General features: G+C 45.1%; 4 protein-coding genes and 1 long non-coding RNA gene across 5 annotated transcripts; 1 reads left to right on the top strand and 4 right to left on the bottom strand.

Moving 5' to 3' along the window:
* The first annotated feature begins 15,937 nt into the window (after positions 1–15,937).
* Positions 15,938–17,107, top strand: LOC124675526 (protein WHAT'S THIS FACTOR 1 homolog, chloroplastic-like). The gene has a single exon (XM_047211608.1). It carries the CDS (start codon positions 15,938–15,940, stop codon positions 17,105–17,107), a length of 1,170 nt encoding a protein of 389 aa, XP_047067564.1.
* Positions 17,108–20,661: 3,554 nt separating this feature from the next.
* Positions 20,662–21,355, bottom strand: LOC124647051 (cell number regulator 11-like). The gene is made up of 4 exons (XM_047187049.1): positions 21,301–21,355; positions 21,117–21,188; positions 20,825–21,034; positions 20,662–20,738 (listed from the first exon to the last, which is right to left on the bottom strand). The coding sequence occupies exons 1-4, from the start codon at positions 21,353–21,355 to the stop codon at positions 20,662–20,664; spliced, it is 414 nt and encodes a 137-aa protein (XP_047043005.1).
* A 2,618-nt stretch (positions 21,356–23,973) lies between these two features.
* Positions 23,974–24,457, bottom strand: LOC124647040 (basic blue protein-like). The gene is made up of 2 exons (XM_047187039.1): positions 24,274–24,457; positions 23,974–24,182 (listed from the first exon to the last, which is right to left on the bottom strand). The coding sequence occupies exons 1-2, from the start codon at positions 24,455–24,457 to the stop codon at positions 23,974–23,976; spliced, it is 393 nt and encodes a 130-aa protein (XP_047042995.1).
* A 5,688-nt stretch (positions 24,458–30,145) lies between these two features.
* Positions 30,146–30,640, bottom strand: LOC124675515 (chemocyanin-like). Its single transcript, XM_047211598.1, has 2 exons — positions 30,457–30,640; positions 30,146–30,354 (listed from the first exon to the last, which is right to left on the bottom strand). Exons 1-2 carry the CDS (start codon positions 30,638–30,640, stop codon positions 30,146–30,148), a joined length of 393 nt encoding a protein of 130 aa, XP_047067554.1.
* A 27,001-nt stretch (positions 30,641–57,641) lies between these two features.
* LOC124675498 lies at positions 57,642–60,644 on the bottom strand. Its single transcript, XR_006993296.1, has 3 exons — positions 60,557–60,644; positions 57,859–57,910; positions 57,642–57,739 (listed from the first exon to the last, which is right to left on the bottom strand). It is a non-coding gene; the product is annotated as an uncharacterized LOC124675498 (long non-coding RNA).
* Positions 60,645–64,129: the final 3,485 nt, after the last annotated feature.

Genomic DNA, 64,129 nt, shown 5'->3' with positions numbered 1-64,129 from the left:
GCTGCTCATATTTGTTGAGGAGATGCACGGAGAGTGGGCGCTGATACCGTATGCTTCTCACCTCCTCCTCGGTTAGGTACCGTCTATTATCATCTTGTGGCCGGTCGCGTGGAACGGCCTCCTCTTTATCTTTGCCACGAGAGTGGCTGCTCTCTGCTTTGTCCGCGCTATGGCAGTTCACCAGCCCAGCCATATTGACACTAAAGGAGAACCCTGGCTCCCTTATAGAGTGGCTGAGATCTACTGTATTGACGCCATGCGACAGACACGTGTTTCCTCTGAGCTTGATGTTGCGAGAACGGGTTGTCTCAAAGGAGCCGATGAGTTCGGCTTCAACGATGGCCTTCAGCTCATCGTACTTCTTCTTATGATTAGGAGGAAGATCCTCGTATGTGATCCGTTCCTCCGCCATCTCGGATGCCGATGTTGACGTGGATGTTGCAGAAGGTTGTCCCACCGGGCGTGCCAGAATGTGTTACCCTCCAAAACCCACCGACGGGCAATGGCTGAGCAACACGAAGAGCCGGGAAGCTCCCGGGGCCGCTTAGTGGATCCCCGGCACCTCGCGTCGTCCCGCAAATCTTCCGGCCAACGTCCCGGCGGTTGCTAGGGCGTGCCACCCGACCTAGACCCGATCAGGAAGGTGTTAGTGCTTCGATTGTTCCTGCATGGTAGACACGTAAACATTAAATACGAGCCCTATCGGCTCTCAGGTTTCCCGTGGATCGGCTCAAGGAGCCGATCGCCCCATGTTTCACGTTGGATTTACAATGGCATGGGGATCCTGCTTGATCAGGACAAAGCTAAAACGATCCACGACGGTTTAGGGTTTTCACCGCATAACCGGAACGTCCTACGTGTGATCGGGCCTAGCAGCTACGGAAGATGATGCAAACCACCCCTACGAGAGGCCTAAAAACCAACATAACGTCGATTCCCGGAACATCCCTCGCAGGGACGGTGAACAACATCTAGCGCACTACCGGATCCTCCGACCCCGGCGTAAGGCCTAACTATGCGGATATTAAACTAATCCTTGCGGAGCAAGGAGCAACTATAACGGATCGGATCTACTAAGTAACGAACAAGCAAGATGCTGCCCTTACGTCCGGATAGACGTAAGGGCAGCTAGGTGTCGAGGGACGGCATCGCCACGCGAGATATGCACGTGAAAGCATCAATGCAAGCCCCTAAACACCTAAGGATAAATAGTACCTGCTCGCCATCAACAAGGCTTCAAGCACGAGCAGTACAAAGTTGACGAATAAACGTATATCGCCTAGATCGCTAGATGCGATCTAGGCGAGCATGGTGCTTACCCGGGAGAAACCCTCGAAGAAAGGGGTGGCGATGCGCCTGATTTGTGTTGGTTGAACGATGATTGTCCTCCTTTCTCGATAACCCTAGATACATATTTATAGTCCAAGGGACTTTCTAATTGGGGCGTGCACCTAACCGTGCACGGGCCAGACTCTATCTCTTAATTCTAAATTACAATGCGATCTAATATGTTACAGATACATGGGCAGTTAAGCCCGAACTCCTTGCGCAAAGCCGCTTCAAAGACGCTCCACGTGTAATCTTCAAAGCCCATCTTCGCTTACGGCCCATCTCCTGATTTGGCCAAAATCGGGTGGTAACACGACCCACACGACATCCAGAGGCTGCCGGACACCTTCGCCGACTTCGTCGCCGGCGACAAGCGCCCGGGCTCGCTGCATCTGCAGGAGGATGACTGCGGCTGCTGCCGGCGGATCGTCGACGTGATCTACGACGCGTGCGGCAAGATGTACCTCCACATCGGCTGGGAGAAGTTTGCGCGCTACCACCGCCTCGAAGTCGGCTTCGTTCTTGTCTTCTCCTACTTTGGCGACAACGACATGAGCGCCAAGGTGTTCGACGAGACGCGTTGCCGCCGGAACTACCACGGCGACAGCGCCGAGAAGGACGACGACTGATGAGTGTTATTTTTTCGCAAGGAATATATGCAGTGAGGTTTCTAGTTGTTCTTCCTCGGAAGAACCAACAGGAGCACCCTCACCAGCTGGATTTTCCAGTTTGGGTGACTGAGTGTATCCTCGAGTGTTCTTTCTTGGAAGCTAACTCACGAAACCTTCGATGCCTGGCCTAGTTAGATTTAGTTATTTTGCAATATTTGATATTTGTGTCAACCATGGTTCAAACTATGTATTAGTTTGTGGAAAACCACGTTCTAAATTATGTCCTCGTGTAAACCACGTTTCCAATTATGTATTAGTTTGTAGAATATTTCTTTTTCTTTATTGAAATAAAAATACAAAAAAACAAAAAAAAAGTATTTTAATGTTTGGGGGCGGCGTTTGGGGGACGCGGCTGAGGAGCGACGTCCCCCAAACGCGGCACGAACGAAACATGTCCCCCAAATGCTTAATCTGGTGCCGTTTGTGAGACGGTTTGGAGGACACAACTGAAGATGCTCTAATTGCACCATTCAACCAAGTTTTAGTTTAGGCCATATTCATCGTGTCAGGGGGTAAATTGCAAAAAAGCTAGCAGAATGATGCAGGCCTGCAGCAAAAACATGAGCACAAACAGATAAGGCATGTTTGGTAACCTGAAATCCCCTTGGTTCACATGTAGTAATCAACTGATTAGCCCATCAATGATTAATTAGTCCATTGCACTCATAAGCAGTCAGCCCAAATACCCATCAACCCATGTACACGTACATCTTTAGGCCATTTTGGAAAGGCCTGATCGATCTAATTCCTAGATGCAGTTTCTTTTCACGGTAAATCTGCTTGCGTGTGTGTCAGGGAAATTCTATACACCGATCAGGTCAGTGCCTTGCACATCCTGGTCGGGTATTGGACCGGGTATTGGATCTGGCCCATTTTCACCTTTTTTTATCTTTTTCATTTTCATTTTTTGTTTCTGTTTTATTTTCTTTGTTTGTTTCCTTTTCTTTTATGTTTATTTTTCTTTTTGTTTAAAATCAAAAAAAATTAAATATGTAAATAGTTCAAATTCAAAACGTTTAAATTTAAAAAGTGTTCAAAACGAAAAATGTTCAAAGCTAAAAATTGTTCATATCCGAAAATGTTTATACTCGAAAAATGTTCAAATTTAAAATATGTTCGTTCTAAAAAATGTTCAAATTTTGGGAAAATCGAATTTTTAAAAAAATGTTCATTCTAAAAGATATTCAAATTTTGAAAAATGATCAATCTAAAAAATATCAAATTTTGAAAAATGATATTCTAAAAAATTATTTTAAGAAAGATAAAAAAATTAAACTTCCAGATTAAAAAACTGATTGATTTTTTTTTCTTTTTAAAAAACAAAAATATATAAATAGAAAAGAAAACGAAATAGAATAAGAAAAATAAAATCGACCTTACCTGATGGGCCGCGGCCCACTACACAGCCGCTGGGTCGGGGGTGTGCGGCACCGCTGAAAGGATCGTATGCCGCACCTAGAGGGGGGTGAATAGGTGCTAACCAATTTTTAGTTCCTTTTCAATTTAGGCTTGACACAAAGATAAATTCTCTAGATATGCAACTATGTGAATTTACCTATATGACAAGGTCAACGACTAAGAAAGATATAGCTACGCAATATATAGGGGAGATAATAGGATAGAGGTAACCGAGAGTGGAGCACGCGGAGATACGTAGTGGATTCCCGTAGTTCCTTTCCTTTGCAAAAATGTACGTCTAGTGGTCGCTACGGAAGCCAGACCAACGCCACGAAGGCTTCACTCAGGTCTCCTATGAGCACCGCCATGAAGGCCTAGCCCACTTCCACTAAGGGATTTTCTCGAGGCGGAAACCGGGCCTTTACAAGGTTCTTGGGGCACACATCCACAACCAAATTGGAGGCTTCCAAATCTGTAACACAACAACAACAAGAACAATATCAAGTACAAATAACTAGGATTTCTCAAAAGAGGAACACTAGCAAAGGGCCCTCAAGCATATGAGGGGGAAATGGAAATCGCTTCGGTGAGGATGTAGATCGGGGTCTTCTCCTTCGAATCTCCAAAGAGTAAGAGCTTTGGTTGGGTGGAGGAGGAGATCTTGTGATTCTTGTGTTTCTTGAGTTGGCTTGAGTTGGCTCTAATGGTGATGAACTTGGGGAATGATTGAGCACTTTGGGGAGGAGAAAGAAGGGGGCATTTATACCCCCATCAAAAGTCCGGCCTTGGATCCAGGGGGTTACTGAGCGGCATCGCCAAAAGTCCTTAGCCGAATATCCGACCTGGTGAAGTTGATGCAGCTTCTTTTGTCTTGTTTTTCCACACAAAACAACCACATATATATACCTATATATTATCTGCACCATCTCATCAAACATTAGAGTATCACATATATTGACATCAAACATTCAAAACATAAACCAAGAGATGTTCTTTCAACCGCGTCCGCACCGACCTGGTCGGTGCCTACCGGCCACCGCACACCCCCTGGTCGGGTTTGGGCCAGGCCCAGTTCGCTGTCTTTTTTTCGGTTTTCTGTTTCTTTTTTTCGTTTTTTATTTTTTCCTTTTTCTTTTATGTTTTCTTTCTTATTTTGTTTTTCTTTCTTCTTTTGTTCAAATCTGAATTTTTTTCAAATTTCAAAAATGTTCAAAGTCAAAAAGTGTGCAAATTAGAAAATGTTCAAATTCGAAAATTGTGCAAATTCAAAAATCGTTCACTTTTGAAATTTGTTCAAATTTGAAAATCGTTCAATTTCAAAATTTATTCAAATTCAAAATATCGTTCGATTTTTGAAATTTGTTCAAATTCAAAAATCATTCAATTCGAATTTTGTTCAAATTTGAAATTGTTCAGATTTAAAACAGAGAAAAATTGAGAAAGGAAAAAAGAAAAACAAACATGGGCCGGCCCAACATACCTAGCCTGGGTATGCGGTGGTCCGTCTGCACCGAATCCACAGCGAATTGTGGACCGGCCCAACAAAGACCTGGGGGGTGGTCGGTGGCTGTTATACACCGACCAGATCGGTGTAAAGCAGCTCCCGTCCCTGCGTGCCAGCCGCCTATTTCTGTGCGTCTGGCTGCTAGTGCTAGGGCTGAAGGGCACTTGCCGCTGCTACAGCTCGCTGTGCGATCCCGCCGTTTCTTCCACTCGCCGGCTTTACCGGTGCGGGCATGTGGTACTATACGGGCTACCTCTCTTGTTCCAATCAAATTGTCTACTATTAATTTTCGTCCCCCGTCTTCATCGATCTAGGGCACGGGTAGGAGCAACACCTTAGAGTGCTTCATCAATCGTCAGCAACTAGCAAATAGCGATGGCTGCCGCCACGGACTATAATCAGTTGCTGAGGGGGTGACTATGAGTCGATGACTCCGGAATAATTTCTCTCTATGTACGTACTCCGGCAAATTGATCACTACTCCTATGCAATACTAAGTAATTAATCCCATTTGATTGTGTGTGCACGCATTCGTAGCGACCAAGCCTAATTTGAACGCTGGTCTAAGCAGTGATGACTAGATACCCAAAACTGAGTAAATGAGCTAGCTAAATAAAAAGTTATTTAACCAGGATTGCTTTTTTATTAGTATATATCCTAAACGTTTGTATCATATACTTTGTCACAAGGTATTTGGTAATATATCACGATAGTTTGATTACCAAACTCCTCTACATGGTGGGTATATGAATTTATTCACCATTGTTAGCTATGCTATGCACCCTCGTAATCATTTCGGATGTTGAATACCATTGATACCAGTTTGGAAAGACGTTTTTTTTGCTTCATTATTGCCTACCCCCTCCTATACCTAAATCCTGGCCCCGTGATACGTCTCCAACGTATCTATAATTTTTTATGTTCCATGCTAGTTTTATGACAATATCAACATGTTTTAGTCATACTTTATAATATTTTATGCATTTTTCGGAACTAACCTATTAACAAGATGTTGAAGTGCCAGTTCCTGTTTTGTGCTGTTTTTGGTTTCAGAAATCTTACACAGGAAATATTCTCGGAATTGGACGAAACAAAAGGCCACGTTCTTATTTTTCCAGGGGCTTCACGGAGTCCGAAGGAGAGACGAAAGGGGGCCACGAGGTGCCCACACCCTAGGGGGGCGCAGGCCCAGCCCTGGCCGCGCCGCCGAGTGGGGACCCCACCTCGGGACTCCACCGACATCGCCCCTTCGCCTATATATTCTCCCCGTCGCGAAAACCCTAAAACATCCAGTCATATTCCACGAAGAGTTTCGTAGCCGCCGCCATCGCGAAGACAAGTTTCGGGGGACAGAAGTCTCTGTTCCGGCACGCCGCCGGGAACGGGGAATTGCCCCCGCAATCCATCTCCATCGACACCACCGCCATCTTCATCTTCGTTGCTGTCTCCCATGATGAGGAGGGAGTAGTTCTCCCCCGAGGCTGAGGGCTCTACCGGTAGCTATGTGGTTCATCTCTCTCTCCCATGGTGTGATCTTTATGTGATCATGAGCTTTGTATCACTATTAATCTATGTGCTACTCTAGTGATGTTATTAAAGTAGTCTATTCCTCCTCCATGATGTAAAGGTGACAGTGTGTGCATCATGTAGTATTTGGCGTAGGTTATGATTATAATCTCTTGTAGATTATGAAGTTAACTATTACTATGATAGTATTGATGTGATCTATTCCCCCTTTCATAGCTATTGGTGACAATGTGTATGCTATGTTAGTACTAGGTCTAAATTGCAACGGTCTATTATGCACTCTAGAGGTTACTTTAATATGAACTCCGGATGTTGTGGAGCTTGTTTACTCCGGCTTGAGGTGTGCTCTTGTAGCCCTACACAATGAATGGTGTTTGTTATCCAACAAGAGAGTGTTTGAAAGTAGCACAAGTGAGGAGAAGTTATTTATTTATTATGTGATCATTGTTGAGAGTGTCCACTAGTGAAAGTATGATCCCTAGGCCTTGTTTCCAAATACTGCAAACATCGCTTATTTACTGTTTTACTGCATCTTTACTTCCTACAATATTTACTTCAGATCGCAATTACCGTTTACCACCATCTATACCACCTGCGTTTTAATATCTCTTCGCCGAACTAGTGCACCTATACATATGACAAGTGTATTAGGTGTGTTGGGGACACAAGAGACTTCTTGTATCTTAATTGCAGGGTTGCTTGAGAGGAATATCTTTGACCTCTACCTCCCTGAGTTCGATAAACCTTGGGTGATTCACTTAAGGAAAACTTGCTGGCTGTTCTACAAACCTCTGCTCTTGGAGGCCCAACACCGTCTACGAGGAATAGAAGCGTGCGTAGACATCAAGCTATTTTCCGGCGCCATTGCCGGGGAGGTAAGGTAAAAGGTATTCACATCCTCCGACTACTAAGCTATTTCCTAGCACTCGTTGCCGGTGTGTGAGTGCTCGAAGCTATCTCCTTTAGATTCTGCAATTATATCTTTTTGTTTCTTGTTTTTATTTCACTAGTTAGGCTTAATGGAAAACAACAAAAATATTAGAGATCTTTATAGTATTTATCTTGAGTTAGGACATGAGGTGTTTGAAGAGAAAATTAAAAAACCTATGGAACTTATGCATGCTAATGGCAATGTTATTAGTATGAATGCTTTGAACACCATTGTTGCTAATGCTATGGAAAATTCTAAGCTTGGGGAAGCTGGTTTTGAGGAGCATGATATTTTTAGTCCCCCAAGCATGGAGGAGAAAATTTACTTTGATGATACTTTGCCTCCTATATATGATGATTACAATGATGACTATCATATTTTCAGTCCACCTACTATTGAGGAGAAAATTAATTATGATCACAAGTTAAGTGCCTCAAAAAAATTCTTCTTTACGGACTGTTCTGTTTTGACAGATTCTGCCTTTTATTTCGCATTGCCTCTTTTACTGTGTTTGAGTGGATTTCTTTGCTCCATTAAATTTCAGTAGCCTTGGGTAATGTCCAGAAGTGTTGGGAATGATTGTGTCCTTGCTGAACATGTGAATTTTTGATTATGCACTAAGCCTCTAATGAGATTGCTTTGAGTTTGGTGTGAAGGAAGTTTTCAAAGGTCAAGAGAGAAGGGTGATATAATGTGATCAAGAAGAGTGAAGAGCCTAAGCTTGGGGATGCCCCCATAGTTCATCCCTGCATATTTCAAGAAGACTCAAGCATTTAAGCTTGGGGATGCCCAAGGCATCCCCTTCTTCATCAACAACTTATCAGGTCACCTCTAGTGAAACTATATTTTTATTCCGTCACATCTTATGTACTTTACTTGGAGCGTCTGTGTGTTTGTTTTGTTATTTTCATTCTCTGAATAAAATCGGATCCTAAACATCCTTGTGTGGGAGAGAGACACGCTCCGCTTTTTCATATGAACACTAGTGTTCTTCGTTTTTACTTTTAATGTTCAATGGCGAAAGTTGATCGCTTCACTTATTATTATTTGGTTGGAAACAGTAAAATGCTTCATGTGGTAATTGGTATATTGTCTTGAATAATTTGATACTTGGCAATTGTTTTGAGCTCTCATAGATCATGTTTAAGCTCTTGCATCATGTAGTTTAAATCTATTAGTGGAGAACTATCGTAGAGCTTGTTGGAATTTGGTTTGCATGATTGGTCTCTCTAAGGTCTAGATATTTTCTGGTAAAAGTGTTTGAACAACAAGGAAGACAGTGTAGAGTCTTATAATGCTTGCAATATGTTCTTGTGTAAGTTTTTGCTGTACCGGTTCATACTTGTGTTTGCTTCAAACAACCTTGCTAGCCAAAGCCTTGTACCGAGAGGAAATGCTTCTCGTGCATCCAAAAACCTTGAGCCAAAACCTATGCCATTTGTGTCCACCATAACTACCTATATGTGGTATTTTTCTGCCATTCCAAAGTAAATTGCTTGCGTGCTACCTTTAAAATTTCATTCCTTGTCTTTACAATACATAGCTCATGGGAAAGTAGCCTAAAAAACTATTGTGGTGATGAATATGTTGCTATGTATCTTAGTTCTTATAATTTGCTTGTTGAATATCATGTGAGTTGTTATGCATGTTTGTCTTGTCTGAAGAAAGGGAGATTTCTCATGATTAAATGGTTTGAGTATGCATATTGTTAGAGAAGAACATTGGGCCGCCAACCAAAGCCATGTATCATGGTGGAAGTTTCAGCTTGGACATTAATCCTCAGAATCTCTTATGAGAATATTATTTGTTGTTGAATGCTTTAAGCATTAAAAAGAGGAGTCCATTATCTGTTTTCTATGTTGTCCCGGTATGGATGTCCTTAAGTTGAGATCTATCAAAATCGAGAAATCAAATGCGATTTATCTCCTTGGACCTTTGTACGAGTGGCATAGAGGTACCCCTTTGTGACACTTGGTTGAAACATATGTAATGCAATGATAATCCATGGAAGTCCGAGCTAATTAGGACAAGGTGCGGGCACTATTAGTATTCGATGCATGAGGCTTGCAACTTATAGGAGGTTTTATACATAACACATATGAATTATTACTACCGTTGACATAATTGTTTCCATGTTTTCAAAATAAAAAGCTCTAGCACATGAGTAATCCCTGCTTCCCTCTGCGAAGGGCCTTTCTTTTACTTTATGTTGAGTCAGTTTACCTACTTCTTTCTATCTTAGAAGCAAACACTTGTGTCAACTGTGTTCATTGATTCTTACATGTTTACTTATTGCACTTGTTATATTACTTTGTGTTGACAATTATCCATGAGATATACATGTTACAAGTTGAAAGCAATTGCTGAAACTTAATCTTCCTTTGTGTTGCTTCGAAACCTCTTACTTTGAATCTATTGCTTTATGAGTTAGCTCTTATGCAAGTCTTTTTGATGCTTGTCTTGAAAGTACTATTCATGAAAAGTTTTTTCTATATGATTCAGTTATTTAGTCATTATCTTTTTGTTAGTAAACCATTGCTTTGAATCACTTCATTCATCTCATATGCTTTACAATAGTATTGATCAAGATTATGTTGGTAGCATGTCACTTCAGAAATTATCCTTGTTATCGTTTACCTACTCGAGGGCGAGTAGGAACTAAGCTTAGGGATGCTTGATATGTCTCCAACGTATCTATAATTTCTTATGTTCCATGCTAGTTTTATGACAATACCAACATGTTTTAGTCATACTTTATAATGTTTTATGCATTTTCCGGAACTAACCTATTAACAAGATGCTGAAGTGTCAGTTCCTGTTTTGTGTTGTTTTTGGTTTCAGAAATCTTACACAGGAAATATTCTCGGAATTGGACGAAACAAAAGGCCACGTTCTTATTTTTCCAGGGGCTTCACGGAGTCCGAAGGAGAGACGAAAGGGGGCCATGAGGTGCCCACACCCTAGGGGGCGCGGGCCCAGCCCTGGCTGCGCCGCCGAGTGGGGACCCCACCTCGGGACTCCACCGACATCGCCCCTTCGCCTATATATTCTCCCCGTCGCGAAAACCCTAAAACATCCAGTCATATTCCACGAAGAGTTTCGTAGCCGCCGCCATCGCGAAGACAAGTTTCGGGGGACAGAAGTCTCTGTTCCGGCACGCCGCCGGGACGGGGAATTGCCCCCAGAATCCATCTCCATCGACACCACCGCCATCTTCATCGCCGTTGCTGTCTCCCATGATGAGGAGGGAGTAGTTCTCCCCCGAGGCTGAGGGCTCTACCGGTAGCTATGTGGTTCATCTCTCTCTCCCATGGTGTGATCTTTATGTGATCATGAGCTTTGTATCACTATTAATCTATGTGCTACTCCAGTGATGTTATTAAAGTAGTCTATTCCTCCTCCATGATGTAGAGGTGACAGTGTGTGCATCATGTAGTACTTGGCGTAGGTTATGATTATAATCTCTTGTAGATTATGAAGTTAACTATTACTATGATATTATTGATGTGATCTATTCCCCTTTCATAGCTATTGGTGACAATGTGTATGCTATGTTAGTACTAGGTCTAAATTGAAACGGTCTATTATGCACTCTAGAGGTTACTTTAATATGAACTCCGGATGTTGTGGAGCTTATTTACTCCGGCTTGAGGTGTGCTCTTGTAGCCCTACACAATGAATGATGTTTGTTATCCAACAAGAGAGTGTTTGAAAGTAGCACAAGTGAGGAGAAGTTATTTATTTATTATGTGATCATTGTTGAGAGTGTCCACTAGTGAAAGTATGATCCCTAGGCCTTGTTTCCAAATACTGCAAACATCGCTTATTTACTTGTTTTACCGCATCTTTACTTCCTGCAATATTTACTTCAGATCGCAATTACCGTTTACCACCACCTATACTACCTGCGTTTTAATATCTCTTCGCAGAACTAGCTAGTGCACCTATACATCTGACAAGTGTATTAGGTGTGTTGGGGACACAAGAGACTTCTTGTATCTTAATTGCAGGGTTGCTTGAGAGGAATATCTTTGACCTCTACCTCCCTGAGTTCGATAAACCTTGGGTGATTCACTTAAGGGAAACTTGCTGCTGTTCTACAAACCTCTGCTCTTGGAGGCCCAACACTGTCTACAGGAATAGAAGCGTGTGTAGACATCACCCCGCCCCTGCCTGGGCTCCTCCACGTTGTCGCACTGCACGGTTCTTAAAGCACCCTCGGGCTAGGCTCTGGAGGAACGCCCTGTTTGGCCGTTTCCAGTGAGCCACCCTCGTCGCCGCACAAATCGGCAACGTCGCGTTCCCGCAGAGCCACTGAGGGGAGATGGCGCGAGCTCGCGCGGAACGGCAAAAACTCGGCGGGATGAATTCGGTCACCGCGCTCCAAATTTCGCCACCGTACATAGGGGCGGCTCTCTCACCGCCAAATCCAAATCCCTCAATCCCCCCATCTCGAGCTCATCCACCCTTCCTGATCTAGCGATATGGCTGGCTCTTCCTCACCAGCACGATCGGCGAGGCCGGCGGTGGCAACGTTGGCCGTCGCGGTGGGCTACTTGACGCGACTTGTCGTCTTCTTCCTCTCGCATCGATGACTCCAGTTGTTGTAAGCTTCAGCAAACCCTAGCCTTATATTTAGATCTTTTGGGTACACAGGGGGAGCTGATAGAATCCATTGTAGGTCATTTCTTTGTCACCTATCGAGGTTGGATCTGACTCTACCACGGGGACGGTTGTCGAGGTTGCATCTGACTCTACCACGGGGACGGTTGTCGAGGTTGCATTTGACTCTACCATAGGGACGGTTGTAGTCGTTTCATCTGACCCTTCCACGATGACGGTTATGCTGCATGCATCTTTGCGAGGGTCCCCTGCTTCCCTGACCTCGGTGTTGCATGTGGCTCTTCTGACTATAAGGCCACTCTTTCTTTTTTGGTAGTTTATTGACGTTGGTAGTGCTAGTTTATTGATGTGCTAATGCTTAAGGATGTAGATGTGGTAGTGTGGTAGTTCATTGATGTGCTAACGCTTAAGGATGTGGGGACGATAGTGGTAGTTGATTGATGTGCTAACGCTTAGCTACGTTCTTCTGGTATTTGTCATGTAGGCGATCATACCATTGGGCTCCCCTAATCTTTCTCCTTCAACTATGTCATATAGGCGATCATACCATGTAGGCGATCATACCATTGGACTCTACCATGTGTGTTTGTAATCAGAAGTGCCATGGTTTGGCAAACTAAGATTTCAGAATTTGTGCTGAAGCGGTTGGTTGAGCTCGTCCATACCGCTGTCTGTTTTAACCTGGAATTCCAAGAGGCCTAGATGAGGAAGGTAGCTGCCGATGTTCTTGCATTTGCTGGCATACATACGATCACTCTTCGGATCTACAACCACATCGAAAGTGGAGGACCAAGTGGAGCGTCATAAGCAAGATCAAATCCGATCGCACTCTCGACCGGAGCAAAGATGGTTGCTCGCTTCTATGCTACTAATGAAGAGATGATGCATGAGTACATTAGGGTAGTAAGCTTCATTGAGTTTCTTCATAGATCTAAAAGTATGTCATTGTTATCCGCACTAACACTTATTCCTTTTGGATTAGCGCTGCCCGAGGCATCATGCGTACGTCGGGAACCTAATCAGAAACTATGCTGACATGAAGACGATCTTCACGCCCCGTTTTATCTACAAGGCGCAACTATACCAACCTAACTTGCCGGTCAAGGCAATCAACTCCATTGCGGATAACGAAGAAGAGTATGCCGAGTACCGCCACCGCAGCCATCGAGAGGGCGACCCGGCTTAGGACCCGGCAACGGAACCAGCTTCTCGCTTAGTGCTCCATGATGTGCTGATTTTTGGAGGTGCTCTTGTATCCCTCGATTAGCTAGGACTTGCTTGAACCGATCCCCGATCTGTAATGATAAACTTGTTCGAGGTGGTATATACTAATCCCTCATGTGATGAACCAAACAAGGTGTGCGATGCACGACCAGGGGAGAAAGACGTCTGTGCATGCACCCAAACAATTGGGGCTGGCTTCCCTCTCCGGTGCAGAAAATTCCAAATGGAAACCAAACGGCACACCTTTTATGACCTATGCCCCATTTGCAACGCGCGTGCGCTCCCATCTCACTACGCCGATGAGGTCCAAATGGAGCCCAGGCTACCAAATGGGCCCATAAGGCATCTCCAGTCGGCCTCCATACCGCATCCAACATCGACACACAAGTAGCTTTATGAACACCTCCTTGTTCATCCTAAATAGGTGCCGAATTTACTCTCGGGTACATGTTGGGTGGTCGGCAAAATAGTTGGCATCTCGCATGGCATAATCCCCCATCCTTTGCTTTTCCTCGCTCTTCCTTCTCCCAAAATTCAAACCTATGTCTCGGAGCGACATTCTTTAGCTCACCAGATTGTAATTGTAGAAAACAAACGAGAACCGCCGAGTGCTCATCTGGTATTGGCTTCCTCTTTCAAGAAATGATGTTTCATCATCTCGTCTTCTCTATCCATAGTCTACGAAACAACGGACAACCAATTAACTGAACAATGGGGACAACAACAAAATCTAGAAATAAATCCTACTGAGGCAAATGGCCGAACACCTTGTGTGTAAGGCGGACATGCGAGGTCGCCGCGAGTCGAGACAAGCGGCGAGAGGGGCAACCAAGGCGGTGGGTGTCGGTCATGGATTGGTGTAGGCGCATCTAGCCAATTGGTGTCGAGAGGGGACACTAGCGATAATTGCCGTGGCAATTTTGCGTGCATGGGAAAGGTCTCGAGCAGGTGAGAGGCGATTTAGCAGGGAAAGAATGGGGCTAGTTCGCTAGCTACTAATGCCCGCCGATCGGTGTACGACATGGCAGCTAGGCGATTTAGCAGGGAAAGAATGGGGCTAGTTCGCTAGCTACTAATGCCCGCCGATCGGTGTACGACATGGCAACTACTTCGACTTCTGTCCGACGCCTCACAGTCGGCCTCCCGTGGGTAGGGATCAACATGAGGGCGCCATACATTTTTTGGGCCACAGAAGGGATCCAGGCCGTGCTTGGACACCTTTTTTTTCTATCTGAGTGTGCCCCAGTAGAGAGGGGATATGGATGACGTAGCTCACGATGCTTTTGAATTGGTAGATTGAGTGTTGTCTTTGTAGAATTGCATAGCTCGGGTTCTAGCGGAAGGAGTACATCTTTTTGGAGAATAATAGAGCCTTTTTTGAATGTTTTGAAATCAATATTTTTAAGTTCTATACAATTTTGAAAAATGCTTAGCTGTAAATAATGATGAATTGTACATATGTTCAAAAAATCAATGTGAAATTGTCGTGGTATCGCCATACGGGTGGCTAAACTAGAGGTGTGTAGCCAACAGAGCAACCGATGGGTTTCGATTACGGGATTAGGCGCAAGGAAATTGTGATGTACCCAGGTTTAGGGCCCTCGCCACACACGATTCAAACGACTCTCCTCGGGTGGCAATCGGTCGGGACGAAAAGGACGCTGGACGCAACTCGGAAACTGCTCGCTAGCGCGATTTCTTAGTGGGCTCGGCCCATGTAGCTCGTTAATCCTTTCTTTCGCTGCTGTCGCGAGAAAAGCCAAAAATAGACGCCGAATTCAGGAATCGAACTCACGCAGAGGGCATGGTTATGCTAGAACGGAACCGGTAGACCAATACTAGTTATTGCATTTGTAGAAGTAACATTTTTATATACATACGCCGCTGTTTCGTCTTGTGTTTTTCATTTTTCTTTTCAGATTTTTTATATTTCTCCATTTCAGTACATGCAGCTTAGTACGCTCTTTTTTCCCTTACTTTTCCGATTTTTTTCTTCTTCTCCTTCTTCTTTTATTCTTCTATTTTATATTCTTCTTCCCTTTATGTGTATTTTTCTTTCTTTTCTTTTACCTAGTTCCCCATAGTGTAGAATGTTGTTCCCCTTCGTCCAGATTCTTGTTTCATTTCGTGGAGGCTGTTGTTCCCCACCGTATAAATTTTCAAATATAAATTTTGTTCAAATTCATAAATGTTCAAATTCGGAAATTGTTCATAGAGTAAAATACATTTTTATGCAAATTTTAAAATATTTAAATCTGAAAAATGTTCAGATTTTAAAAAGTTATTTCTTTTTAATTTGAATTTTTTCAATTTTGACAAATGTTCAGATTTAGAAAAAAAATTAAAAAAAACAAACAACAGAAAAAAAACGAAAAGATAAAAACGCATTACCTGATGTTGGGCCGCGGCCCAGCTAGCTACCCGGGACGCGCGAGGGTGTGCGGTATCCTCCCAGCGCCGACCAGGTCGGTGTCCAGGAGCTCCCGCGGGCGCGAGGGAGGAGGACCCCGCAACTCTCAGTTCAATCGGAGCCTGCCAATCGCGTCCAATGGAGGAAGATCTCTCAATGGGCCTATGAGCCTAGAATAAATACTGGGCCGTCAGCGAACTGAACGCAATCCGAGCTTCACCCCAGGTGAAAAAGCCGATTATCAGCCCATGTCCAAAATAAGCCCAATTATTCGCATCACCCCGTCCTGCTGCCGCCGCCGCCGCCGCTGAAGCGCGGCTATGGCGCGGTGGTCGTCTCCCAAGGACCCGCCGCTGGAGGCGGCCCTCCGCCGCAACCGGCGCTGGATCGTAAACAACCAGATCAAGCGCCTCCTCCTCCGCTTCCCGTCCCGCTCCGCCCCAGTCCGCCTCCTCCAGTCCCGCTTCAAGACGCTCGACCTCCTCGGCCGCGCCGCCAACTGGCTCCGCAAGTACCCATCCTGCTTCGACATCTTCACCGGCGACGGCCCGTCCGGGAGCGGCGGGGAGCTCTGCTTCGGCTTCACCAAGCGGATGGCCGAGCTCGTCGACGCCGAGGAGGCCGCCGTCGCCGCGTCTGAGCCAGCCATGGCCGACCGGCTCGCGCGGGTGCTCATGCTCGCCCGCGGGCGCCGCCTCCAGGTCTCCAAGCTCGCCGCGCTGCGCGGACCGCTTGGCCTCCCCGACGACTACCTCCTCCGCGTCCTGCCGGCCCACACCGACCTCTTCCGCCTCGCCAACCCGTACCCTCACCGCCGCAACGCCGCCGAGCTGGATCTGCTCCGGTGGGTTCCCTCCCTCGCCATCTCCTCCATCGAGGCCGCTGCCTCCAAGAGAAACTCCCTCCCGAGGTTCACCTGCTCGTTGCCGTCCTCTTGGGTCAAGTCCCACGAAAAGATGGAGGATTTCAACTCCACGCCTTACATTTCGCCCTACTCGGAGGACTGGGCGGTGCCCAGCACGGACGCGGAGGCCGAGAAGCGCGCCGTCGCGGTGGTTCATGAGTTCCTTTCGCTCACCATGTGGAGAAAGATTTCGGTTATGAAGCTTGAGCACTTCAGGTGGGAGTTCGGGCTGCCGGAGGACATTGGTAGGCTGCTGCTCCGGCATCCATGCCTCTTCTATGTGTCGAATCGATACAAACTCCACACGGTGGTGCTTCGTGAGGGTTACGACGTGTCCGAGCTGAGGGTGAAGGATCCAGTGGTGGCGGCAAAGGATAGGCTCGGGGAGCTCATGCAGGAGGGGCTGCACGAGTATAACCAGCGGCGACGTGCTGCAAATTTGGAGAATAAGAGGAGGAGAGGCGATGTTGATGTAAAGAAGGAGGAAGAGGAGCCAGAGGATGAGGCAGCACGGTTGGACAGTGCGGAGAAGAGGGAGGAGAGGAGGAGATTTTACAAGGTGCTGTTTGGTGATGACAACCGGTGATCGGTTTTATGCAAGCTTGGGGCTCATCATATCCATTGTTGGAATGTTTGTTCAGTCTCACTATTGATTGAAGCAGCTACTGATTGATCCAGTAAGAGTGGCATTGCTGAAGGCATGAGTCTGCAGGTGAAAATAATTCGGTTTGGTGTTGTTGCTGGTCATAGAGAATCTAATTCCCGACCTGCTACTGTTTCTTCTAAGAACATGTGATTAAACAGCTGCAAGAATGCCACCAGCTGGTTAGTTTGTTCTTTGGGTGGATTGCAACAATTGTAGCAATCTCTCATATGGATAATTCCGTGTGAACAGTTGATGGGATTTGGCAAGGAGAACGATTTCTGTGAAGGAAGGCAACATATTGATGACATGAATTAGTGATGTCTGTGATAAAGATGGGAAGATTTATATGATAACTTGACTTGGGAGTGAATCAACAACAATGCAGACTGGTGCTGTATCATCGCATAGAAGAAACTCATAAGCAGCAAATGCTCCTTATGAAAGGCACTGATATTGTTTGATCTTTGAGCACAGTAAGAGTTGTACACTTCTTCTGGATAGTGTTTTGTGCAACAATATCTTCAGCCCAGGAAACGGAACCTCGATGCGCATGATTTAACATTTGAGGTAACTATTTCCCTGGATTAAAACCTTTTCTCCTGTATCTGTACACATTTCTTAGGACTATATTTTGTTATAGTTGAACTCTCTCATGTGTTCATTTAGGCATTCCAGATATGAGCTTCTATAGATATAAAACTTTTTCAGAAAGTCGTTTGTGTGTTTTGTCTAGTCATTTTTAAAATAACATATTTTAGCGGAAATACTTTTGTACACACACGCATGGGTGTGGGTGTTTCCGTCACCGTTCATTTATTCCCCGAGATTCGTGCCCACCATGGTAGATGGAAAGATTCCTTTCTCTTTGGTATCATTTAAATTTTACTGAGATGATTCCTCGTCTTGAAGTTAGCACTTATTTGCATATGCCAATTTGCCAGCGAGTAGAGAGGACTAGTGTGCCATTGCAGTGCGGACTGAGCGGTACATTTATATGGCACAGGCGACATGTGCGCAAATGTAACCTACAGCCTGCTCACCGGATGTTGACTGATGAGTCTTAAATAAAAGTAACAAAAGCCAAAACACAAGGATACATAAATGAGATTTAACAGCGTCGGATCAAATGTGGCTGAGAGAGTATTGGAAAATGAAGATCAACACAAAGCCGTTGAAGAGAGTCGCCAAGCATCCCAGCCATCAAATTCTGGATTTATTCATGGTCTAAAAGCACTTCCATCCCTTGCTTTTCTGGTGCTGTCATATCCACCACCATCTCGTTGCTACCTTTCCATCCTGTAAATGTAATTATTCATCATGGCATTTCTTGTGAACATTTGTTTATTATCTATCTTTTCTTTCACCCAGAAGGAGGAGAGATACCTTTGGACATGTTGAACCCGCGGTTTTCTAGCTCTTTGTACTCTTGGCATAGCGCACAACTTTCACAGAACATGTGGACGCAGCAATCCATGAAGGGTGATCCGGGGAAGTTGTATTGTGCCCTCAGTGAGGAGCGTTTGGTACAAGAATACAGCCAGTGGCAGCCAATGGACCCTAGCAAAACATATAGAGTCCCCTGTATGCAGCATGCTGAAAACAAGGAGAGTCAACTAACAAGACATTCAGTTTTTCTGCTTGAACCCAAGAGAAAATTATAAGTGCACCACGTACATGATGAGCCTTTGTCCGTAATGTCAGCAATGCGGCCAAATGTAATGCAGGGGCACCAACATGTCAAGCAACCTGTAGCGTTAACAAAGAAAATGAAATATCAACGACTAATTGATATTGTACGTTATCAAAAATCTCCACACAACAAGAACATTAGATGATAGCTTTGCATACATGTGCCGCAGTCTCCAAAGGAGCCACAAAGCCCAGTTGACCACTTTCCCACCTTGCTGGTCATTTGTTTGATAGATTATGATCTGTGGAATATCGAAATAGATGGTGTGTACTGTGTAGCCGGGCCTTCTTGAGCAACATGATCCTGTTGGTATTTATAAAGCAGCAGTGATGTAGTATCAGTGCGGAGTATCACAAGTGTCCTCCGAAAGTACATTCATTGCAGCATTTTTTGTTGTTTTGTGGGTGTTCTTTTGCTTCTTGCACTTAACCTTGTGTCTGCAGGCTTGGCTCTGAGTTACTCTTTCCAAGTACGTCAATTCATATCCAATTGGCTTGTCCGACCAGATTGTTCCTACGGAAAATCCTACGCTCAATCAGCATTTGGCAGCACTTTGGAGCTTCCAGTTTGGTGGTAACGCTGATGCCTTTTTGTTCAGTTCTTTTTACTGGATTGGTGGGATAAAAATAATAACTGTTGCGTGTTGACTTGAATGTAACAAAGGGGCGCATACTTAGTGGTAAAGTAAAAGCAGGAGCCGAAGCTTTGATGTTGACTCAAATAAGTTTAAGTTATGCAATTGATGAGCTGGTGACAATTTCAATGTGAATCCGAGTTGGATAGACTCTGCTGCTCTGCAAATTTCCTTGTTGTAGCTCTATCCTTAATAAAAGCCCCAATTTTTCATCGATGTTATCGAATTTCTTAATGATCTCCACTTTGGTGTTTCTTTTTGGCATTTGCCTTTGATTTTTTGTTGTTCAGGGAGGACATTATATCTGGCTCTGCCATCTGTACTGCACAGATGATCGGACCTACATGTGGCCAAGATACTAACATTGTTAGACATTGGTCCTTGTCTACGCACTGAGATGTACCATTGTTGGCACACAAGGGTTTGCACTTGCAAGTATTGAGCTTTTTTTTTTTTGCTGAGTTGGCCCAGACTTTTCTTTATTTGATTTTAACCTTATGCCCTATGTTTTTATGGAGCAGCTAGTATTTGTCCTTTAGGCCTTGTTTACTTCTAAGGTATTTATGGGGATGGGAGGGGATTATTTTGTATCCCGGAAAATCCCCACTAGTCGTTTACTTCTCCGGTTTTGAACCAAATAATCCCGAGATATACCCTCCCATCCCCACATTTTTTGCCTAAATCAAAAACTCTCCATTATACTAGTGTATTTTTGGGGAAGGGTATTTGAGGGGATTGGGTGACACCAAATCCCCTCCCATCCCCATACTCATTGGGGAAAAAAATACGAGAGAAGTAAACAAGGCCTTATGGAGCAGCTAGTATGAAAGGCCATGATTAGTGAATATTGAGTCTAGCATTGCTAATTTAGTGACTCCTTTCTGTCACAGCCACTGGCATGCAGTGCAACCTGCAACCTCACAATATTTATCAAGTTGCAAATCACATAATATGTGTTGACTACTGATGTTGGAATGTTGAAGCCACACATAAGAATAGAAGTAAGTAATTTTGGCAATTTGAGAATTAAACACCACAATGATCATAAGCCTGCTTTATTTTACTTTTGGGTGGCATTGTTAACATTGCAAATCAAAATTCACATAAACCCATTAACGCGACAGTTTAAATCACCACAAGCAGTAAATTCTGGAGCCATGTATGCATGTTCTAGAAGCACATCCCTTGCTTTCCTGGTGCTTTCATGCCTTGCACACACCCCACCATCTTGTTGCTCCCTTCCCATCCTGCAAATGTTGTGAGGTGGAGCATGATTTAGTAATGTTGGTGCCTTTCTGAACATGAATTTTCATTCTCGGTAAGAAGCAAAAACCTTTGGCCATGTTGAAGCCGCGATTTTCCAGCTCCTTGTACTCCTGGCATAGAGCACAACTCTCACAACAGAAGTGGACGCAGCAGTCCATGCACGGCGATGCTTCCAAGTTGTATTGCGACCGTATCGCCGATCGTTTGGTACAAGAATACAAGCAGTTACAGCCTATGGATGCTAGGCAAACATAGATGGTCCCATTTATGCAGCATGCTGAAAACAAGGGGAATCAGCCAAGAAAATCAATGTTTTTTTTATGCGTTACCCAATCGCAGATTCGAAGGGAAACACTTACATGTGGAGCCTTTGTCCACGATCTCAGCAATGCGACCGAAGGTAACACAGGGGCACCAGAAAGTCAAACAACCTGCAAGATCAGGAGACGGTATCAAACATTGACGAGTACTTTGCATTCACTGATTACTGAAACACATGCACAAGAGGCGCAAGAGGAACGAAAAAAAGGTATCTCTGCATACAGGTGCCGAAATCTCCAAAGCAGTCGAACAGCCCAACCGACCACTTCCCAACCATGGTACTAGTTAGTTTAGTAGTTCTGTGAAATTTTGATCTATGAAGTATGGGAACAGATGGGTACGAGGTTTGCCTTTGTGTGCAATCCTTGATGTTGTTGATATTTATATACTCGCAGTAACAATGCAGATATGACAGAGTCAATTACTTTGACAACCAATTCCAGTGCAGCATTTTTGTTGCATTATGGCCTTTATCTTGGTAGTGACACTGAATGTTGTATGATAATTGTGTGTTTACAGGTTTGGCTTTGAATCAGTCCTTTGAAGGACACCGCGTGCAATTGGCATGTTCTACTTTGTGTCATCCTCCCTGAAAATCCCATGCTCAATCAACATCTGGCAGCGTTTTGGCGCTTCCAGTTTTGGTGGTAAGTTCCATGCCTTGCCTCGTAATTATTATTTATTAAATTGGCTGGATTGTAATAAGTAGATAAATAGGCTGTTAACTGAATCACTGTGTTCATCCGGATACAGGACATGGGTATCATGCCTGCTGATGAACTTGGTAAACATGTCCTTTTTGTAAGTAAACAAAACATCGCTTCATATGGAGATTGAGGTGCGTGCCGGCAACCCATACTGGGTGAAGAGGTACTCGCTCAAACTCACTGGTCTGCCAACTGGAGTTACATTAGAGTAGTACTCCTGGCTGCAGGCGCTGTCTTCTGCTCCTTGTAATCCTACTCACCAGGCCATTATATGCTTGCGGAAGTTGAAAATTCTATGACGCCCGAATGAAATTTTTAGAAACCGGGAATTGGCCAAGGGAGGTTTTGCTCTGAATGGTTGCGAAGGGAATCACCTTTGGGTTTCAGTTAAACTACAGTAGTTTAGATGCTGTTTAGTTACTCTAGCCATCACATCCACCTGTAACCCAACAATGACATGCATCCAAAGAAGCCGGCCAGCCCTATCCCAGGCCTGAGCCAAGCATATAAATTAAGGCTTTTGCTTAGGTGCCCCCTCCCTCACCATTTTTTTGTCCCCTGTGAACGGCCATGATCCCAGATACCTTTTCGTGGGCTAACTATCCCTTCAACTTTAGTGATTGATTAATTAGGCTGTTTTGGTCAGCTGCCTTCGTTTTGTATGCTTTTCTTCAGCAGAAATTCAATTCGGCTCCCGGGTGCATATGCTCCCTCTAGGCTCTACCAAAAAATAATATTTGAAATGTCAAAAATATTTGACAAAAATTCTACATGTACATCTCCACAATAGATGTGTGTTCGTCAAGTTTCCGCGAGAAACCAATATTTTTTGTGGTCTATGTTAAAAAAAAAAATTTATCTTCGGAAAAACCTTATTTTTAGTGTTGAAATTTGTCTTTTTACACATGCCACGCGGCAAATCGTTTTTTCATGAAACAACTTTGCAAGTGCACAACACGTGAAGATTTACGTGCGAATTTTTCGTTCGATTTTTTTTGAAATTTTAAAAAATGTGTAACATGTATTTCAAAATAAAGGAAGCATACGATCCCATGTGCGAAAACACCACTCCCTTGAGCGCCCGGAAAATGAACTTATCTCTCGCTGCTACATTGGTATGCTGCAGGTGAACTGACCTTTGTGAGATTTAAGATGGAATACTGACATTTTTTTCCTTCTTCTTACAGTGCTCCGTATATTAATACACTGAACCCTCTAGTCGTCCGTGTGGCGGGTTTGCATGATGTACTTGTTAACTTTGAGATTAAAATGGGAAGCTGCTGATCTGATCAAACTGATTGGCTACTACAGCTAGTAAGTCAAGTCATAGCTTGGCGCCCAGGCATGAGCCAACCAAGCAAGCAAGATGCACCCGTCTGGTCTGCTGCCTTGGTTTTGTATGCTCTTCAGAGGAAACAAACTTGCTATATTTTGTATGCTATAGATCAATGACCTTTGTGGTGTTTGGTTTTGTCGGGTTTTTCCTTAATTAACCGCCTATTTTATGGTTTTCTAGATCTGGTTTTTCTTATTAACTGGACAATTTTAATTTTTTTATAATGCAATTGCGTTAGCTCCCACCCTCTGATGAGGTTTCGAAAAAAAAAAACCTTGCAGCGCCTCCGTGTGTTAATCCTCTAGTGGTCCATGTGGCGGGGCTCTGCTCGCTGTATTTGTGAATCGTGAGATCAAGACGTATACAAGTGATCTGATCGGGTTCTCGAACTGATTGGCTACAGCCAAGTCAACGTACGAGCACATAACATGCATCGTGAGTAGAGAATTGGGAGGAACCATTGGTGACGCTTAATTAAAGTTTGCTGGATCATGACTATGGTATGCGCGAGTGGCAGTTAAGTTACTCTCTCGGATCTAAATTAATTCACTTAACTTAACTTTGTCTAAATGCGGATGTATTTATTAGACAGTTTGTTGATTAGATACATCTATATCTAGACAAAGTTGAGTTAGGGAGTATTGAAACTAACAAGTGGCAGCTCGATGTAGATGTCAAATTAAGTTGTGTCCCTCAAACTCAAACTCATTAAAACATGGACGTTTGCTGGATCATGACACACGTTATGCCCGAGTGGCACTTAAGTTACTACTAGTGGCAAGCAAGCAAGAGTCACTTCGGAGCCATGTGGATGGATAGAAGGATGAAGGATGGCGATGTCCAGTTGGGTCTTTACAGGGCGTTGACGTGTAGCTTCATGTTGTTCTGGCAGTGGCCCGGCTGGCCGCAGATGAAGTAGTTGTTGCCCCTGCGGAGCGTCACGGCGTCGTTGCCGGTGCGCAGCACCCAGCTGTGGTCGCTGTGCTTGGGCAGCTGGCAGCGCTGGTACCCCTTGCCGCCCACCACCGACACGTCGTGGTGCTCCTTGTCGTACTTGAACACTGCCGTAGGACATAGGTGCGTGTGTAGTGAGCAACAATGCATGGTGATATATAGCCCATGGAAGGAAGGCAGCGACGGCAAGGACTTTACCGAGCACGTCGCCGGCGTAGAAGGTCTTGCCGGCCAGCCACGAGGCCTCGAGGTTCTTGGTCCACCCGGCGTCGTCGCCGACAATGTACGTCGTCTTGGCAGCGGAGGCGCCAGCGAGCAGGGACAGGAGCACGAGGAGGGCGCCGGCGACGAGAGCTGCACTGCCTCTTCCCTGAGCTGCCATTGCTAGCTTCCTCCAATTCCAAACCGACCTGAACCAAAAACACGCGATCCGAATCCGATGCGATGGCTTTTTGGTTAGGCTTGGAATAAGGAGGGAGGGTGAGTACGTCCTGGTCGTCATCACGATGTGGTCTTTATAAGCAGCCTAGGCGTGCGTCTGTGTAACCCGGGTCGGTCGGTCGGTCAGTCAATGGCGGTCATGCTATGTGTGTGTGGCACTGCTCCGGCGACTCATCCATACCGCACGCACACGCCTGGCGCCGATTGCGTGCGCCGGATTGCACGACACTTTCGAGGCACGTACACTCCTTCGCCACCGCCGGCAGGCCCCAGCGCACGCACGCGATGTCGACCGACCCAGTGCGGCGAAGCTCCAGGCCGACGCAGGAGCAGCGTGCCCTGTTTTCCTCCTTCTGACTTTTACTACCTGACGTCGTTCCTATGCTGCTACCCGATGGCCCCCCAGTTTGTCAAACTTCCAGCCAGTAGCACGATCTGCGTCTGGCTTTGTCACACACACTGACCGTCCGCGCGACCCGATCCATGATCTGCGCCGATAGCAACAAGGTGTGGGAACCAGCTGATCCACACTACCACTCTATTAATCCTCAAAATAATAACTTTATTTTAAAACAACTACTTGGCTTTTTCTAGATACGAATATATCTAAGCTTAAAAAATATGCTGAGCATCTTATTTTTAGGATGGAGGGAGTAAGTAGTAGTATACTTTTAGCCTTGTCCTAAGTAAACCTTTTCAACGAACTTCACAGAAACGAGGATCAACATTTGTAGCGCCAAATTAATATTACTAGATTAATCTTGAAATGTAGTTTTGTAATATACCAATTTTAGATCTTAGTTATCGCTATTTTTGCAGTCTAAAGTTGCTCAAACTTGGAATAATTTGACATGGGCTAATTTGTCTTGAAATCATAGTTTTATATTATGCCAATCCCATGTCCGGCCGATCCCCTTCCATGTCCATCATCTCCGCCTCGTATGTGTCTGCCATTCCTGGAGCCCTAGCCGGAGATGAGCTCCCTACTCCAGGTCCGCTACACGCGACCGAAGCCATACTTGTGCTACCTCTGGTCATTTTTGTTGGCCTTCCATCCCGATCCCGCCTTCAGTGATTCGCAGGGTGTGGACATGGCGACAGTTGTCCACCCCCACTATGTCGACGGGCCTACATCCCCTCTCCTCCCGAGCAAGTGGTGAATCGTCATGTCCCCTCCAGGCGCATGACGGGTGGCTAAGAATCGAGGTGCGTAACACAGTGGTCTCATTTGTACCAGAGCCGACCATGATGGCATTTGACTGGTGTTGTCTAACCTTATTGTGTGCGTGGTTTTAGAGATGCACCTCCTATGAGCTTCCTGATGCGGTTCTGAGCGAAAGCTCCACGACAACGTCGCCCACATGCGCAGTTTTTCTTGTTGAATGCGTCAGAAAGGAATCTCGTGTTGCTTGTTGATAAACCCCAAGCACAATAGATAGTTGTAGCACCCCTCAATATGGATGTATAGGGCATCAAACCGTAGGTAAAGCTATTTATTCTCTCCAACTAGATTTTCACAATTCTAGTTATCTATGCATTAAAAAATAAATAGAAAATAGTGATTGGTTGCTTGAAAGTAAAATGAAAAAAAAGTAAATACAAATAAGCTTAAAATTGCCCGATCCTCTAGAATGCAAGAGGACATGCCGAAGGTTTACACATATGGAAACAATGCAATATAAGCAACACCAGCATGCAAATCAATTTGCAACATAAGCATGTATGATTTATATAGGCAAAAGCATCACAAGTTCTAGGTACCAACTAGTGTGATCATATGATCAAATTCAACTACTATGGTGTCACAAAAGATGGTGTAATCCTGCCACCGCAGGTTCACCAACTGAGGGTTTCAGATATACCAACTGAGAGTTCAAGTCCTAGATACTCCAAAATGTGCATCATCATCATCATGAATCCATCACCACCACCACCACCACCACCACCACCACCACCACCGTCACCAAGGAGCAATACACGTAGTAGTTCTTGGATAAGAAGGTACTTAGCTAGAGCACCTTGTGGTCATCTAAGGTCCCAACAAATCCATTACCTTGAGAAATGTTGTCAAAGAGGTGGTTGTGAGCCACCATCAGAGTCTCATGACTGAACCCAATGACTTCCATGATGGCGGCGTAGAGGCCTCAGTGCACATGAGGGGAACTATCCCTCGGGACAGTTGCCACGTACCGCTTTCACGACCTAGGTCATGCAGTTGATGGTGACCACGCCTCATCCGCCAAGGATGACCTCTTAATATTTTTACCACCATCAGCAACAACAACACTAGCCCCAACACCAAAGCTAGCACCAAGGACAACACCAGCAGTAGGGACATCATCACCATCATCATTCACGGCGGTGGTCTCAGACTCCTAGGTCTCTATGTAGTTAGGGGAAGATGTACCGAGAGGCTCACTAGAACCCATGACAAATCTGCCAGTAGCCAGACCAAAGTAGAAGATTAGTTGCATTTGGGTATTGTCCGCGATGGGCTTGTTCAGGTACTCGGCGTCCTTAGGGTTATCTATGGCAGGGGACATCCAATGTGTTAGTACTGCCAGGTTTGATGAAATGGAAGAAATGGCACTTTAGATGAACTTAAACAAGTGTGAGTACCATGATGTGGCCTTTGTAGTGCTCCACGTCCAAGCCAATGGTCAATGTGTCCACATCCCATTGTGCGCAGTGATACGTCTCAAACGTATCTATAATTTCTTATGTTTCATGCTACTTTTATGACAATACTTGAATGTTTTATACATACTTTACAACATTATTATACATTTTCCGGCACTAACCTATTAACAAGATGTCGAAGCGCCAGTTGCTGTTTTCTACTGTTTTTGGTTTCAGAAATCCTAGTAAGGAAATATTCTCGGAATTGGACGAAATCAACGCCCAAGGTCCTATTTTTCCACGAAGCTTCCAGAAGACCGGAGGGATAACGAAGTGGGGCCACGAGGTGGCCAGACCACAGGGCGGCGCGGCCCAGGCCCTGGCCGCGCGGCCCTATGGTCTGGGCCCCTCGCGTCGCCCCTGACCTACCCTTTCGCCTACTTAAAGCCTTCGTCGCGAAACCCCCTGTACCGAGAGCCACGATACGGAAAAACTTCCAGAGACGCCGCCGCCGCGAATCCCATCTCGGGGGATTTAGGAGATCGCCTCCGGCACCCTGCCGGAGAGGGGAATCATCACCGGAGGGGCTCTACATCATCATGCCCGCCTCCGGATTGATGCGTGAGTAGTTCATCCTTGGACTATGGGTCCATAGCAGTAGCTAGATGGTTGTCTTCTCCGCATGTGCTATCATTGTTTAGATCTTGTGAGCTGCCTAACATGATCAAGATCATCTATTTGTAATGCTACATGTTGTGTTTGGTGGGATCCGATGAATATAGAATATTATGTCAAGTTGATTATCAATCTATCATATATGTGTTGTTTATGTTCTTGCATGCTCTCCGTTGCTAGTAGAGGCTCGGCCAAGTTGATACTTGTAACTCCAAGAGGGAGTAATTATGCTCGATAGTGGGTTCATGCCTCCATTGAATCTGGGACAAGTGACGTAAAGTTCTAAGGTTGTGGATGTGCTGTTGCTACTAGGGATAAAACATTGATGCTTTGTCTAAGGATATTTGTGTTGATTACATTACGCACCATACTTAATGCAATTATCTGTTGTTTACAACTTAATACTGGAAGGGGTTCGGATGATAACTTGAAGGTGGATTATTTAGGCATAGATGCATGCTGGATAGCGATCGATCTATGTACTTTGTCGTAATGCCCTGATTTAATCGCATAGTAATCATCATTGGTATGTATTGAATCTTTATTTGTCAATTGCCCGCCTGTAATTTGTTCACCCAGCATGTTAGTTATCTTATTGGAGAGACACCACTAGTGAACTGTGGACCCCGGTCCATTCTTTTACATCTGAATACATTCTAGTGCAATCATTGTTCTTTACTGTTGTTTGCAAACAAACACCATCTTCCACTCGATACGTTTAATCCTTTGTTTTCAGCAAGCCGGTGAGATTGACAACCTCACTGTTACGTTGGGGCAAAGTATCTTGATTGTGTTGCGTAGGTTCCACGTTGGCGCCGGTTTCACCGGGTGTTGCGCCGCACTACACTCCTCCACCAACAACCTTCACGTGCTTCTTGGCTCCTACTGGTTCGATAACCTTGGTTTCTTTCTGAGGGAAAACTTGCTGCTGTGCGCATCACACCTTCCTCTTGGGGTTCCCAACGGACGTGTACATCTACGCGCATCACGCAGCTGTCAATATGTCCTCATCCAATTGTGTGCAGCTAAGGTCTTTAAGCTTGGACACATGAATCCAACTGGTTGAGCCCCTTTTTAGTACTCACCGTTCTCTTGATGGGATCACACATCTTGTTGGTGACGGCGATGGACAGGAAAACATCCCACTTCATAGTGCCCTTCACTGCCCCCTTCACTATGCATGTGATATGTGCTTTGCTAATTTTGATTGCCTTCTTCCTAGCTAACTCCACCGCAAGAGAGCACATGCCAGACATCGAAGGAAGCTCTGCATCCTACGGATATGTGAGCATCGACAACGTCTCGGTCTCATCAACAAAGGATGACATGCAAAGCAAGCCATACGGTGACAAAAACCTTCAATCTAACACTACATCATGCACAACATTCAGTAGCAACAATCAAAATAAACCATGTGGCCACATATCCACCCCATCCTCTACTCGGATCAATCACATGCCAAAAGACCTTAGCTACAAGCTCTAGGGCTTGAAGTACTCACTGCCACCGGAGGATGGAGAAGGTATTAAACAGCTCAGAGAAGAGGGGAAGACCGCTTCCACCTCCGTCCTACATCGACCGAGGTAGATGACATAACTTACCTACTCGTCGATGAAGATCCTTTTCGGAACGGAGATCTCGAAGGAGGAAATGGTGACGCGGAATTTAGTGGTGAGCCGAACGGTGATAAATAGGCACTACGAATCGGCGGGAGGTGACGAAATTAAATCTCTTGCACCGACTTTTTGAGGATGTTTGCAAGCTCACGCCGTCTCCTCCCTTGTACGATCTTGGCGCAATTTCCCCCCTTTTTGGCTGCGCGAAGCTTGGCTCTCGAGAAACAACATCTCAGGCGTCCTCGGCGTGTAGGCTGAAACGTGTTTTAAGAATGTGTGGGCCAAAATTGTTCGTTTGCCCGGGCAACAAAGCGGCCTAAATTTGACTCGCCAGAGAAGGGAAAGCTCATCATATAGAACCAAACACGCCCTTGCGAAAAATGTGTTGGCGCAGCAATGGCATTGAAGATTTATCTGAGGACGAGCAGCACAATTTCAGAGAAGTCGAGCTCGGCGTTGCCGCATGTGTCAGACAGGTCAACAATGGGCCACGCTGGGGTCAGTGGGCTGGTAAGTGGCTCTGTTGGGCTTGAAAGGTCCATCATACTCGGGTCGGTAAACCGAAGAGAAAACATCATTGTGTCAAGAAAAATACCTCAGTCATGAGTCATGACAAAGTATAAATTACAGCAGTGAAAACCCACAAGAAAAAAGAAGAACTTCAGAGAACAACAAGCCACAGACAGTAAGCGGCGTCGACATTGATCGACCGAGCTCGTCTACCAGGCCTTGACGGCGAGCTTCATATTGTTCTTGCAGTGTCCGGGCTCGCCGCAGATGAAGTAGTTGTTGCCCCTGCTCAGCGTGACGGCGTCGTTGCCCGTGCGCATCACCCGGCTCTTGGTGCTGTGGCGTGGCACCTGGCAGCGCTGGTAGCCCTTGCCGCCCAGCATCACCAGGTCGTGATGCTCCTTGTTGTACTTGAACACTGCGTGCATGCGTGCGCGCTGCGCAGTGAGCAACAATGGCGATATATATATATATACGTACGGCTAGGTAGCTAGCTGAAAGATGTGAGGGACGGACTCACCGAGCACGTCGCCGGCGTAGAAGGTCTTGCCGGCCAGCCAGGTGGTCTCGAGGTTCTTGCTCCAGCCGGCGTCGTCGCCGACGATGTACGTCTTGGCGGCGGCGTCGGCGGCCGGAAGGAGCAGGCAGAGGAGCATGAGGCTGGCGACGAGCGCTGCGCTGCCTCTTCCCTGACCTGCCGCCATTGCTAACCGAAGAAGAAGTAGAGCTAGAGAAGAAAAGACGCGATGGGCGATGGGGATGCTTGGCTTGCAGAGATTGCCTGCTGGTTGTGTGGACTTTATAGACACTCAGCTGGTGGAGTGAAGGCATAGTTTGCAGGTGCGTGCTCAGTGCTCGCTCACACATGTTGCGCGTAACATGGAGATGGAGCTGGAACTCAGGTTGACTAATTCGCCCGATCATGCATTCTTTTTTTTTTTTTTGAAGTACCCGATCATGCATTCTAATCGAGGCTCCCGGAGAATCAGAATACGATCGGACGCACGTGATGATCTGACACTGCTTGCTTAGACTAGTCATAGTGGGAAGTAACATAGAGTAGTAACATGCACATGTTACTACTCTATGTTACTACCTTCATAGTGGTTGTAACATCAAAGTAGTATCATATATGTCTTCATTAATTAACTTATAGACTCATTGTATCTTGGGAAGTGTGATGTTACAGTAACTAGCTATGTTACTCCATCCTCCTCTCTCCTCATAACTCACTGCCACATAAGCAAATTTGCTGAGTTGGACACTTAGTTACTACTAGTGAAGTTACTCCCACTATAAGTAGTCTTAAGATGCTTCCCTGACCAGGTACCGATGGCTTCTGCTGAGAAAAGAGAGTTATCCATGGCGTGTTGCCGGGTTCCGCGCGACACTTGCAAAGCACTCCTTCGCTGCCCGTAGGTGTCGGTGCGACGGCGCCAGTCCCAGCGCACTCACGCGTGTGTCTTGCTGTGCATCACGAGTAGTAATAGTCAAGTTCTTGGCTATATATATGCTCGGCATTTTCCTGTGTGTCTCTGGCTGATTGTTCACACAGGAGTAGTTGACATTGGTGCATGATTAGTACTACCCGCCAGCCTGCGTGCACCGTGCGGGGAGCTGATTGGAGGAGTTAGTCAAACTGCCGGCCGGTAAGCTTGATCTGCGCATGGGTTTTGCCAGACCCGATCCCTAATCTGCGCCGACCGCAAACACGGCAGTACGGGAACGGCTCCATCCGTTCTAAAAATATACGGTATTGTTTTCTTTTTTTGAAATTTCGCATGAATTGCTACACTAGTGGAAAACAGGCCTAATGTCGCGGGTCGTATGACCCTTTTGTCGCGGGCGGCCAGGCGCGACAAGGGAGGCGCGACAAAAGGTCCACCTTTTGTCGCGGGTCACTTACGACCCGCGATATAAGGTCCACCACGTGGCAGCCGCGGGCGCGCAGGGACAGGCCCTTTGTCGCGGGTGGTATTACCACCCGCGTCAAAAGGCCCGTCGCTTTAGGGTTTGAGGGATGCAGCACCCCCCCCCCCCCGCCACCTCATTTTTTCACTCGAAAATAAAAGTTGCATATATTTGTACGCTACTAGAAGTGGTACACGTTCATTCATATAATCGATCAAACAAATATTGGAAGCAAAAGTCGATTCCCCTTTACATGTAGATTCCCCTTACATATATATATATACATTTAGCTCACGATCGACAAGCGGTACTAACGACCGTCTATTTGGAGGTAGAGCTTCTATTTGGACTAAACAAGCCTTTGTTGTTTAGTACTTCTTTAACCAAAAGTCCCGCCAGCTTCCTCCGCAATTCCTAGTAGGTGTTCCTTTGGTTGGAGTGTGTCCCGCATGTAGTCGACCTATATAGGAAAATGAGATGAGTATTACTATATCAATGTTGATAACGAAATATTGACGAAAATAAATAAAGTTGTGAATGTTATTGCTTACGTTGAATTTATTATTGTTCTCGCTTCTCGTTGGTTAACATGCGAATGGACTCGCAAACGTAGTATCCACATAGATTCGTCCCTTGTGGCTGCCGAGGGCACGGTACAGGAGTAAATGTTAGCTTCTCTGCCTGTGTACTCGCTTATGATGGTTCTTGAAAGCTGTCCAAGCCCTGCCAAGCAAAATAATGATTGAATGAGTGGATAATTAATTGATATCTCACAAAAGATATAGCGCGGCGATGAAGGAAATTACACTTGCAGCAACTTCTGCAAGTCGCGGAACCCGTCCACGGCTCTACTCAGTGGGTCTCTTACTTCAACAATTCCCTTATCAACTTTAATGTCTAGTAGTATCCAGTGGAAGCTGCACATGTTATGTATATATGTCAGGAATTACACTTAACATCGAGTAAGAAAAAATCATTAATTGGATGTGCATAAAAGATCATTAAGACTCTCACTCGTAGTTGTAAGGAAACAATATTGAATCACGGAATATTGCTCGCCCAAAACCTCGAGTAGGTTTCCCCCCGTTTCTTCGCGGTTATACTTTACCGTTTGAACATTTACTTTATCTCGGGTCAACAAACCCAATATTGATAATATTGTGACTTTTGCATTCACCGATCTTCGATCCGCATAAGAGAACACATAAGAAATAATGAGTATATGCATTGAAAACGAATATGAACTGAATGAAAATGAACTTATATGTAGTTAACAACTTACAAGCAATAGCAACTCATGAGAGATTTGTCGAGGGCATCTAAATTGAATAACCGCCGCAGTTCATTCATCTCAATATGGATCTCCTCCTTTCGGTAGTAATATTCACGTGGTATATGCGCCACGATGAACCTTATGTTCTCCTTGCATGCATCAAGGTACCACCGATGCAAATTCCGCATATGTGTTGGCAGCTTATGCAGCTGCTCTTTGCTGACCAAGTCGGCCCCGTAGACAAATTGAGGAACTATATCAAGCAAGTGGGAACTATATCCGCCGCAGCCATCAATTCCTCCACGGTAACGTCACGTGCAGCCGCTAGCTTTGCAGCCTTCTTCCATATCGAAACCACCCCGTTGCCGGTACAACTTGGGAACATTAAACACTTTGAGTGCCGGGATCGATTGTTTGGGCTGATCTCCGAGGAGGGGAACTTCCTTTCTTTTTTTTCCTTTTGTCGTTTCCTTGGCCTTGAGGGGTGCAGTTGTTGAACTTGACTTCTTCTCGGTTGCACTTCTAGCTGATGATTTGCTCGTGGTAGCAATATCCTTCTTCTTACCCTTCTTCTCAGCAATATTCTCCCTCTTGTCCTCAATTACCTTCGCAAGGTGGCGTGTATAGTCATCCTTCTTCTCGTGTAAGTCATATTGCGATGGTGTGTTCGTAAAAGAAGTAGCATATGCTATTTGCTTCTCGGTGTATGGCTCGGCGCCGGAGGTTTTGGCTTATGGAAATGATCATAGTTGTGTTTCGCAACAGCGGCCGCATTTTGCTCGACAGTAAGATCCCAAGGACGGGGGGGAGGAACCTTTGGTACTTTTGGGAGGGGCGACAACTTGCGGACAGGACTCTTGAAATGCTTCCGGTAGGGTGCATTCCGAGTCTTAGTGGGCGGAGGCGGCGGCGCCGGAGATGGAGATGGACTACGGATGTCGTGGTCGACGTCGTACCCATGGGGTGATGGGGGAGACATGTGATCGGTAGGAGGAGGTGATGGTGGCTCGCGATCATCCGGAGGAGGTGATGGTGACCTCGCTCGGACGACCGGTAGGGGCTACCCAGCTTGGCAGCCTTGATGTTCTTCTTTTCCCGCGAGAATGATTTCTCCCAGACACCTCTCCGAGTGTAAGCCCCCCATCACCTCCAGGGATATCAAGCTCCAATGTCTCCCACGACGGGACAACCGAATCCACCCCGACACGAGCATAGCCAGCCTGGAATCGGATTGCCATGCCATGTTGCCGGCTCACCTTCAGGTCCAAATGCCGGTAAGACATAGCCGACCGCCACCTTAACGTAAACCTTCCCGAACACCTCATGGAGATCACAAGGTGTTTGCTCCTTGATTCCATCCAAGGGGTCGCCAGACCGGCATCTATCATCATCCGTGTAGAAGGGGCCTCCGAGTCGGCCACACTGCCGTCTCGTCGCCGAGATATGTCGGCCGGTATTATCCGGCGGGCGCTCGTCCTTTTAGTTCATTTATCTCCCGTTGTCGCTGCTGAATCTCCCGCCGCCGCTGGTCAAGTCGGCGTTGGAACTCGGCCATCCCGTCATTCCCGCACCTCCAGCTCGCGTTTTTAGCTCTCGCTCGGCTTCTATAAGTCTCCGCGTCGGCCGGAAACCCAAGCGACCACGGAACACTAGGGCCAAAGCCTCTTGTTCGTCCTCCCTTCTCAGGATTACCGAGGACAAGCGTCGCAAGTCTTTCTCTCTATCGGGAGCAAACTTTAGTTTTCCCGCCTTTATTTCTGCCGTCACTTTAATCCATTCTTCCCCGGGTACCCTAACCCCGCCGTCGGCTTCAACAATGTTCCCCGTCTTCATATCATACTCACAACCATGCGCGAGGAACCAATTCCGAGCCCTAATGTCCCATCCTTCTCGCTCCGGGTTCCGGAGTGATCCCATTCAGCCTTCATCTCAGCCTCTTGTGCATCCCACTTAGGCATGGCTACTTCGTAGCCCCCTCGCCCCGTATGATGGTGATATTTCTTTTCGCTTGCATTCTTCTTGTTTTTCTTTGACGAGTTCACAGCCTCCTCTCGATTCTTTGTACTTCACAAATTCTTCCTGATTATGCTCTCGCTTCGCTAGGTAGTTTTCGAATACCGGAGGCTTCTTCTCGGCCTTATAAGCTTTCCATAACCGGTTCTTGTACGCTCGGAAAAGTTCCCCCATCTTCTTAAGAGCCCATTTCTTCACTAGCGCCCTCTCGCTTGGCATTCTCGCAGTCCGATCCCAAATTTGGCAAAGTGAAATGTGACATGAGGTCGTCAAAAAGTGTGTTCTTGTACCTATCGGCAACCTCGATCTTCGGACACATTCTTGGTCTTGTTCCATTCTCTAACAGTTGATCGGGATATGATCTCTAACCACAACTCCGCACCGATTCTTAAATGTCACTCGACACTCGCGGGTGCCACAGGTTGGCCTTCCGGTGATATAGCTTCAATGTTGAAGTGGTCTCTTTTGCCCAGCCTCTTTGCCGGGCCTCGTTTCTCCAACTTATCTTCGGAGGCCTAAGAGAATAAAAATCAGTTAATTTATATACATATGTACATATAGAATTCCATTAATGCCTCAACTGATCGTATACCTCGTCATGACCAGTGCCGTCGTCTTCTCCATCACCGGAGCCGCCGGCTTCTCCATGATCACCGGAGCCGCCGGCTTCTCCATGATCACCGGAGCCGCCGGCTTCTCCATGATCACCGGAGCCGCCGGCTTCTCCATCACCATCGCGGATTAAGTTCGCGAAAATGTCTTCCTGTTCCAAGTCCCGTTCGAATGGATCCATTGTTTCGCAAAAGAATTAAATCGATAAGTACATGTTCTAACCGTAACCCTAATCAAACACAAACCAAACCCTAACCCTAATCAAACACAAACCAAACCCTAACCCTAATCGGCGACACGTGTTTGCGAGAGGGAGAGGAGTGTCGGCGACGCGTGTTTGCGAGAGGGAGAGGGTGTTGGCGATGCGTGTTTGCGAGAGGGAGAGGGTGTCGGCGACGCGTGTTTGCGAGAGGGAGAGGGTGTCGGCGACGCGTGTTTGCGAGAGAGAGAGGGTGTCGGCGACGCGTGTTTGCGAGAGAGAGAGGGGTGTCGGTGGACGCGTGTTTGCGAGAGGGAGAGGGTGTCGGCGACGCGTGTTTGCGAGAGAGAGAGGAGTGTCGGCGACGCGTGTTTGCGAGAGAGAGAGGGGTGTCGGTGGACGCGTGTTTGCGAGAGAGGGTGTCGGTTTGCGAGAGAGGGTGTCGGTGTCGGCGAGTGTTATTCGTGAGAGTGTTTGCGAGAGAGGGTGTCGGTTTGCGAGAGAGGGAGATCGAGCGGTGTCGGCGAGTGTTATTCGCGAGAGTGTTTCGTCGGTTGTTTACAAGCTAACTAATACAAAATTTAAACTAATATAAAATTTAAATTAATACAAAATTTAATCTAACTAACTACAAGATTTGAATTAATACAAAATTTAAACTAACTAACTACAAAATTTAAACTAACTAACTAATACTAAATTTAATCTAAATACTAATACTAATACTAACTAACTAATACTAATTAAAACTAAATACTAATACTAACTAAACTAAACTAACTAACTAACTAACTTAATAAAAAACTTAATGAAAAAACTTAATGAAAAAAACTTAATGAAAAAAAAATGCCGGCATGGCCGGCCGGCACCGGCGGCCGCGCGGGACGGCGGAGGTGGCGGCTACCTGCGCGGGACGGCGGAGGGTGGCGCGGGACGGCGGAGGGTGGCGGCCGCGCGGGACGGCGGCCGGGGTACCAGAGGAGGCGGCGGCGCCGGAGTTGCCGCGCGCAGAGGCCGCGCGCGCGGGGGGAGATGGCGCGCAGACGGCGCGGCCGGCGCGCGCAGAGGCGGCGCAGAGGGCGGGGGCGGCGAAGAGGCCGCTCAGAGTGGCGGGGGCGGCGGCCGGACGCGAGGAAGATGGCCGGCGGCGGCGGCGAAATCGGGCAGCCTGGCGGCGTGAAATCGCTAAGTTCTGGCCTCCGGGTATCGCGGGTGGAGGCACCGCCCGCGGCGCCCACCTTATATACTTACCCCTTTTATCGCGGGTGGTGGCACGACCCGCGATAAAAGGCCCCGTCTATCGCGGGCCGTGCCACCACCCGCGATAAAAGGGGACCTTTATCGCGGGCCGTGGCACGAGCCGCGACAAAAGGGGTAGGAGGGGAGTTGCTGATCCGTGGCACAGCCCATCCAACGGCTCGGCCGTTTGAATCCAACGGCCTAGAGCCGTTGGATGGGTTGTGCCACGGATCACCATCTCCCCCTCTTCACCCCTTTTTTTTCTATTTTAACTTAATAAAACTATTATTTCAATAACTTTTGAATGGTACCTCAAATACAAAAGTTTTATATATGAAAATTGATCAGAAAAATCCAATGAACATGAATATGACATGGATATAACTATTTGCATCTCGCATCATATCAAATGTTTCACCGCTTCCACGTGCCTCGCCCCGCCGACGCCGGCGTGCGACGTGTAGCCACCGCTACCACGTGCCTCGCCCAGCTCGACGCCGGCGTGCGACGTGTAGCCACCGCTTACACGTGCCATGCCCCGCGTGCGCTATATAGAGCGACGAGTGCGGGCGCAACCACACGTCACCACCGCCTCCGCTCATTCATCTCCCGGATGCCTCCACGTCGTCGAGGCGGCGTCTCGAGCGCGGTAGGTTCACCGCCGAGATACGCGCCGGTGGCTTCCGCCTCACCCTCGGCACGTACAACACGCCGGAGGAGGCGGCGCGCGCTACGACGCGGCGGCGTGGCGCTTTCGGCGGCCGAGGGCACGACATGAACTTCCCGGATGTTGAATCGCTAGAGGAGGCGGAGTTCCTCGCGCCACCGCCGTGCCTCGTCGACGACGAGGACCGTCGCCGGCATCGCCAGGTGCAGCGCAGGATCGCCATCGCCGAGCGCGACGAGCAGTTGATGCGCCAGTGGAGGGCGCGGTCCCCAGACGCGTTCTTTGCTAACCTTAGGGCACAACGAAGGTCCAACAGGCGCCACCGTCGGGCCGTCGCCGCCTTCGAGCTCGAGAACTCGAATACAACTTGGACCGAAAACGACCCTCGGTGGGATGACCTTTGGACGGAGACAACCTCCGACGACGAGTAGAGACTAGACTAGTAATTTATCTATTTTATTGTAATTTCAATAAAGTCGTTGTCGGTTCCATTAATTCAATAAAGTGGTTGACACGAAATTTATTACGATTGAACTGAAATTAAAGTACAGAGCTCAACTGAAAAATAAGATACATGGCCAGATTCGAATGTTGGAGCCATTCAATCATAGTCGTGCCTAGTCCTATAATACTCGCCACTCGTAGTCATCATAGTCGCCGACGTCATCGTCGCTACCATCGGGGTCGCGGTTGTCGAACCTCGGCGGATGACCACGCGTGGGCTGGGATTGAGGGTAGCGCGGCGGGGGCCACGATAGGCCATGACGCTCTGGAGAGTCCGGCCGCGCCACCACATCCGACGGTCGGCCTCGTTGAAGTTCGAAGATGGCGGGCCGTCCTCCTCGTACCTGGCAACCGCCCTCTCACGCCGATTGATGAAGAAGCTGTCCCAAGTCGGGCTGTAGTCGGGATGCCACTCGGGGATTCCTCCGCCGCTCGTGCGTGAGCTCGAAATAGTAGTGGTTCGTGATGGCCATCTCGCGTGGCACACCTACAGGGATAGGAGGGACCGGTACGCCTCCGACGCCGGCAACCAGCCGGTCGGGACGCGGTAGCCGGGCGGGCAGGGTAGTTCGAGGCGCAAAGCGCCTCCGCCTCCCGGGTGTTAGACATACGATGGAAGCCATGGGAGAGAGTGATGAGGTTTGCGAGATATGAGTCCAAGGCCTACATATATATAGTGGAAAAATGGCGGGAATGCGGGAAGAAAATAGGCGGGAACGAAGTGGCGCGCGAAACTTTCATCCCGGGTGGAGGCTCAAACCGGGACAAAAGACCGGGGAGGCTTATCTAGGAGGGCCTTATCTCGGGGGATGATGTGCGGGTAACCTTTTGTCACGGTTGGTGGCTGCAACCGGGACTAAAGCTGTCGGCAGGATAAGGATGCGTCGGTGGACGCACTGCTCGATGAGATAAAGCATGTAGCGCACGACGCCTTGTCGAAGGAACAAGACAAAGTAGAAGCGGTGCCGTGCCTATAAAAGGAGCATCAATACGCCTTGCCAAGCAGATCAACAAGCCAAGCACAGTTTCATTCCCATTGATGAAGGAAAGGGTTGGGAAATCTCCGTGGCGCAGCTTCTCGAAGATGTCGTTGGTGCACACGCCCTACGGCATCTTCGGAAGCCGCTCCTCGAAAAATTTCCCATTATTACATAAATGTAGAGATTGTCTTGGGAACTATATATGAAGAATACATTATTACATCGCCATCTAGTGTTGTGATCTTCTACGCCGTAGCCATGGAGAATCTTCATCATTTAGTAAGATGCTTGGGTCAATTTTCACCGTGAAGGGCGGAATTTCTTTAAACCTATTATAATCTTCTCGACATGTCCGTCTTCTCATCCACTCCCACGATGTTTCTTTTCCCCGAAAGAACTATGTGGCGCTTTGGCTCCTCGGTTGATGTATTCTTTTGTTGATTTCTTTTTCTTGATTTGCTAGACATGTCCTTCACGTAGAAAACCTGAGCCACCTCGCTGGCTAGGACAAATGGCTCGTCCAGGTACGCAAGATTGTTGGGATCCACTGTTATCATACCGTACTTATCGTCAATATGTATACCGCTGAGCTTCACCCATTTGCACCGAAACAAAGGGACCTTAAAAGTGGGACCATAGTCAAGTTCCCATATCTCCTCTATGTATCCATAATATGTGGTGGTCCGCCCATTCTCGTCGGTTGCATCGAAGCGGACACCGCTGTTTTGGTTGGTGCTCTTTTTATCTTGGTCGATCGTGTAAAATGTATTCCCATTTATCTCGTACCCTTGGAATGTACATATGTTTGAAGATGGTAACCTGGCCAACAAGAACAGCTGGTCCACAACAGATGGGTCATTAATGAGATGTCTTTGCAACCAACTCGCCGAAGGTATTCATGTGTTGACGTGTAATCAAGGACTCGGGCTGGCCCGGGTTTATTTCTCGTAAAGCATTCTTATGTTTCTCGATGTACGGAGCCACCAAGATGGAATTGTATAGAACTCGTGTAGTGTGCTTGATTGAAAGAAATCTTGTCCCCGCACACCATTGATTTCCTTCCTAGTGTGCCTTTTCCAAGTCAGCCTCCCCTCATACCGAGATTCAGGAACACCAATCGGCTTAAGGTCGTGAAGAAAGTCAACACAAAACTCAATGACCTCCTCAGCTCCGTAGCCCTTTGAGATACTTCCTTCCGGCCTAGCTCGGTTATGAACATATTTCTTTAAGACTCCCATGAACCTCTCGAAGGGGAACATATTGTGTAGAAATACAGGACCGAGAATTCTAATCTCTTCAACTAGGTGAACGAGGAGGTGCGTCATAATATTGAAGAAGGATGGTGGGAACAACAACTCGAAGCCGACAAGACATTCGACCACATCTTCCCGTAATCCCGACAAAGTTTCGGATCCATTACCTTCTGAGAAATTGCGTTGAGGAATGCACATATCTTCACAATGGCTAGTCGAACATTTTCTCGGTAGAAGTCCCCTCAATGCAACCGGAAGCAATTGTGTCATAAGCACGTGACGAGTCATGGGACTTCGGGTTTTGGAATTTTTTATCCTTCATATTTACTATCCCCTTTATATTCGACGAGAAACCGGACGGAACCTTGATACTCGAATAGGGCTTCAAAAAGATCTCCTTCTCTTGTTTGGTAAGAGCGTAGCTGGCAGGCCCTACAAACTGCCCTGGATGTTTGCCGTTTCGTCCTTTATGAAGTTCCTGGTCCTCCCGTGCTTCGGTGTATCTTTTGTCTTTCCATACACGCCCGTAAAACCTAGAATATTCACACAAAGATTCTTGGTCAGGTGCATCACGTCGATTGCGGAGCGGACTTCCGGGACTTTCCGATATTCTAGCTCCCAAAAAATAGATTTCTTCTTCCACATGGGCGCGTGTCCGTCGGCGTCTTTCGGAACAGGTCGACTGCTCGGACCCTTTCCAAAGATAACATTTAAATCCTTGACCATGTCAAATATATCAGCACCACTACGGGGGACGAGCTTCGGACGGCGGTCCGCCTCGCCATCGAAATGCTTTCCTTTTTTCCTTAAGGGATGCTTGCGCGGAAGGTAACGACGATTGAACGAGTACACAACTTTTTTGCTTTTTCCCAAATATTTACTTTCAGTCTCATCTAAACAGGTGTGTGCATGCATTGTATCCTTTGTTCGTCTGTCCCGAAATGTTACCGAGAGCAGGCCAATCATTGATGGTTACGAATAGCAACCCTCGTAGGTCAAATTCTTGCTCGGTGTGCTCATCCCACACACGTACACCTGGTTTGGCCCACAACTCCAAAAGTTCATCGACTAGTGGCCTTAGGTACACATCAATGTCGTTGCCCGGTTGCTTTGGGCCTTGGATAAGCACCGGCATCATAATGAACTTCCGCTTCATGCACAACCAAGGAGGAAGGTTGTAGATACATAGAGTCACGGGCCAGGTGTCTGTGATCGCAGCTCTGCTCCCCAAAAGGATTCATGCCATCCGTACTTAGACCAAAGTATAAGTTCCTTGCCTCACCTCGCAAAATCCGGGAACTCTCTCCCGATGTTTCTCCACCGCCGACCATCAGCGGGGTGCCTCAACATCGCGTCTTTCTTACGTTCTTCCATGTGCCATCGCAACAACTGGGCATGCTCTTTGTTTCTGAACAAACGTTTCAACCGTGGTATTATTGGAGCATACCACATCACCTTCGCAGGAACCCTCTTCCCGGGTGGCTCGCCCTCAACATCACCAGGGTCATCTTTTCCGATCTTATACCGCAATGCACCACATATCGGACATTTATTCAAATTCTCGTACTTCTCACCGCGGTAGAGGATACAATCATTAATGCATGCATGTATCTTCCGCACATCTAATCCTAGAGGGCAGACAAGCTTCTTTGCTTCATATGTACTCGACAGGCAATTCATTATTTCTTGGAAACAGACTTCTTTAATATTATCATCAATTTCTCAAATCCCGAGTCGGTCACACCGACCTCCGCCTTCCATTTCAACAATTCCAATATGCTACCCAGCTTTCTATGCCCATCTTCACAACCTGGGTACAACAATTTGTGGTGGTCCTCTAACATCTTGTCGAACCGCAACCTCTCCTTATCCGTGCCACGCTCTCTTCTTGCATCGAAATGGCCCGACGAAGATCATCATCAACGGGATCATCCGATGCCTGTTCTTCACCTCCTTCTTCTTCATTGTCGTCCATTGCGGTATCAAAGCATTCAGAGAACATAGCTCGGTACTGGTCATCATTATCTTCTTCCTCATCGCCGTCTTCCATCATAACCCCTTCTTCTCCGTGCTTGGTCCAAACATTATAGCTGGACATGAATCCAAACCGAAGCAGGTGGCTCTTAATGTCTCTTGAGCAAGAGTAATCCTTCTCGTTCTTACATTTTAGACATGGACAGCACATAAAACCTTGCTTCGACTTGTTGGCCTCGGCCACAAGCGGGAAAGAATTCACGCCCTCTCCGAAAGCGGGGGCACATCGGTTACCGTACATCCATGGATGACTCATCCGCATCATAAGTATAATTATATATGTATCGGATGCAATCACCTTGCTAAAATTAGTATTGTACGGACTATGCATATATATATAGTCGAGAAAATAGTTGCTAACCTTTTAGGATCAAAAAAAGGAGAAATCTTATCAAATAAAACCAAGTGGCATCCCTCTCACAAGCATTCCATCAAACACCTCTTGTGCACATGTAGAAAAAATGAGCTAGCATACACCTCCACCTTCACCACCAAGGAAAAAATGAGGTGGGGTGGGCTGGGCTTCTATATATATAGGCATGGCCCTTTTGTCGCGGGCCGTATTACGACCCGCGACAAAAGGGGTGCCGACAGAGGCGCCAGCCCTCAGACCCCTTTTGTCGCGGGTCGTAATACGGCCCGCGCCAAAAGGGCGCGACAAAAGGACCTGCCCGCTCCACATGGTTTCTGGGCGACGTGGCCAGGCCATTTGTCGCGGGTGCATGCGCGCCCGCGACAAAAAGCTCCCACGGAAGCCCTGTTTTCCACTAGTGCTAGGAATAAATTGCCCGAGCTCCTTTAAATCTCAGTCAACGTTTCTGGACCGTGGACCACCTTGTGTCATGATTCGTGTGGTAGTGGGCGGGCTCATTTCTGGCAAAACCTATTCGCCGCTTATTAGCGTGCCTTAATATGGCGCGCACGCTAATGGGACAAGCTAGGGCCCAGCCCATAAGGTGTGATTATTTAGATTCTTCCGATTTTTATGAACATTTCAGAAGGTTTGGGTTGGCTTTTTTCAGGGAGCTCCTCGCCACCGACCTGGTCGGTGGGTGGAAGGCACCGCACACCCCCCACGATCCAGTAATTTAGTACCAATGTTTGTTTTCGTACCTCTTTATTCCTTTATCAAATCACAAATCAAACAATTAGTACTGAAACTCAGCACAACTTATGGTAACAAAATAAATTTGTGAATATTGTTTTCGTACCTCTTTATTTCTTTCATTATTCGCTCTCTCGCTGACAATTCTGTGGATGTACTCGCAAATGTAGTATCCACATAGATCACTCCCCTTTGGTTGTTTCGCGCATTTCTGTACAAGAATATAATTCAGTCAAACAATAATCAAGTATGATAAAGGTGTGTGGACCTAGGTAGTACTACTTACTTTATTCGCACGCCATATCAGCTTCGGTGTCCATTGAAAGGACTGATCTTACTTGATGAAAGTTTCCCATACGCTGCCCGACAAAAGAAAATGCATAAAAAAGTTATCAATCAGTTGATATCAGGAAATTAACAAAAAAAAACCGATAAGAATTTGAGTTACCTTTTGAGCATATGAAAACAAGACTTGTATAGTATAGGCTCTTTGGTTAGTGAGTCAAAGACTTCAACTTCTCCTTCGTACATTTTAATGGCGATAAGAATAAAGTGAAACCTGCGCATGTTTAAATATGTAGTGTCATATATATAAGTCATCAGTTAATATTTTAACATATGGTGAGCAAAATAGAATGTGTTACAAGAGAGTAACACTCACTGGAAGTTGTAAGGCCAAAGTATTGTATTTTTGTCACATTGTCGCTTCAAAAACCTTAGCAAAGTCTCCGATGTATCCCTGTTATAGAGGGGTTCTTCTATGGTCTTGACATGCATTGTGTTCGGGTCAATGAACCCAACGTCCGTGATTTCATCCCTTTTGCATTCGAGCATCTTCGATCTGCATAACATAGCGCACAAAAGATTATAATTTGCAGATAATGAAGGAGCTGAGCTAAAGACTTCTCAAATTATATAAATAAATCACTTACAGACAATAGCAACTGATGATAGATTTGTCGAGGGCCCGAAGATTGTATAACTAGAAAAGCTCGCAGAAGTCAACGCTCACAGAGTATTCTTGGAAGTAGTGCTCTTCCTTAACTCGCACCATGATAGTCTCAATCCCTCCCTTTCTGGCAATACCGAACCACGTATGCAAGTTACGCATTGTAAGGGTATTTTACCCTTATCCATTATTTTGGTAACTATGACACCGTGCTAGAGTATTTGGACTAATACATGTCTACAAGATAATTTCCAGGTATTAGTCAAAGAGGTATAATGGTGTATCAATGGAACAAGAAGGCAACGGGAGACCCCCCAATTCGATGAAGAATCAGCAAGGCTTTCCAGAGACTGGCCGGTCGCAGATCCGGTCGGACCGCCCTGGCACCAGACCACCCGGTCACCAACCGGACCCAGCACCGGTGCCATCCAGGCATGATCCAGTAAGGAAGGGCGAGCTCCCTGGTCAGCGTCCGGTCCAAGGCCCGGTCGGACCGGGCACCAGACCGAGCGTCCCGGTCGGCAACCGGCCTCTGCGCCTGTGCCATCCGGGCACTATCCAGTAAGCTCAGAAGTCTGTCCGGTCAAGACCCGGTCCCAGCTCCGGTGTGGACCGCCCTGTCCGGCGCCAGATCCGGTCGACCGGGTTCCTCGAGGAATCTGCTGATGTGGCAAGTGACCAACGGCCATATTTCGAAGAACACTATAAATAGGTCTTCTCCTACCTCTGAACAGTTAGGCACTACACTACAAGCTGTTCTTGAGCTCCTTCTCTCATACTCCATTGTTAGAAACACCAAAAGCCTCAGATCTCCCTCCTCCTCCACCCAAACTCAAATCCCTCCGGGGAAACGATAGAGGAGGACCTGATCTACCGTTCTACCAAGCCAAATCTCATTCCCCCTTGTATTCATCAAGAAACTTGCTTCCTAGGGTTCCTTGGAAACCCTAGGTGGGCAAGAGGAGTCCGGAAGCATCCGGGCTGTGGATCTGCTCCGGGCAAGATTGTGAAGGTTTGGAGGCTACCTCAAAGTCTACCACAAGTGAGAGAGCTATTCCTTCGTGGGATAGGCTCCGGAGAATAGGGTGAGCCTTCGTGGCACGGGGAATCCTTCGTGGGACCTCCACTCCTCCAAACGTGACGTACCTTGTTGCAAAGCAAGGGAACACGGGAATACATCCTCGTCTCCGCGTGCTATCGGTTATCTCTAACCGAACTCCTTACTTGTGATTTAACGGCCTGTGAGAGCCTTCGTGCTCGAGTTAGTTGTATCCTCATATAGGTTGCTTCACCTAGTTTGCATTAGGCTCACCTTTATATTCCGCAAAGCCTAATATTGCAAAGAAAGAATTAAAATCTATAGAAACCTATTCACCCCCCTCTAGGTTTACCATCTCTATACTTTCACGCATACTTGTTGGTAGCTTCCTGAGATTCTCGACCAAATCTTTCCCTTGAACATTTTTATATACTTCCTTAGCCATGGGGTAATCGGTTGTGTTTTGTCGAGAACTTTGAACGACCTTCTCGTCAAACACCTTGAGAGGGGGGACCGATTGAACGGGTTGTTGTCCGAGCTGGTAGACTTGGTGTATCCCTTTTATCTCTTTGATACCCAATTGAGTGGGGTTTTCGCCTCCATCATATCGTCATACGACCTTTCAATAGAACGCCTATAGTCAGATGTCGGCGATGGTACAGGGTTATATAGATTCTCGACTGTACGATGAACTTTCACCGGATCTAGTGTCTTCTCAAAAGGTATCTCTGGCTCTTTCTTAGCAAAAAAGGCCCTCAGCTGGGACTCAACGGCTTCCTGGTTTTCCTCGGGAGTTTTTTTTTCCAAGGTAACTTCTCAATAGGCGACAATGGTTTCTCCTTTCTAGATCTCTTCCTAGGAGGCGTACCGTTCCGCTTAACGGGCGCTGTCTTACGCGGAGGATCTCGAGGTGGTGGACTCACGCTGGGGTCCCTCTCAGGTAGGTGTGGACTTTGCTGCTCATGTGGACTGCTAGGAGGAGGAGGAGGCCTTTGATGCTCATGTGGACTGCTACAAGGAGTCGGTGGCCTTTGCAGAAGGACGATGTATTTCTTGGGCCATAGGGTGAAACCGTGCTTGACATCGGCAAGTGTCTTCTCATCGTCACCTCTAGGAAAATCAAGCTCCACTTGTTTCAAAAGTCGGAACAACTTCATCCACCCCGACACGAACACAACCAGGTGGAATGGGCATATGGTGCTGCGTTGCTCCATCTTCACTTGGCTAAACATAACCGACCGCCACCTTAACGGACGTGTTCCTGAATAACGTATAGAGCTCGCAATCTGTCTTCTCCGTGACATAATCCACGGGGTAGCTTCCTCCACATCCGTCAAGATGCGTGGAACCCACACTACTTCTTCGCTGAGATGGGGCGGCATCGGCTTGAGGATCCTGTAGGAACAGCGGCTGATCAGGTGCCCTCTGATTTTTCTCAAGCGCCTCCACCCTAGTTAACAATTCCGTTAACCTGTCTGACTCCTTCTTCTTTCGCGAACGGCTTCTATAAGTTTCAGCGGACTCCGGGAATGCTTCCTTCATGGTTAGACCTGGGCGAGCTCGTACCCGTCCAACGTGTTCAGGATTCCCCAGAGCGAGTGTCAGCTCGTCATTCTCTCTATCGGGAATGTACTCTCCCTTTCGAACCTGTTCAATTGCAGCTACAAGCTTCGGTACGATTACCTCAATTTTTTCCTTCCATTTTCCCTGCGCAACGATCTGCCCTGTCTTTGGGTCCAACCCTGCCCCATGCGCGAACAACCAGAACTTTCTTTTCTTTGGCTCATCGTATGATGTGTCCTCTTGCCTTTCTTTTCTTTTTTTCAGTTTGCTAGACATGTCCTTCACATAAAAAACCTGAGCCACTTCACTGGCTAGGACGAATGGTTCGGTGTCGTACCCTAGATTCTTGAGATCCACTGTAGTCATTTCGTACTGCGGGTCTACCTGTACCCCGTCTTTCAGGTTGAACTATTTGCACCGGAACAAAGGGACCTTGAAATTAGGTCCATATTCAAGTTCCCATATCTCCTCTATGTACCCATAATATGTGACCTTCTTCCCATTGTCATCTGGCTGCATCAAAGCGGACACCACTGTTTTGGTTGGTGCTCTTTTTATCTTGGGCGAACGTGTAAAATGTGTTCCCATTAATCTCGTACCCTTGAAAAGTCGATATAGTCGAAGATGGTTGCTTGGCCAACAAGTATAGCTGCTCGTCATCAGTGGCATTAATGAGACGTGTTTGCAACCAACCGCCGAAAGTCTTCATGTGTTCTCCATCAATCCAATCTTCACGTTCCTCCGGGTATTTAGAGCGTAAGATATCCTTGTGTTCCTCTTTGTACGGAGCCACCAAGATGGAATTATGTAGAGCGTGTAGTGTGCTTGAGTGAAAGAATGTCTGTCCATACACATTATTGCTTTATTTCCTAGCGTGTCTTTTCCACGCAGTCTCCCCTCATAGCGCGATTCAGGAACACCGATCGGCTTAAGGCCAGGAATAAAGTCAACACAAAACTCAATGACCTCCTCTGTTCCATAGCCCTTGAAGATGCTTCCTTCTGGCCTAGCACGGTTATGAACGTACTTCTTTAAGACTCCCATGAATCTCTCAAAGGGGAACATGTTGTGTAGAAATACAGGACCGAGAACGCCAATCTCTTCGACCAGGTGAACTAGGAGATGTGTCATAATATTGAAGAGGGATGGTGGGAACACCAACTTGAAGCTGACTAGAAATTGGACCACATCCTTCTGTAAATTTTGTAGAGTAAGTGGATTGATCACCTTCTGAGAAATTGCATTGAGGAACGCACATAGCTTCACAATGGGTACTCGAACATTTTCCGGCAGAAGCCCCTCAATGCAACCGAAGTAGTTGTGTCATAATCACGTGGCAGTCATGAGACTTTAGGTTTTGAAACTTTTTCTCAGACATGTTTATTATTCCTTTATATTCGACGAGAAGCCAGACGGGACCTTGATGCTACTCAGGACTTCAAAAAAGATCTCCTTCTCTTCTTTGTTAAGAGCGTAGCTGGCAGGACCTTGAAACTTCTCTGGATTCAAGTTGTTTCCTTCGTGGATACTTTGCTGGTCCTGCCGTGCATCCGGTGTATCTTTTGTCTTCCCATACACGCCCAAGAAGTTTAGCAGGTTCACGCAAAGATTTTTCGTCACGTGCATCACGTCGATTGCAGAGTGAACCTCTAGGAATTTCCAGTAGGGTAGCTCCCAAAATATCGACTTCTTCTTCCACATGGGTACGTGTCCATCAACATCATGCGGAACAGATTGTCCGCCAGGACCCTTTCCAAAGATCACTTTTAAAACCTTGATCATATCATATATAACTTCCCCAGTAGGGCGGGTAGGCTTCGTTCGATTATCTGCCTCACCTCCGAAATGCTTTCCTCTCTTTCTTACGTGACGTTGTTTTGGAAGAAATCGACGATGCCCCAGGTACACATTCTTGTTTCCCAAATATTTACTGTCAGTCTCACCTAAACAGTGTGTGCATGCATTGTATCCCTTGTTTGACTGCCCTGAAATGTTACCAAGAGCAGGCCAATCATTGATGGTTACAAACAACAACGCCCGTAGGTTAAATTCCTTTTGTTCGTGCTCATCCCACACGAGTACACCTTCGTCACGCCACAACTGTAAAAGTTCTTCAACCAATGGCCTCAGGTACACATCAATGTCGTTTCCGGGTTGCCTCGGGCCCTGGATGAGCACTGGCATCATAATGAACTTCCGCTTCATGCACAACCAAGGAGGAAGGTTATAGATACATAGCGTCACTAGCCAGGTGCTATGACTGGAGCTCTGCTCACCGAAAGGATTAAAGCCATCTGTACTTAGACCAAATCTTAAGTTCCTTGCGTCATCTAAAAATGACTTGAACTCTCTATCGATTTTTCTCCACTGCGACCCGTCAGCGGGGTGTCTCAGCATCACATCTTTCTTACAGTCCTCTTTGTGCCATCGCAACAACTTGGCATGCTCTTTGTTTTGGAATAAACGTTTCAACAGTGGTATTATAGGAGCATACCACATCACCTTCGCAGGAACCCTCTTCCTGGGGGTGGACTCGCCCTCAACATCGCCAGGGTCATCTCGCCTGATCTTATATCTCAATGCACTACATACCGGGCATGCATTCAAATTCTCATACTCCCCGCGGTAGAGGATGCAGTCATTGATGCATGCATGTATCTTCTGCACCTCTAATCCTAGAGGGCAGACAACCTTCTTTGCTTCGTACGTACTAGAGGGCAATACGTTCTCCCCTGGAAGCATCTTCTTTATTATTTTCAGCAATTTTTCAAATTCCTTGTCAGAAGTAACATTCTCTACCTTCCATTACAGCAATTCCAGCGTGGTACCCAACTTTTTCTGGCCATCTTCGCAATTTGGGTACAACAGTGTCTTGTGATCCTCTAACATTTTCTCCAACTTCAACCTCTCCTTTTCACTTCCGCAGCTTATCTTCGCATCAAGAATGGCCCGACCCAAATCGTCATCGGGGTCATCAAAAATTGGCTCATAAAAAATGGGCTCTTCTTCAGCTTCGTCTTCCCCCATTCTACTATCACCGTCTTCAGTGAACATAGGATAGTTGTCACTATCCTCTTCTTCTTCGTTGTCTTCCAATATAACCCCTTTTTCTCCGTGCTTGATCCAACAATTATAGCTGGGCATGAAACCGTTCTCCAGCAGGTGGACGTGAATGATCTTTGAGGTAGAGTAATCCGTCATATTCTTACAGGAACTACATGGACGATAGATGAAACCATTCGACTGCCTGTTTGCCTCAGCCACGTTGAGAAAATAATGCATGCCATTAATGAAGTCTGGATGGCACCGGTCACCGTACATCTATTGTCGACTCATCTGCATTTTATATGTACTAGATGGAAAGGCGCGCTTTGCCGCGCCGTCTGCATTTGTTTTTACACAGCATGGCCAGCATGGTAGAATAAAATGTTTTCATCAACATAGTTCTAAACCGATATGTCATCCTCTTAGATAGCCTGGAATACAGTTCAGTGAAACTATAAGATTATGAGTTCAACTGGAAACCTTAAGAAAACAATCTGGAACAAATAAATAGAGAAAAACATGGATATGTGAAACATGATATGGTCTTCGATTTCCAGTAAGTTCATCAATACAATGGTCATTACAGAAATGCAACATACATTATTCGTCGATGTGGATATTAGCCTGGTCTTTGTGGTTTTCGCATCGCCTAGCATTCATGAGCTGTGCACCTTGAATTATATGCATAGCAACCAGAAAGATGCAACAAACTAACCATCTCCAATTACACGGTAAGCAAAAATAATAATTCACATCTAAACTTTGGGTTGCTTAAGTCGGATAACAAAGCAAGGGCAGTACAACTTATTTAATTTGTGGAGATGCGTCATTGTGGCTTTCGATATTTTTGTGCACCGTGTGCGGTCTGTTTTTTATTTAAGCCATGGATTTGTGCCTGTACGTCTTTGATTTTATATTCTCTTGTTCCACCTATTGTTTTATTTTCGCTCACAATGAGCTGCATGTAGTGCACAGGAGAGGCGTATGCCACTATAACTGAAGAAATAATGAGGGTGTGTGTCCAAAGAGAGCTTGAAAGCAAATGAGAATGAGCCAAGAGAAGAGCTGAATCATATGTATATAAGTGGTACAGTTATAATATCTTGGATGATAGCCAGCAACTACAAATTGAAAGTTTTCATCAGTTACCTTCATTGACCTAAATCTCACATTATGTCTCAAATACCTCAGCCCGAAGTTAGTCGTGAAAACTACCACAATAAGGCCTGAAAAAAATCTAGTTATACAGAACACAAAACAGCAGAATAACATGGTAATTCTGCACTTCAAATATTACCTTGTTCATGGTGGCTCCTAAAACTCATCTAACCATTGCTCAACTGAGTTATCCGCCAATCACATTGTTGAAATACTCACATGCCATCTAGAGTTTAGCTCTTACCATATGCTAAATCTAGCATGGGAGCTTGAACTCATGGAAAAAAAAAAGCTTCCAAATTAAATCGCAGACTTCTAAATCAGTAAAATAAAGGGGAAAAAAAGTCTGGAATACAATGGTGGACAATAGTATCCCAAATCATTGACTTGGACCCTGCAAGAATCAATTAATACTTTACCAAAAAATGGCTCAGCCAAACCTGTAGTAAGGTCAACTTATAAAGGATTGCAGAAACACTTAATTGTACATGAAACAAACCAGATGATGAAAAGAAGTCAGGGTCGCAAATTGCAGTCTTCACAGTATTTTTTTATAATCAAGAGCTTATATAAATTAAACATCAACATTATAATCATATTGGATACATGGAAGAATACACTCAGGAGTTTGGTGCAAACCATTACATTTAGAACATGACGTTGAGGCAAACTTAGCAAGGTTATGGACCTCCATGTTTGCCTCTATTTACATGCACTAAATCAAAGGGCACATCTCCCTGTAAACTCTTAATTTTCATTTAGTACAGGCATGATTGGAGCTCTGTTATCTTTTCTAGTCCTCCATAATGATTGCACATCCATGATGTCAGTTCCCAATACTACTTCAGGCCACTACAAATTGTTCACCAAAGTAAAGCCATTCCTTTCAGCATAAGCTTCAGCAGCAAGAGCATCTAGGACTGAATCATTACATTTACATCCTAGCCAATCATCCTGAATCCCCACTCCAGTAGCACCTTCTTGTCTTTCAGCGTTGAAAGTAGCATCTACATTTGGCCTTCACAAATCCAACTGAAGGTAGTTTCAATTCATGATCCGTAGATTGTCCTTATTTCCCACCGATCTACAAGCTTGCGGCAAACTCATTTTTTATTTCCCCATGGTGTCGTCCATTATGCATTGTCCATATTACCCACATTCCACATAAAATGGGGCATTGGTATGTAGCAGGATAGACAGAATTGTCCAATAAATCAAAACACCATGTGGCTGGGTGTAATTTTGGCAACTTGATATTGTATAATTCATTAAAATTTTGCCAAAACATATTAGCAAAGGTGCATGTAACTAAAGCATGATAAGAAGTTTCATCTTGAACACCAAAATCAAGGCAAATACCTTGTGTTTCCATATGCCTTTTCACCAGGTGTGCCTTCACGGGCATATAATTCATCACGCACAACCAAATAACCTTCACTTTGGGAGGAATATTTTGACGCGAACTCACAAGCAGGAGAAAAAAAAAGTAAGGCTGAATGGCTGCTACAACTACATTAAGAGAGTTTACAGCCTTCAGCATTGAAATTTTTCTCGCTCTACCTACCTCCATGTTGACAAATTATGAGTTATGGATGATGTACCAAACAAATATGATAACTTTGTTCTATCAAAATATAACTTCATTGTAATCCTTAATATGACAATGCGTTAATCGAATCATCGAATCATATGTATTGAAAACGAAATATAAAGGTGATCCATGAACCCCGTAATTGCACAACAATTTATGAAATTGTTTAGTGACATAGAAAGTTATCTATTCAGACAAACTCTATGTTCCAGACATAATAGTGTGCTCGAGTTACATTAATCCATTTTGGAGGATCTTTTGTTCTAGTAGATTAACATATATAAAATATACATGTGGTTTTGGCTGGAAATCACAAAGATGACACTCGGACTGCATAAAGAGATCTCTTTCAATTAGACCATGCATAAAAGTGATTTTTTAGTTGAGAAGACAATTAAATTTAATAAATCTTGTGAATACAAACTGAAGGCAAGAAACATAAATTGTAGGCTAAATCTCCAAGGATTCGCCGTATTAGTCTTTTAGGCTGAGCATGCAGAAACTATTTTATACACAATAAATGCATATTTGTGTGAACAAAGCAGAAAGGATAGAAACATTAGCCATTCATGTCCAGAGGTCAAATACCTAAATTAATGATATGATTGTGGCCGCATAACTCTAAACCGAACAAAAAACAACATAACCATGCTACCCCGGATTAATGCATGACTGTGTAAACAAAGCAATCAGGATGTTACAGAAATATCAGCCTGTAATGTCCCATAGGTCAAATTAACACACTCTACAGTATGCTATTTTGTTGCCAATGTTTCACATTTTCGGCCGACGTACTTCCTAGGTCGATGGGAGATCAACCTTCTACTACTCCAGAGCAACCATAATATTCGCACAACAATACTGAAACTGATATACTGGCATACTTTTCCTGTATAAATTTTGAGATGAGGTGGAATGCAATTAGGTTAATCTAGAAACTCATTCACCTGCGTAACCAACAACAAACCATACCACCGGCATCGCAATATGACATATGATTGCACAGATCACAATAATGAAAACATGAACACCAGGTCATCAGGAAGATCATTTTTTCAACCATACACAAGATGCCATCTTAATGTGAATGGAACTGAACTATGGAGTCTAACCTCGGCATAAACCTCCTCGTCCTTGCGTAGAACTCCTATCATTCACATTAGGAAGGCAACATCATCATGCTAAGGTCGCAAAAATGTTATTATTGCAGTGCAGATACCATTCCAGAAGGTAAAGTTCAGCAATAAAACGAAATAAGAAGGTATATTGGACTTTGGTAATGTTAAACTTGACCTAAACAGATTATTAATTTATCGGATGTCAGAAATAGACCTATTGGTGAAGGTTGCAGTTAAGAATCACTGAAAAGTCTAACAATTGAAACGCTTTGACACATGATATGAGTGTTTCGATTTATCCTTGAAGCTTTGTGTTATAATATGAAATATGACAAAGGAGAACAGGTTGTCTGAGAAAAGTGCACATTAATAATTAACTTAATATCTTACCATTTCATGCCAGAACTTATCGTGTTTCTGGATGGTAGTTCTGGCCTCTTCCCTCAGTTTCATGATCAAATTTTCAGCCTGTAAGAAAAGGAGATGCAGCAAACACAATGATTCCGAAATCATCCAGAGAATTTATTCATAGAATTCATTACAGCATTTCTACCTCCTTTAGTTTGACTTCAAGATTAGTAAGTTCTGATTTCATATTCTGAACATCTTCAACCTGGTACAAATAATGAATAAGGTCACCGGCAAACTGCAAAGTAAACATAGAGATAGAGATAAATACGGAAGGAAGTAGACTGTAAGAATTAGTTCTATAATAAGATAATAAGGGGCAAAAGAACATGCAACGATATTCAGAATTAGGAACCTACGCGACATGAATGGATTACTATGCGGATCTTCCGTATCGAATTCTTCATTTGTGGTTCAGTTGGCACGCCAATAACCATTGTTCATCTGGTTTCTTGGCCTCAAGTCTTTCTTAACAGTTTCAACGACCTTTTCAAATGTATCTTCCGCAAGTTTTGCTACCTCGTGTTTCTTTTCAGTATCTTAAAAAACCTATGGGCTGGTAGTGAAAAACAACTAACCAGCAAAGCACTTGTAACAAATTTATACTTGGCTGGGAACATAACAGCAATAGCAAGGAATGCATGAGTCGGATGCTTATCTCAAGTAAATGCATGAGTTTGATTTCAATTTTCATATACCTCAGGACCTACATAAGGATGATTATTGATTAACGCCACAAAATTCAAATTTCTAGCAAGACTTGACTGCAACCACTTCTAGGCTGCTTTCTAACAGATGCAGGGCCGATAAACACTTCATGTAGCTACAATTGTATCCATAAAAGAACAAAGATATTCTCACTATGAAGCTACAGCAATATCAGATTTTGTTCTCATGTGCCTATGTGGGTGTTCCAGAAATTGTTAGTGACGATACCCATGAAAGAGAAAAAAATGATACTTGGCCTTTGTAAACACGGAAGCTCTTGTTAGATGTACAGGTGATACAATCATAATTTGTTCTTCAGTTTCTCAGCTAATCTCATTTGTCCATGGGATAAAATGTATTATTTCAAGAGAAGATCCGAATCAGAGTTCTCCCCGGCCCCAACACCCGTAAGGCATCAGGCAAGCTGCCGACGTGGTACTGGAAGTTGTCGGAGCTGGGAGGCAAACCTAGGCGCGAGGAGTTCTGAGACACCGCGCGACATCGCAGAAGACAGGTACGAAAAAAATAAATCACCTAGAGCAGGTAACAAATCCTAAGAAATAAGCAGATGAACCAAGGGCGAAATCATCAAAAGGAAAATGGCATACCAGGACAGCGAGATGAGTCAACGCCGATGTGGACGATTCGTTGGATGGGAGAATACTGCAGGCGAGGGATGGTTGTAGATCCATGAGGCGTTGGGAGACGGAGATGGAGAGAGGAGGGGAGGGGGCGCATGGGAGATGGAGAGAAGCCTCCCCGCGCTGTCCATGCGGAGCGCCGGTCGTCGTTTGCAACAACTCCTTCGGGTTGGGCACCAACAACTGCTCTATATATGGTCCGTCCACCCCATCGCCTTCACGCCGAAAATCCTAGATGCGGTCGTCCCCTACTGCCTCTGTCCCGGCGCGGCGGCGCCGACGGCTGCCCCCACGGGCCACGGCACACCCTCCATCCCGCCGCCATCACACTCTCCGTGCTAATCGCGCCGGTGAGCCTGCACTTTACTGACACCCGATGCCCGCCAGCCGCTCGCACTACGTCGGCCTCCTCCATGGCGGACTCCGCTGGTGGATGACGGCGAAGCCGGAAACCCTAACTTACAGGCCTCTCAGGAAAAAGCAGCGCAGAGAGAGCTGTGGATCGATTGATCGCAAAAAAAAAAAAAAAAAGAGCTGTGGATCGATCCGGGGGAGCGGGCCCCACAATGTGCGCACCGTCAAAACGCTCAGGAGCCAGGGATTGCAACAGCCATACATCGTGTATCTAATATCAAAAGGGACTGACTAACCAGCAGCTAGCTGTTTTACATTTCGGTAACAGGCACATTTTTTTGACAAATCAAAACATGACAACTGTACAAAATCAGCTAATGACAAAGGGAGAAAAAACTGTCTGTTTTGTATTCCGTAAACAGACAGATTTGGCCTTTGTGCATCATTGAGACTCTCCATTGCCATGTTCGAATGTTTCCTAAGACCTAGCTCATGTGGTGAGTCCCTTGGTTATGATTTCTGAAATGATTGACCTAACACTACAGAGCGCTGATGGGCATCAGTTTACGACAGAGCAAATGGCAGTTATCAAAACAAAAATAAACTCACACCACACCAAGAAAGGCACAGTAAGCTGAGAGAATGAATACTGAATCCGATGAAGGTGAATGATAACACTGAATGCTCAAGAAGATGAAATGTAAACTGAAGTAAAAACAAAGACGATGGCGGGCGCGATGAACAAATTCAGAAAAAATAAATGAACAGAGTTATGATTAGAGAGTGAACAAATGATGTGCCCCATTTTCTGTTCTCTTCTAAGTTTGATGCCTCAGAATTTATGCCGAGCTGTACATCAATATTATACCGTCAAAAGTACATATATAGTCATATCTTCTTCATGTTCCATGTACCTTACACAAATGATGGGCCCCATCTTTCGGCAACAAAAATCCATACACAAAAATATTCTTACATAGGAAATACTGTAGCACGATAACCCTTGTAAACAAAAACTAGTCTATAAATATAGTACAAAGTGATTGTCCACTCTGGAGAGCATTTCTTGGTGCAGCTACAACTTACAATAGCTCACAAAGAACACAAATACAACTTACAGTAGCTCAGACAGGAAAAGAATACACTATTCTGATGTGGCCATGGAAATACAATGTGATCAGCACACCCATTACTACCTCAAAAGATTAGTAGTACTTGCCTGCAAAAAAAAGATTAGTAGTACTGACTTTGCGGTAAATCAAATATATGCCCATCATGTGTGGTGTCGTACTTGGTTTTCGTGTAGTTTTCCTCTGCCAATGAGTAACGAGTAATGTGACCAGTCCTCTTCTATGGACGTTAATCTAGCAAACAACTTCACTGTGTATTTTTGCAGCACCAAAATGAAAATATTTACATACTCCCTTGAAGTATTGGTTCTGAAAATAGAATAAGAAAAGAAAAAAAAATACATGTTGCAATAAAGTGTGCAATTCTTAATAGAACTTAAAAACTTAGCATAAACTTTGAAAAGGCATGCCCTAAGCGATGTGTGTACCTTGGTGTTTCTTGTAGAAGATAGAAGTTGCAGAACAAACTACCATGTGCAACTGTAATAAAACCCGTTGGCAGAAAATAAGGAACCAAGACTAGAAAAGAATGTGCAGAAACTATAGACATATTGAGGATGCAAGTACGGATTTCAGGACTAGAAGACTGAAGAAGGATGAAAGACTCGCACATAGAACTGAAAGACAAAGAGAAATTAAAATATTGAAGAATGAAAGACAAACTGAAGAAATACTAACTGATGAGATGAAATACTGACAGATAGAACGGCTGACAAGACAATGGTTAAAGACTTGCTGAATTAATGAAATCTGAAGATTTGAGGACTGAATGACTAAGTGATGAACACTAATTAAGAAAGAAAAGACAAAATAACTGAAGAAATTAAGAAAGACTAAATGAAGAGAGCAATGAATAATAACTGAATAATAGGAATGACTAAAGAAAAAGAATGGTAATAGTGAGAATGACCAGCGAAACAATATACAGAGTAAAATGATGAACTGAAAAAAAGAAAAAAGAACAATGACTGAAGAGCAAAACTAGACTGAAGAATTGAGTGACTAAAGAAAGGAAAAAGACTGAAAATATGATAAAACTGAAAAACTGGGAATGCAAACTAAGAAAAACTGATATAACTAAGAGAATAATATGAGACTAAGAAACAAAGAAAAATAAAAATGATAAAACATGAAACTGAGAAGTATATTACTGAGAAAATAAGAGAAATCTTAAGAATATCTCACATTAAGAAATGATTGAGATACAACATACAAAGAGACCGAAGAAATGAATAACATGGAACTGAGCAAATATGAGTGGTTGAATAAACTTAAAAGCAATCTGAACTAGCATATCAGAGGGGACTAAAGCTCATGCAAAAAATCAAAATCCAACTGAACTCACAAGCCAACAACTAGATGAGTGATTGTAAAAAAGTTTGAACTCCTTGAAGCAATCTGAACTAGTGTTTTCTTAGACTAAACTCATGCACAAATCAATAGCCAACAGAGCTAGCAAAGCCCTACAACAGAGCTAACAAATCCAACCAAATGTCATTTTAAAATCGTCACATACTATCGTTATTGTTAAGGAAGTGAAAATTATGTGGTAACATGGATGGGCATATCCTACGTATACACAATGGATCAATATAAATACGATAACAAAGGCTACCACCCAAAATGCAATTCGGCTACCAGGACATTCCTTGATAAGAAGTACTAGTACATGTGCGGAAATTCAATTCGGCTCCCGGGTGCATATGCTCCCTCTATCAAAAAGTTATATTTTGAAATGTCGAAAAATTTTGACAAAAAATTCTACATGTACATCTCCACAATATACGTACGTTCGTCAAGTTTCGCGAGGAACCAATATGTTTTGTGGTCTGTGTAAAAAAGAGAAAATTTATCTCCTGAAAAGACTTATTTTCAGCATTGAATTTTGTCTTTTTTACACACGTCACACGACAAGTCGGATTTTTATGAAACAACTTTGTGAGCGTCTAGCACGTGAAGATGTACGTTCGAATTTTTCGTCTCAATTTTTTGAAATTTCAAAATGTATGTAACATGCATTTTAAAATAAAAGGAGCATATGCTCCCATGTGCCAAAACACCATTCCCAGTACATGTGCAGCTAGAGTAAATCCACACACAGACACTGCCTAAGCTTCAGATTTTTCAAATGTAATGATGCTACGTAGACACTGCATTGTCTTCATATTCAAGGCTTGCTAACAGAAACAGAGTGGGCAACTCATTTAGTACTGTAGTTATCCGTTCCGTTGCAGCTGCCAAGCCAGGCATCGGACATCACATGACTGATTCCATGAGAAGTAGCACATAACTGAAGTAAATCCTAACACAGACACTACATAACATTCAGAAATCCACATGAACATGTGCATCATCATCTCCAAAACTTATAAAGGAGTGAGCACTCATGTAGTACTAGTAGAATTTAGACACTACAATGGTGACTTATGTGACGCGATAGAAATATGAAGAAGTATTAGCGGTGTTGATTTATGTGATGCAGCAACAACACACACGAAGTAGTATAGCAGTGCTAGAATCTAGACAGGTCGATCCAGATCTGGGGAAAGTTGGATGTGTTGTGCAGCCAATTTAAGTCCTAGAAGTCTAGAACCACATGGTAACAATCACCTGGTTATTAACATAAGACTAAACCTCATTCACAAATCAAAGTCAAAACAGAGCTCACAGGCCTACAATCAGATCAAGATGATTTTGAAGTAAGAATGAACACCAAATACACAATCTGTCTCATAACAAGCTGAACACATAACTCAGACTGAACACAAAACTAAACCCTAACTAATCCAAGATCTGAGCATACCATCAGCCTAGCCTGAAAATCAACTAAACCCTAATGTAATCAATAAGCTAGCGCCGCAATGTTTCCCTCAAAAAGCAAGCTAGCGCCCCCAAAACTTAACCCAAACTAAGGGGAGCTCAAAGACAAGCATCAAGGAGACTGACCCGGCCGAGGACGAACTCCCTAACACCAAAATTCGAGCACTAAAACTACATATGAATTCTCAGATCTCGTGCCGACAAACGATACAGCGATACCACCCCAACCAAAACTAACACCGTACGAGCTAAATTACAACGAAATCAGAGAACGTAGCAGAAAGAGGAAGAAGGTCGCACAAATACCCATCTCGTCGGCGGTGAACATGCCTTCCATGCTCGTGAATCGTTGATCTCTTCGTCGTTGGACGAGGAAGGATGTGACCCGTGGCTCTCTCCATCGCCACTAGCGCAAGCTGCGGGGACGTCGCTCCCTCCGTCAGCGGTTTCCCCGTCTCCCGAAGCATGCCCCCCTCGGCACCGGCTGAGCTAGCTGCAGCGTCGCCGTAGCCCCGTCCGCCATGGCTTCCGCTTCCTCTCCCGAGCAAAACGAGATGCAGCTGAGCGGTGGCTTCGAATGAATCTCGAAAAAGGACTCAACTCATTCGGTCAACCCGCAAGACAGAAAGGGGCTGAGAGCCTGAGAGAGACGGCTGCGCGAAGATTCGTAAAGAAAATCAGACGGACTAAAAAGTGTCTGTTCACCAATTGTTAAACAGCTAGCTGTTTTATAGGAAATCTGTATCAAAAATCATTAATTACACAACATTGTGGATATATGAGTGACCAACTTAATTAATATTCAAGTTCATCACATAAAACTAAGTTTTTTTTATAAAAAAGAAGAGGCTCGCCGAGGTTGTACGGTGCTGGCTAGGGGACGACGCTGGCGATCGACGGCGGTGAGGACGGGGATGATACTAATTAAAACCTACAAAATATACCATAATTTCAGCTCAGATTGCGTATAAAAAAGTAAAATCTATAACTTAGGCATTTCATCGAACACCTTGCTAGCACTAAAAAAATAGTACGAGTTAAAACTACCAAAGAAATGTGCTAAATTAGGAACGCCGGAAGAAAGGATGATATTGCTAACCCTTGGATAGATGTATGCCCTTAATCTTGTTAAAGTGGTGGAGAAGAAATATAGATTTGTTGAAGTGTGAGAGGTGCAAAAAAAATTTGTATGAGAGGAAGAAGAGAAAAATGAGATGAAGAAGAGCCAGGGACGGGCTGGCGACGTGATGATATAGGGGGCACCCTTTGGTACCGGTTCGTGTTACGAACCGGTACCAAAGGTCCAGCCCGGGCCCCACCGCGCGTCTGAATTTTGGTCGAAGACCTTTCGTACCAGTTCCTAACACGAACCGGTACGAAAGCCCCTCACGAACCGGTGCCAAAGCTCCTCGCCCGCCTGAGCCCCCAAACCGGTGCAAATGACCCCATTGGTACCAGTTCGTAAGGGAACCGGTACCAATGGCTTAGATGGATGCCCCATTTTCCACTAGTGAATCTAGAGTGAGCATGTGGCTAAGTGTAGCGTGTGGATATATTCAGAGCTAAGTACACCACTATTTTGCAGGGTGAGCTGCCGCAATCACAGAGAGAGCGTAACAGTACAGAAGTGCATGGACGCTTCATGGCAGAAATTTCCTTACATAAGGACAGATAGGTGGATAACATATATTAACATAATAGCTGACACAAAATTTGATAGGTGGGTCTTCGGGATAGGAGGCACTTGGAGACACGGTTTCTGTTGCAAAGGAAATTGCTTAGCTCCATTGGTAGCTATTTTACTATAGACCACCCAGCTGATTCTGCAGCTGTTATGCGTTTTACCTGATCAAAGGCGAAAGTCAATGGGGGAATTAGAGTGGGGATATTACCAAGCAAAAATGTTTAATCTATGCAGCCTTGCAAAAACTGCCCTTATGTACAGGCAAACATGCCACTGCAACTGTGCGAAATCGCACTCCATGTATGCACTTAAAAATAGTAGATAACTGAAAACTACCTATGCAGTTTTTGCAAATGTATAGCACGCACATCACAATAATAACGAAGTTTGTTTAGGCAAATGGTAGCACAATTCCAATCTTGTCATGCTAAAGAATGCCAATCAAAATCTTGTTTAGGTTAAACTGCTAGGTCATGTATACTTCATGAAGGTAGGAAACTGACGTTGCAAACCTACTTTCTTCCTTCTAAGAATTGGATCTTCCCCAGGCAACGATCTAAGCAAATCAACTTCAGGTTCCTCTCCCCCGTTCGGAGCAACAGCTTGGAGAAATCCATTAAACATGAAATTTTCCACTGGAATGTTACCAAAAAAGGCCTACAACACTATTCTTATATCATCATATAACATAATAATGTAATTTGATTAATGCTACAGTATGCTAAAACAATGGTCATGTGTACCATTAAGATACTTATTTCAGAACAATGCCTCTACGCTCCAAAACAATTGTGCAAAAAGTTAGTAAGCCATGATTTAACTTACGTCTTGTTAGACCTTAATAATCAATTCCTTTTTTCTATCAAATGCTCAATTACTTTAACTACATGCTAATAATAAATAAGTACCAAGTCCATTTATCCACAGGAAGTAAAAAATGCGAGTATGCAAACTTTTTAGATATGTGGTATGCATAAAACAATTACTTCTTTTTTTCTTTTCGGCTGTTGCCTGAACCTGGTATGTATTGCTTCCCCACTTCATCATCGTTACTTGAAAATTATGCAGTAGCTCAATGAATCTTGCTTGTAATTTGAGAAAACGGAACTGGAAGACCCGAAGGCATATCCTCTGAAAATTGTGTCAGGTTCAAACACACTATTTGCAAACTATGTTTGGCCTAGTTTTGCAGAACTGTGATCAGCTAAGCAAGCACAACACAATTGGACCAAGGAAAAGAACCAAAGTTCACTGTAAACAATATGACCAATCAATGTATTAATTTGGAAACACTACAGGAATGGTCGGAGACGCCGACGGCTACGGCCTTGCCGGGGCAGCTCGGAACGCCGACCATCGGCGTAGACATACCGTCGGCGTAGAGGTTGCTACGCCGAGGGCTGCCGCGGCAGAACACGGCAAAGTTCACACGGCGAAAAACGGCTCGGCAAAGGCGGCACACGGCAAAGCCTTTGGCGTGTGCCTTCCACACAGGAGCACGGCAAAAATACATTTGACGGAATCTCCACTTAACAGACGGTGCCACGTCAGATGGTCTTTGCCGTGTGCATCCAACGACCCTGTAATGTTGTGAGCAAATCTAGAGGTCAGTCATTAGTTGTAGACATGGTAGATGAAAAAAAAAAGATTTCACTAAAGCCGGTCATATCCCTGTAACACGTACTTTGGTTTAATATCGTAAGCATACAAATGAAAAATTGAAAGCAAAACAAAATACATCATCTCTTCTTTTTTTTAACAAGTCTAAATGATGCAAGTAAGATTATCTTGGTTGTCTAAAATAGGAACCACGATGTAATGTGCCAATGGCCGTAACTTGGTGGTAGGAAAAAGAACATAATTAACTTTCCAAGTTCCAACAGTCAAGGAAGGGCATGACATAGGTTTCTAAGAATATGCATTCTGAATACGTGGATGTTACAAAATCAGGTATTTTCTGGGGTTAGTAAGGACTGCTAAAAACATATTCTACCAAAATATTAGAACTAACAAAGAATAGAGAACATCTAAAGCTTTCGATGTCATAGGATAAAACGTGCCAAATTATGTTGAATCCAAATTATGTGTGTATACAGCATGGGAAGGCATACTCTATTATCAAAATACAACAGCTAATGGGAGTATATATTATGAGCTCCTTGTCCATCAGTGTACGAACGCAACAACCACATGCT

Source organism: Lolium rigidum, chromosome 1 (assembly GCF_022539505.1).
Source record: "Lolium rigidum isolate FL_2022 chromosome 1, APGP_CSIRO_Lrig_0.1, whole genome shotgun sequence".
NCBI lineage: Eukaryota > Viridiplantae > Streptophyta > Magnoliopsida > Poales > Poaceae > Lolium > Lolium rigidum.
Note: the sequence above shows the minus strand (reverse complement) of the source record. Positions and strands in the feature narration are given on the sequence as shown.

Coding starts and splice junctions, on each gene's coding strand:
- LOC124647051 (XM_047187049.1), bottom strand. CDS start 21,355: ATGGTTGGGAAGTGGTCGGTTGGGCTGTTCGACTGCTTTGGAGATTTC. Junction 21,189..21,300: donor CTTTGGAGATTTCGGCACCT/GTATGCAGAGAT, acceptor CTGATCTTGCAG/GTTGTTTGACTTTCTGGTGC. Junction 21,035..21,116: donor CGTGGACAAAGGCTCCACAT/GTAAGTGTTTCC, acceptor CCTTGTTTTCAG/CATGCTGCATAAATGGGACC.
- LOC124675515 (XM_047211598.1), bottom strand. CDS start 30,640: ATGGCGGCAGGTCAGGGAAGAGGCAGCGCAGCGCTCGTCGCCAGCCTC. Junction 30,355..30,456: donor CTACGCCGGCGACGTGCTCG/GTGAGTCCGTCC, acceptor GCATGCACGCAG/TGTTCAAGTACAACAAGGAG.
- LOC124647040 (XM_047187039.1), bottom strand. CDS start 24,457: ATGGCAGCTCAGGGAAGAGGCAGTGCAGCTCTCGTCGCCGGCGCCCTC. Junction 24,183..24,273: donor CTACGCCGGCGACGTGCTCG/GTAAAGTCCTTG, acceptor GTCCTACGGCAG/TGTTCAAGTACGACAAGGAG.
- LOC124675526 (XM_047211608.1), top strand. CDS start 15,938: ATGGCGCGGTGGTCGTCTCCCAAGGACCCGCCGCTGGAGGCGGCCCTC.